The 63,068-nt window shown below is 29.4% G+C and overlaps 6 protein-coding genes across 10 annotated transcripts; 4 read left to right on the forward strand and 2 right to left on the reverse strand.

Annotated features, from left to right (window-relative positions):
- The first annotated feature begins 10,307 nt into the window (after nucleotides 1-10,307).
- On the forward strand, nucleotides 10,308-14,097 carry LOC137837811 (uncharacterized). The gene is made up of 2 exons (XM_068646949.2): nucleotides 10,308-13,061; nucleotides 13,506-14,097. The coding sequence occupies exons 1-2, from the start codon at nucleotides 10,457-10,459 to the stop codon at nucleotides 13,910-13,912; spliced, it is 3,012 nt and encodes a 1,003-aa protein (XP_068503050.2). The 5' UTR covers nucleotides 10,308-10,456; the 3' UTR covers nucleotides 13,913-14,097.
- Nucleotides 14,098-19,854: 5,757 nt separating this feature from the next.
- Nucleotides 19,855-22,495, forward strand: LOC137837813 (S-adenosyl-L-methionine-dependent methyltransferases superfamily protein). 2 transcript variants are annotated; one of them, XM_068646950.2, is made up of 5 exons: nucleotides 19,855-20,140; nucleotides 20,739-20,881; nucleotides 21,385-21,569; nucleotides 22,075-22,188; nucleotides 22,271-22,495. In XM_068646950.2, exons 1-5 carry the CDS (start codon nucleotides 19,901-19,903, stop codon nucleotides 22,396-22,398), a joined length of 810 nt encoding a protein of 269 aa, XP_068503051.1. In that variant the 5' UTR covers nucleotides 19,855-19,900; the 3' UTR covers nucleotides 22,399-22,495. The 2 variants fall into 2 exon arrangements, 1 of the variants encoding a protein (XP_068503051.1); XR_016520599.1 differs by having other exon boundaries at nucleotides 19,861-20,140; nucleotides 21,396-21,569.
- Nucleotides 22,496-24,367: 1,872 nt separating this feature from the next.
- LOC137837814 (GroES-like zinc-binding dehydrogenase family protein) lies at nucleotides 24,368-29,372 on the forward strand. The gene is made up of 10 exons (XM_068646951.2): nucleotides 24,368-24,660; nucleotides 24,768-24,904; nucleotides 25,388-25,425; nucleotides 25,786-26,108; nucleotides 27,198-27,280; nucleotides 27,372-27,447; nucleotides 27,537-27,598; nucleotides 27,845-27,940; nucleotides 28,035-28,196; nucleotides 29,051-29,372. The coding sequence occupies exons 1-10, from the start codon at nucleotides 24,624-24,626 to the stop codon at nucleotides 29,165-29,167; spliced, it is 1,131 nt and encodes a 376-aa protein (XP_068503052.1). The 5' UTR covers nucleotides 24,368-24,623; the 3' UTR covers nucleotides 29,168-29,372.
- Nucleotides 29,373-29,899: 527 nt separating this feature from the next.
- On the forward strand, nucleotides 29,900-30,578 carry LOC137838886 (toll/interleukin-1 receptor-like protein). Its single transcript, XM_068648098.2, has one exon. It carries the CDS (start codon nucleotides 30,039-30,041, stop codon nucleotides 30,576-30,578), a length of 540 nt encoding a protein of 179 aa, XP_068504199.1. The 5' UTR covers nucleotides 29,900-30,038.
- A 443-nt stretch (nucleotides 30,579-31,021) lies between these two features.
- On the reverse strand, nucleotides 31,022-38,508 carry LOC137837816 (uncharacterized). 4 transcript variants are annotated; one of them, XM_068646963.2, is made up of 6 exons: nucleotides 38,138-38,508; nucleotides 36,601-37,552; nucleotides 36,321-36,487; nucleotides 35,767-36,031; nucleotides 31,428-31,484; nucleotides 31,022-31,176 (listed from the first exon to the last, which is right to left on the reverse strand). In XM_068646963.2, exons 1-4 carry the CDS (start codon nucleotides 38,323-38,325, stop codon nucleotides 35,824-35,826), a joined length of 1,515 nt encoding a protein of 504 aa, XP_068503064.1. In that variant the 5' UTR covers nucleotides 38,326-38,508; the 3' UTR covers nucleotides 31,022-31,176; nucleotides 31,428-31,484; nucleotides 35,767-35,823. The 4 variants fall into 4 exon arrangements, with proteins under 4 accessions (XP_068503064.1, XP_068503063.1, XP_068503062.1 ...); XM_068646962.2 differs by lacking the exon at nucleotides 31,428-31,484; XM_068646961.1 differs by lacking the exons at nucleotides 31,022-31,176; nucleotides 31,428-31,484 and adding an exon at nucleotides 34,269-34,932.
- A 3,034-nt stretch (nucleotides 38,509-41,542) lies between these two features.
- On the reverse strand, nucleotides 41,543-49,237 carry LOC137837817 (Endosomal targeting BRO1-like domain-containing protein). Its single transcript, XM_068646964.2, has 13 exons — nucleotides 48,846-49,237; nucleotides 48,008-48,059; nucleotides 47,247-47,522; nucleotides 47,074-47,148; nucleotides 46,925-46,983; nucleotides 46,677-46,815; nucleotides 46,172-46,268; nucleotides 45,991-46,057; nucleotides 44,875-44,973; nucleotides 44,499-44,588; nucleotides 43,328-43,482; nucleotides 42,133-42,234; nucleotides 41,543-42,013 (listed from the first exon to the last, which is right to left on the reverse strand). The coding sequence occupies exons 3-13, from the start codon at nucleotides 47,491-47,493 to the stop codon at nucleotides 41,866-41,868; spliced, it is 1,278 nt and encodes a 425-aa protein (XP_068503065.1). The 5' UTR covers nucleotides 47,494-47,522; nucleotides 48,008-48,059; nucleotides 48,846-49,237; the 3' UTR covers nucleotides 41,543-41,865.
- Nucleotides 49,238-63,068: the final 13,831 nt, after the last annotated feature.

Raw genomic sequence — 63,068 nt, forward strand, 5'->3', positions numbered from 1 at the left:
AATATCAAATGATTTATCGTCATATGGTCAATTTTTGCATAGTGGATAAACCGTTGCACTACTATTCTTCTAAGTCCTAATTTTTCCTTAGCAACTATTCAGTCCAATAAAGGTAAGGCTCTAATTTTCCATAACATTCTGAAAATTTTCCCATTCTCCTCTTTACAAGATTGCTGCAATATTGAGTAAGCATTGTTTACTGTGTACAAGTTGGACTCTGAAATTTTCCATTTAAACACATCACTTTATTCCTATTTAATTTTTAAAGGTAATAATATTTATCAAGTTGTTGAAATAACACTCATGTGTCTTTTATCCAGTGTCCAAACTCTCCTATCTTAACATCTTTATAATTCTACACATTCTTACAATTATAATGATTAGTAAAATCAGACATATAATCACTTAAGCTTGTATCGATGTAAATTTGTATTATAAAAAAATCGTTAGTATAACTTATATTTCAAATGATTTTTAATTTTTACCACGTTAGATATGTTAATTTGTGTTCACTAAAGACATGTTGAGATGTTTTAATATTCATTTATGTAACAACAATTTATTCAATCAGCACAACTTCAATGAAACAAAATGATTGTATTCTGAATTGAATTGGATTTAGTCATATAATTAAATTTAGTAAAAGAAAAATATATCAAAAGGAATGAAAAGTATTTAATTTTGTAGGAATTAATAATTTATACCTGTTTTTTTCATTTTTCGAGCTTTGAGAAATTAGGTATATATTGGTCAACTTGCAATTAATTTTAGTTAGAAATGTTAGACATCTTGAGATCTATGTTTGGGGTTTTAGGTTTGAACATCTAGTTTGATCTTTTATTGTGGAAGAAGAAGACATGGAGGCCATAGTGCGGAACAAGAAGATGCGGAAGCTATAGAGTTAAAAAAAATTATTGTTTGAGAAAAGAAAGTGAAAATAGATTATATCAATTGAAATAAAAAATGACATATTAAAAATTTATTACGAAATCATTGTTTGAGAAGAGAAAGTGAAAATAGGTTATATAAGTTAAAATAAAAAAATGACATATTAAAAATTTATTACAATGATTCTATCTGAAGAGACATAATAAATACTTACTATATTAGTTTTAATTTTAACCGTTATTTATGATTATTACAAAAATATCACACGCATAATTTTTTATGGTAGGTAAATTACACTTGTCATAGCAAATTGTCATTGATTCTTATTTTTGTACCAATGAACTAGTTTGATCTTTTCAAAGATTTGAATTTTATGAATGAAAAATTTGAGATTTTTTTTTCATTAAAAATAGTTAAAATGATTTTTTTATAGTAATTAGTCATGAATAATATATATCTCTTTTCAATTTTCTTGTACAAGTTAAACGTGAAATAGTTTAATTAAACTTAAATAATTAATGTTATTTGTATACATATATGTTACTTTATAATCCACTAAGAAAAGTTTAATTGTTGTCATACAAGTTATAAGTTATTTTCTTAAGGTATATTGGGAAGAATTCGATGAAATAATTCACCAAATTTGAAAGCAATTTAGTAATTTATACTTAACATGCCCAAAACTTAATCTAACATATTTAAATTTATATCACAAATATTATAAAATATAAGCATACAGTAAATAATTACAAAACTTGTATATATATACATATAAAAGAGAAAAATTAAATTACATTCATATAACTTCAATAAAATATTATAGCATTAATATTTAGTCTTTTAACAAGGCTAAATACCTCTTATTCGAGGTATTCCAATTCATCTTCAGGTCGTTTAGTCTCTCGTTCTCTGAACTTATTGGTAGGGATGAGGTACCTGCAAAGACACTTTGACTTCAAGTTAGATGTGGTTATATTCAGGTTACAAGTTTAGGATTTAAACATTCATTACTTTTTACCTTGAAAGTTTTCACCTATTTATAGTCTTGTCATGAGTCTTTCCTACGAAAGGGATTATTCTAGATCCATTCAGGCTCAATGTTCTCCTAATTATGCTCTTAGGGGCAATCAAATTTTATGTTTAATTAATCTTATGGCAGATGTAACTTACTAGGTTGAGAGATCGACTGATCATGACATTCTATAATTTTGACTTAATGATCGATCTACCATGTCGAAAGACTGATATGTCATGAGTTTAGAACTAATAGTTTTCTTGGACCGTGTGCCAAAGTGTGAACTCGACGTTTTGTTATCTCGATATTTTGTAGTACATTTAGTAACCTAATAAAAAACATTTCTTTCAATATTAAATTATCTAAAAAATATTAAATTAAAAACTATCAATATATTTCCAAGATATTTCTCTTTAAACCAAACATAACAAATAAGCACATCACTATATATTTGGACTAATATATATTTATATTTTCTCAATTAATCATTCATATGACGTATTTAATATTACATAAAGAGAACTCGAAATCTAAAAGAAACTTAAAATTTATCATAAACAAAATTGTGTTAAATTATTTTAGATCTACTATCTAATGAATCCTCACACGTGGTTTTCAAGGAAAAACAAAAAAAAAATATTTAAAAAATTAGAAAAAAATAAATTTTGGAGCTATATTAGTTTTATAAAAATGAAAAATAAATTAATTTACAGTTTATATATAACCCTTTTAACTCAAACCCGCTTTACAATTTTTTATTAACTTCCAAAAACTATATATTGCTTGCACGGACAATTTCTTCGTTATTTTCACAATTTTTTTAAATTTTTATATTTATATTTATATCTTAAGATAAATTCAAGTAAACTATAAATATTTTCTTCAAAAGTTTCATTAATTGTATTAGTGATGTGCTAGCTAGTTAAATATTCTTTTTCTTTTTTTTTTATTTGAAACTTTCTTCTTCAATGAACCTTTGCTATATTAAAATAAGTAGTTGCTTCTATTTATTTTATTCTTTTCTATCATTTAATCACTCCAAATGTCGTCAATTTACAATTTTGTTTCGGACATAAACGACAATTTTGTTATAGTTAGAATATTTATATTTGAGATTGATGATGATATCACAATAAGAATGGTTGAAGTTTTAAAAATTGAAATAATTAAAAATTGATGAAAAATAAAAAATTGAATTGAAAATTAAAAACTAAATTGAGCTAAATTAAGCCGCTTGAATATAATATTATATATTTAAAATTTATTAGCTACTGATAAACATAAATGGAAGTGTATCTTGAAAGTTATTTCATAATTTAATTCTATTATACTCAAAATATATTTATACTTATCAAAATATAATAACAAAATTATATTATTGCTTTCAACTAAAAATATTATATAATTTATTTATAAATAACTTGAATTTTTTTAATCATGAATACAAAATTATACCATATCTCTTTATTTAATAAGTTTTTATTATAAAATGTTTAATAATTTTTTAAAACACGTTTAATAATTTTATAAAATGTTTATAAACAAAAAGTGAAAATTTGATACAACTAAATTGTAAAATATTGGTTTCGTTTAAATTCTGTATTAAATTAAAGTTAAATTGGACTATTTTTTTATGATTTAGTTTGAATGAATTTTTAATAAAAAAACAATGAAAGTAAATCCAAATAAAAAATAATTAATGTTAGATTTCCGCAATTTTTATCCATTACACACTAATACAAAAATACATTTAAGGACGACTTATTATGACAATTATATTTTACCTGTCATAATAAGTGAAGCCGTGGCACAATAATAATTATAAAAGAACTTATTATATCATTTATCAAAAAACCATCATAATAAATATATTTTATATCTTTTAATAAGGAACCATCATAATAAATATATTTTATATATTTTACTATGACAGCTGTTATAGTAAATTTTTTAGAGTTTTACCTTTTTACTAGTTCATCTCTCCATTCCTCTACTAACATTGTCTCCGTATTCAGCAAATATTCATGCTTATGTTTTTTTACTCACATCTTCCTACTCTTTTTGCCTCTCTACGTGAGTTCAGGTTCTTCTCTTTTCCTAATTTCAATTTCACTCTAATTTCTCATAATTTCTCATGTGTGCTTTGTTTGTGGATGTCTCAAATAGATTTCCAAGGTGTTAGAGACATTGAAGGTCTACACATCTCTCTGAAATTTACGAGTTTGTATCGTCAAAATTTTTATGCTGCTTGTGCTTCCATTGTGTTCAACAGGTATCTTTTCATTTCTTCACTACAAATCTCGTTCCATTTCTTTTTTTTGTGTCTTCCATTTTGCTCAATAGGTATTTTTAGTTGAAAAATATTATTCTAGTAAAAACTTTTAGTATGTAATAAATTTGAAGTTGGGGAAAAGGATAATGGAATGGAAGATTTAGGAGAAGGAGTGAATGGGAGCAATGCTGGGAGGAGTGTGCAGTAGCATGAGTGCACAGAGATGAGAATAGGGAAGTGCGAAGGTGCAATAGGCATGGTGCGCAGAGATGATTTTTTTTCAATGATGTACGGATTCACGAATTTACTTTTTCACTTTTTACACTTTTTAATATTTTTATCCTTAAATTTTGTTCGAATTATTTTTTTATAAAACTCGATTATTGTGCTTACTCATTATTGGTGGTCTAAAATAAAAACAATTTATGAAATAAGAAAAAAAAAAAAATATTTAAATTAAATTAATAAGAATATCCAAATAGGAAAGAAAAAAATAAGAGTTTATAAATTATAAAATAATTGAAATAGCTTATAAAAATAAGTAATAAGGTAAACAAATAAAATAAATTTATTATAAATTTATTTTGATTAAATTTGTAATTTATAGTTATATCATCAATAACACTCTCAAGAAGTTTTTTTAAAAAAATTATCTTTGTAAAAAATCAAAATACATGTATACATATACATCATTACTATTCTAACCCCATCCATTCATACTAATTTTCTACAATATCTTTTACTCTCGTGTAATACATAATTATAGTAATTAATAAACATATATAAGCAACAAAAACATGACAATCTAAAGTTTAAAAAATATTTATCCTATTACAAAATGGAATTTAAATCTCAGTTGAATTAGATTTAAAGTTCACTTCGTAATATATTCAAATAATTTTATTAAATATTAATAATGTTTTTTTCACAGTATATGAAATTTTTCAAATCATATGAGAACACTACTAGCATATAACACAACATTTGACTTTACTCTCGAAAGACACACGCATTGAATTTGACTAAGACGTTTTTTATCATACTACCTTCATTATGATGTCTCTCCAACAAAATTACATTAGGGCAAATTCTGGTGACTTACCTGATCAATTATTTTTCCAAAAACTTAGTCATAAGAATCTTTCTCGACTTTCACTACCTAATAATTTTTATATACGTGATTCTAATATATCACTAGAGCCAAGACATCTCCTTAATACGAATCTCAAAAATTATACATATCATATACATCACAACATAGTATTCTCTTTCATGGAAGTAACTATGTCAACATCATACTTCATATTATATACAATGTATTTTAAACAATGATAACTCAATTAAGAAATCACTAACATGAATTTTATATCATCTTTTGCTTTATAGAGAAATCAATTACACCTTATTTCATTCAATACAACTCTGATATTTAAGATAGAAAACCTTTTAGCATAAAAAACACTTAAAACAATAAATTTAAAATTTCCAGAACAAACACATTTGCCTTATCAGATTTTAGCTCGTCCAACGACCAATCTCTTGGAACTTTTATTTAACAACTCGTCCCGCGAGACTTGGCTCGCCTAACAACCAAACCTCTCAAGTTTTTATTAAAATAAAATCCATCAAGCAAGAGTGTGGCTCACCCAACCATCAATCCCATGTGAGATTTTATTTAACAACTTGCCCAACAAGACTTGGATCGCATAGGGACCAAAACTCTAGAGTTTTTATTAAAACAATTTTTGTTCAGCATAAGTTTGGCTCGCACAACGAGTTTGCAAAAAATTATAAAAATTGTAGATAACACAGGAATCTTAATTTATTCAAGATGATTTTTAACTTTATATTTTCTACAAACAACCTAATTGATAAATGCATACTCACTTCAAAGTATTCAAAATCAAAATAGGATATTCTTTTCAATTCCACCAATACATAAATTCCAGGTAGACTCATTAAATTTCATAATCAACCAAAACAAATTAAAAGTAAACATCATTTAAATCACACTCAATCAACCAAATCAAATTTAAGATGAACTCATTTAAATCAAAAGAATTAACCAATACATCAATCCTTGCGAGAATTTAAAAGCAATGTTACATCGTTACCATCACATTTGGAGTGTATAACATAAGGTACAATTTAAAACTAAACTAGCTTTCCTTAATTATTTAGATTTCTAAAAACTAAACCAAAAGTTTCAACTCTACAAAATTCACATAAAACTAAAATTTAACTCATAGAGTCTTAACTAACAATATGAACATACCTCTATAATCCTAGACTAACATGTACTCATCCTAAGTTTACAAATGTCATGTGTAAAAATCTCCCCCGTGCATATCTTCCCAAAAGTAATTCAAAGAAAAAAACAACTTATTTTAAAAAAAATTCTAATCAGATAACCTTTTTCTATTTTCCACCAAGATTCCTATAATAGGTTTAGAATCTTATAGAGAAGTTAGAAAGAAAGAAAAAAAAAAGAGTTTTAGAAAGAAGAAAATTCTTTTAACGTGAAATTTAAATAATTATTTTTTTACTATTTATAAATCTTACATTTTTATCTTAATTATACCATTTTTACCCTTAAATTTTTTTCTAAATCCTTAAAAATAATAGTTTGATATATTTTTAAACTAGCTTGTTAATAATAAAAGAAAAAAAATGAAATTTTCAGACAAAACAGGATGCATTTAGAAGAGATTAACAATAACAAGACTTAATGATAACATTATAAAATTAGAATATGATTCTAGTGTCACATAAAAATCTTTATTTATAACGACAACAGAATATTTTTATTTTCTTATATTCATCTCTTTGTTTTATTAAATCAACCATTCGTCGCATTCTAGAAACAAAGAGTTTCGTCACGCAATCCAAAAGCAAAGACAAATTAAAAATTATAATAACTTGACACAGTTCTATGTTCTTTCATATCTAGAATATCAAATATTATGATAATGTTCAGGATAAACCTCTTTTTAAATAATTTTATGTAGTACAGTTGTCTTCTAATTTTTCATGTAATTATATATATTGAAAATTAAAAGAATATAAAAAATCTTGAGAAAGATATTAAAAACTATTAAGACTTAAATTTCAAATTTAAATATTTTTAGTTGAGGAAATATTTTTAAGAGAGACTCTTCTTTTAAGTTAATTATATAATTTCAAATATAAAATTAAATATTTGTGAATAGTTCAATAAAAAGAAATACAGATGATCAACAAATTTTATTAGAATAAATTTTAATATTGTATTAAGAAGTAATTCTAATTTAATGTCACAAAATTAATTTATAAAATAAGAATTTATTAAAAAATAAATTTATTTTTGTAATAAATGTAATTTAATAATAATAATAAATAAATAAATTTATCTCTAATAAATGTAACTTAATATAATAGTTTTACAGTGATGTGACATAGTATATGTTATTGGTGATTTGATTGAGAGTTATAATAAATTTATTAATGGAGTATTGGAACTTGAAGCTAATTTGGTAAGCAATGTGAATATAATATATTATTGTGAGTGAGTTGACCAATCTTTTTAAGGATTAATGGTATTCTAGAAGCTTTTATGCTTAAGGCAAAATCTTTAGATTTAATTAACCCATCTTTATACTAACTTTTTAGTTTCTAGACATGTCAAATTATATAGTTTTTATAATTAAGTAATTTTAATATTTCAAAGTAATTTGTTAAATTTTGCAATATCATTAATTTTAGATAATTGTTTTAAATGTATCTTTCGTAACAAAATACAAAACTCACTCTTTCATCTTTAACTCTTTTTTCTAAAATCTATTTCAGAATCATTTTCCACTAGTTAGGAATAAAGATTATTTTTATTTGATGAAATTTTCAAATAGAATTAAGTTTCTACTTTTTTTTAAAATATTTATTGTTTTATATTTTTTTATATTTTTTCATCAATATAAGTGGATTCAACTAATAAAATTGATTATTTCAACTTATTTTATCAACGAAATTTTGTTATGAGTAGATAATTTTCTCTAAGCTCTCAAATTTTATAGCATTACTAATTTATTTTGGGAAGTTACTTTGATGATAAATATTTCAGGTAAAAAATACTAGTTTTAATTTTCAATATTACCCTATACTGGAGGATTTAAATGTGAAGTTAACGTGATCACAAGTTCTAAACTTTTTTTATTGGAATGTTATTTGATAAAAAATGTTTAATTTTATGTTGTTTGAAAAGGTAAAGATATGAGATTTTAATAGTTTCGTATTTAAATATTGTTTTTTATGTTGAAAATGTTATTGAATGTTGTTGAAATCTATTATGAATGGTTTGAAGTGTTGATTTTGGGTGAAGATTGAAATTGAGTTTGTTAGCTTAGTCAATATTATGATATTTTTTCGCTCAAGCAAAAAGAATTTTCACTCAATTGAAAGGAATTTTCGTTCAAATCAAAATATTTCCACTCAAGCAAAAAATAGTATTGCAACTAAATTTACTCTTTGGACTATTTTTATTCCAGCAAAAAAAGTTTTTGCATAAGTAAAGGGATTTTCATTCAAACAAAAAATAGTACCACAACTAAACCTAACTCAACTCAATTCTCGTTAAAGTGAAAATAACATTGAAAAATTAACTTTCTCGACCATGTTCTTGCTTAAGTAACGAATCCATTATTACTTAAACTAATATATTTTCTCTTAAACTAGAAAAAAAAGTTTTTTTTATTCGTGAATATTAGTTTGTATATTCAATTAGAAAAGCTGAAAAATATATATATAAATAATTTAAGATCTTATACACACTATTAATTTACTTTTTACTTAATTAAATTAAAGATATCTCATAAATTTATGTATTTTTAATAAAAAAAATTCATTAAAAATATTCTATTAAGTATTTAAAATCTTTTTTATTTTCATCTAAATATTGTATAGTTTGATTTAATTGTTAACTAAATGAAGTTACTGTTATTTTTAGATGAGAAAATGAATAATAATCACATCATCCTTAAAAACAAAAAATTAAATAAAAAAAAAAATATTTTGAGTGCTTGATAAAATAATTTAATTTTTTGTTTAAAAATATGTAAACTTATAACATACTTAAAATTTAATTAAGTTTGTATTTATTACCCTATAGTTTCAAATATTGTAACATTTTAGGTAACGTGAGATATATAAAAATATTGGTTAAATAAAAGTGAAATTTGAACAACACATTATAGAGATTTAAAGTGACTAAAATAAGTCAAAAAATAATAATAATGAAGGACTTGAATTAAAAAAATTCTCTTACAAGGAATAAAATTAAAGTTAATAATTTAAAATTAGAAAAAAATTAAAACCAAAATTATTAATAAACACTTGGAAAACAAGGATTGGGGTTACATTTTTTAGGGCTCATTTTAAGTGGCCATGTGTACAATAGTGTATATTTTCATCAAACACATTAAACAATTAAATTAATAAAGTTAATTTAACTCATGATCAAAGTCTGGGTATTTTTATGCATAGAAAATATATAAAATTAAAATCCAAAAATAAATTCAATTTTAATTAATTTATTAAAACTAAAATTGCCATTATTCAATTTTTTTTTTAATTATTGGTTTGTGTTTCACACCTCGTGTCATTGTCAACATCACCATCAAAGCATATTAATGTATGTAATTAAAGATTCAGTAATGTTGATCCATAACTATAGTATAAAAAAATATTACTGCACTTCGTAGAAGCTTCTTATATTTTTTATTATTGCATTAATTTCCCACCTTATAAATTCTTTTGGTCTAATAATGACACATTATTTTTTTTTAAAAAAAAACTCACCTTATTACATAATTAAAATTTTAATAACCCAGAAAATAAAAAATACTATCATGTTTTTCCTAATTTTAAAAAATGATTCATTATTTTTTTTAAATAAGATTCTCTTTTAGGGTCAAAGACGAATAATTTTTACATGGATCTATTTGGAACATTTTAATAAATTTTATTTCGTATTTATATATTTCAGAAATCGTATCTATAAGTATATAGTTAAAAGATATGGTTAGTTTTTAATATCCTTATTCACAGAGTTCAAAATAAAATAATATGATAAAAAAATTGTATATAAGTATGAATAAGATCACACAGTAACGTGTGAATTGTCTGAAAGCAAGCCAACCATCTTCGACTTTTCTGTGTACACATTCAGAATTCATTGTAACAGTGCTGACCAGAATCATCTTCTTATCTCTCTGCAGCAACCAGAAACTCTCTTTTGCACACTCACCAAGATGATTATGCCAATTCAATCTTGTATGCACTTTTCATGTCACATTTTTCTGATTTTTTTGTTCTTCCTTGTCCACACAAGCTCACAGTCATTGAATGATCAAGAGCATGCAGTTTTGCTTAAGATAAAGCAATATCTTGAAGACCCTTCTTTCCTCTCCCACTGGAATTCAACTTCCTCTCACTGTTCATGGGCTGAGATTACATGCACCTCTGGCTCGGTTACTTCCCTCACCCTCTCCCATTCCAACATCAACAAAACTATACCACCCTTCACCTGTGACCTCACCAACCTCACACACCTTGACTTCAGCTTCAACCTCATCCCTGGTGACTTCCCCACACCCCTCTACAACTGCTCCAAGTTGGAGTACTTGGATCTTTCGGGTAACAACTTTGATGGCAAGGTTCCTCTTGACATTGACCATTTGGGTGCTAATTTGCAATATCTCAACCTTGGTTCTACCAACTTCCATGGTGGTGTTCCTGCTAGTATTGCAAATTTAAAGCAACTGAGACAGCTTAGACTTCAGTTTTGCTTATTGAATGGCTCTGTTGCTGCTGAGATTGATAGCTTGTCCAATCTTGAGTACTTGGACTTGTCCTCTAACTTCTTGTTTCCCAAATGGAAGTTGCCTTGGAACTTGACCAAGTTCAACAAATTGAAGGTGTTTTATTTGTATGGAACCAACTTGGTTGGGGAAATCCCAGATAACATTGGAGATATGGTGGCTTTGGAGAAGCTGGATGCGTCAAAAAATGGCTTAACTGGAGGAATTCCAAGTGGTTTGTTCTTGCTGAAGAATCTGACCTCACTCTATCTTTTTGAAAATGATCTCTCAGGGGAGATACCAAGTGTGGTTGAGGCATTAAACTTGGTCAACCTTGATCTTGCAAGGAACAATCTCACAGGGAAAATACCAGATGATTTTGGAAAGCTGCAGCAGTTGTCATGGTTGAGTTTGTCTTTGAATAGCTTGTCAGGTGTGATACCAGAAAGCTTAGGCAATCTTCCAGATCTCAGGGATTTTCGCGTGTTTTTCAACAAGTTATCAGGTACTCTTCCTCCTGATTTTGGCCGTTACTCAAAGCTTAAAACCTTTTTGATTGCATCTAATAGTTTTACTGGGAAGTTACCGGAGAACTTGTGCTATCATGGGATGTTACTTAACTTGTCTGTTTATGAGAATAATCTGAGTGGTGAGTTGCCAAAATTTCTTGGAAATTGCAGTAGTTTACTGGACCTGAAAATTCATGAAAATGAGTTTTCTGGTAACATTCCTAGTGGTCTTTGGACATCTTTCAATTTGTCAAATTTCATGGTGAGCCATAATAAGTTCACTGGTGTGCTTCCTGAAAGGCTATCTTGGAATGTTTCGAGGTTTGAGATAAGTTACAATCAGTTTTCTGGTAAAATTCCAAGTGGAGTATCATCATGGACTAATTTGGTAGTGTTTGATGCCAGCAAGAACAATTTCAATGGAAGTATTCCAAAAGAGCTAACAGCTCTTCGTAAGTTAACAACCTTGTTACTTGATCAGAACCAACTCACTGGGGCACTTCCATCAGATATAATATCATGGAAATCCTTGGTAACTCTAAATTTGAGCCAAAACCAACTCTCTGGACAGATTCCTCATGCAATTGGTCAGTTACCTGTCCTTAGTCAGCTTGATCTATCAGAAAATGAACTCTCTGGCCAAGTTCCTTCTCTACCTTCCAGACTCACCAATCTCAATTTGTCTTATAATAATTTGACTGGGAGGATTCAAAGGGAATATGAAAATTCTGTGTTTGCTGGTAGCTTTTTGGGCAATTCTGGTCTTTGTTCTGACAACCCAGCACTGAACCTCGCCTTGTGCAATTCTGGCCTTCAAAGAACAAGCAAGGGCTCATCTTGGTCTATTGGTTCGATTATATGCTTGGCGGTAGTAGCCTTGTTACTGATCCTTCTGGCATCATTCTTGTTTATTAGATTTCAAAGGAAGAGAAAGCACAGATTAGATAACTCTTGGAAGCTCACTTCCTTTCAGAGGGTGAATTTCACAGAATCAACCATTGTATCATCAATGACAGAACAAAACATTATTGGTAGTGGTGGATATGGTACAGTATACCGCATTGATGTTGGTTCAGAATATGTTGCTGTGAAAAAGATTTGGAATAACAGAAAGTTGAACAAGAAGCTTGAGAGCTCCTTCCGTGCAGAAGTTAGAATATTGAGCAACATTCGTCATACCAACATAGTGAAGTTGATGTGTTGTATCTCTAATGAGGATTCTATGCTCCTTGTATATGAGTATCATGAAAATCTCAGCCTAGATAAGTGGCTGCATAAGAATGTTAAGCCAGGTTCAGTCAATAAAGTGGTCCTTGATTGGCCAAAGAGGTTGAAAATAGCAATTGGAATTGCTCAGGGTTTGAGCTACATGCATCATGATTGTTTACCACCTGTTGTTCATAGAGATGTAAAAACAAGCAACATCCTTCTGGATTCTCAATTCAATGCAAAAGTTGCTGATTTTGGACTAGCCAAGTTGTTAATCAAGCCAGAGGAACTTAGCACCATGTCAGATGTTATTGGCTCATTTGGCTATATTGCTCCAGGTGAGTGACATACAATCTTTTTTGTTCCTAACTAGCAAAATACTATTTCTTTTGCTAAGTTAAATTCTGTGCCACTTTTGAGTAAACCTTGGATTTAATCTTAAAATTTTAAGAGTCACTAAATTAGTCCTTGAAATTACTATTTTTTCACTTAGTATTTGACTTTATACTATGTCATTCACTTTAGTCTTTTGTGGGTAAACAAGGGAAAGTTTAAAATTTGGCTGCTCATATAAAAAACATCCAAAACCATTGACTAGAAAATCATTCACTCTGACAGAGCAAAATCTGTGAACAAAAAAACTGACTTTTTTTTTGTAAAATAAGAAACTAACTAAACTGATTGACACTTATAATCTTAGTAAAAAATAGAGGTGTTTACACTTCTCTTTCCACTGGCATACTAGTTTATTCTCAATCTAACTTTTCATATTTGAATTGCAGAATATGTGCAATCAACCAGAGTTAGTGAAAAGGTTGATGTGTTCAGCTTTGGGGTGATCCTATTAGAACTGACAACCGGTAAAGAAGCAAGTTATGGAGACCAACACTCATCTCTTTCAGAGTGGGCGTGGCGTCACATTCTGATTGGAGGCAATGTTGAAGAATTGCTAGACAAAGATGTGATTGAAGGCAGTTACTTAGATGAAATGTGCAGTGTTTTCAAACTTGGTGTCATGTGCACTGCAACACTACCTACTAGTAGGCCTTCCATGAAGGATGCTCTACAAATATTGCAAAGCTTAGGAGAACCATTATTTTATGGTGAGAAGAACTTTGGCCACTACTATGATGCCATTCCCCTTCTTAAGAGTTCCAAGGAAACTAGATTGCATGTTGATAGTGAATGATTAGCAAAATGGATTCCCTAGAATGCCAAGATAGTGAAAAAAAAATTAGGTTTAGCAACTTGAGGCAATGGTTTTTGTTTTTTGAAAATGAAGAGTGGGGTAGTTAGTTTGTCACAGAGTTGTTGTATAGAATGGATTTAATGAAATGTGAAGTTATGATTGAAGAGTCATAATTGAAGCTTCAACAGCCAACTAGTCAATATAGTGAGAGATTTGAAAAGTTTCATCTAACTCCAACTTATAAAACCGACTCTTAAATCTAATTCGAATTTATAAATCTGGTTTTAATATTAAGTTTGTTCTTACTTATATATTCTAAAATGTCTTTATTTTTAATCTTTATTTCTAGTAAATGTGGTGAGATCTTCAACAATTTTATAACATTTTTTTTTTTTCATACCAGTATCATCAGAAATTTTTATTAAATTTGGATGGTTATTTTAGTACACTATTAACTGTCTTTTAACCAAATGTCATACTTTTGAAAACCTTTCTCTAGACTGCACTAGCTGGTCTAGTTAGAGAAATCCAAATTGAAATTTGTTTCAAAGGAGAATCATTGGTGACAGCAAAATTCTGTTTTGTAAGGTTGGAACTATGTGGGGGTGTAGAATATAGACATTAAATAAAGAGGAAAACTAAAACATAGTTTATGCAAAATCAATAGTTTTGCTCTTGTTGGATCCTTGCTGGTATATACCCTTTACGGCAAAACTGCTTTGACTCTGAATGCTGGTATAGTTGCAAACTTGGAAACAACTGATAAAATCATGATCTGCATATATATCTACCGAGTGGGTGGGGTGGATGAACTTCAACATATTTATATATTTATATATTTATGAAAAGAGGTTTTCATTCAAATTAAAATATATATTATTGTTCTCGTGTGAGGATGGGCCTGAAGAACTATTAATATCGGTTGAATTGCACTTCAACTCCCTTGCTTGTTCCTCCTGTCCTTCTTAGTCTCGGCTCTTGGTCCTTTGGTGATTCACGAATGGAGGTACTTGTAGAAGGCACTCTGACGCTCGCAGAAGGGTTCAACACTCGGTTATCAGAGTACACGTAGATAATGACGTGCCTGTTTCTTGGAATATTCGTTATTTATATTACCTGTGATGAGTTTTTCTTATTGAGTCAGGTTAAGGGGTTGGACCGTGTTTATGGCTGAATTACCTAGCTCCTAATCACATATTAGTTCTGCTGACTTTGATTGAGCGTAATTGGATTGAGCTATCGGTCGGCCCAACGGATGTGTGTCTCGACTATATTCGGTCGACCCAACATTGAGGTCTGAAACGTTATATCGGTCGTGCGGTCCTAACCGGTACAATTATTATCTAGATAGGAGTATGAAAGTGTGTTTAAATTATTTTATTTGAAATCCATTGGAATGTTGTGAATGTAAATTTTATTATTCTGTCACTCAATATAAAATTGTTATATATAATAGGTTTATTTATAACCTTGAAAATTGTTATATTTAAATATAAACTTTTATTTTTACAAATATCTTAAACAAAATTAGTGCTCTTATTTTTCTTAAATTTAAAAAAGAAAAAAAAAACTTAAAAATAATTTAGTACCTTTTACTTACAATTTATTTAAGAAAAAAAAAATTCATTAGAGTCAATATCTAATGTAGAAGCAAACGTGGAAGGAAAAAAAAATATTGTTTGTTTATTTAAACATATGTTGACTCTAGGAAATGTGAAATCAAAGATTGAGTTGTCCTATTAGCTTTCAATCCTTCTTTTTCCTTTTGGACAAAATGATTGATAAATTAGTATTGATTTTTGTATCAAATGTTCTTAGACCAAATAGCATCTCTTTTGATTTTTTAACAACAATATCAACCTTTCATAAAACGTATAGTTTTGGTCATTTTATTCTTCATTATGCTATTAATCATGTGGCCTAAAAACATACTTATTTATCCTCTTACAAATAATATTGAAAAATAAATTATTCAGTCTCATAATTGACTAAATTTAATATCTTAATTTCTATACTTCAAATTTATTATTTTTTATTCTTATAGATGTGTTTTTTTAATTCTTTTTACTTTCTATCTAAGTAAACCCTGAAAACTAATATATATATATATACATATATATAATATAATATGGATCAAAATAATATATACATATAAAAAAATATTAAATAAAAACTAATTTTAGATATAAAATAATTAATTACTATATTTACTAAATTAAAGACCATGTTATAAACTAAAAAAAATTATTAGTATTTAAAATAGTTTCTATTATTAATAAAAATTTAAAAAGTAGTTTTTAGATTGGTATCTAACCATTATCTACCAAGATTTTAGCTACTAACTATCCTATATTGTAAATTAGTTTCTACTCGTTCTTTAGAGACTAATTTAAAATCTAAAATATTAGTTAGTTAAAATCTTAGTAGTTAATTTAAATAACAATTTAAAAATTATTTTATAATATAATTTTTTATTAATAATAAAAAATCACTTTAAATATCAACAAAAATTTAATTAAAAAATAGTATCTAATTTAATTAATATAATATTAAGATAATTTTAATATATTTTTCTTGTGAGATTAAGTTGTTGTGTAACACAACAAGGCTTGAAGACTCCCACTGATAAAATGAAAAGCTTCAAAACTTTTCTTTTTGAAAAAAAAAATTCTATTGATAAAGTGCTCCCAAATTTAAAACTTTGGATATTTAATCTCCTAAATAAGTCAAGTTTAGGTAAGAAAACAAATGAATTAGTGTATTCTAAATGATTACTAGTGTTTAAGCATTTGTAGCAATGAATGGAGTCAACTAGTCAACTTTAGGTTTTTCTCTATTCAAACATATGTGTTGACTTTTGAGAAATAGGCATGCAAAGAAAAGTGAAGCCATAAAAGCTATAAATGAAAGTTAGTGAAGAAAAGTATGAACAAAAAGCTCAAAGTTTTGGAAAGTATAAGAATTCAAAACAACTTGCCTTTCATGATTTACCTTACAATTTGTTCTATCTTTTACTTTAAAATGCATGAAACCAAAAGTATAAGTTATTTATTTTGTAGAGCAGTAGAAATTAAAGGTTTTCATTCTAAAACTTTGGTATAAGATTTTTTTATAAATTAAAACTAATTTATTCAAAAGTTAGAAATAAAAATTTAGAAAAGTTGTATGACAGCTTCTAGATATTAGTTTAAGTTTATTTAGTTTTTCCAATTTTTTCTCTCTTAAAAGTCTTTGAAAGGAATGTGATTTTTTTTTTAGCTTGAAAACTACTTTTTATCTCTAAGTTTCATTATTGATAGATTTAATAGCCAATATTTTTACATTTTAAATCATCACATATAAGTTATTCTTCTAATGTGAAATAGTATCGTTAAAGTCAAGTGTTCTATATAAATATTGTCTGTTTTAACTTTTATTACGATTTTGTTTTTAAAAACCACATGATTAAGAAAAAAAATATTTAAATTCTGATTAACTTAAATTCATTAATAATGTAATGTGAATGTATTAAACACATTATTTCTATATTAAGTTTATATATAATATTAGGTTTAAATGGGTTTTGGATATATAATATATTCTTTTATTTTGAGTATTTATTTATTTTTTAAATTAGGTTTCCAATAAATTAAATATTTTTGTTTAAGTCTCTTCTATTATTCATTTTAGTTTGATTGTTCACACAATTTACCATATTAAAAAACGATATATATTAATCCACTTCTATTATTTATACTAATACTACATCTTATATGAAAAATATATTATTGTTATGATAAGAAAAGGGACTAAAATATAAATTTAAAAATATTTTAGAGATCACTTAAAAGCGCGACAACATATTAGAGACAAAATATAAATAAATGTCTTTTCAGAAACTTCAACCAAAATTTTAAATTTTTTTAATTATTTAATTTGAAAAAAAATAAATTTATTTAGTACTCAAAATAAAAATAGTATCTTGAGGACCTAAATATTATTTATGTTATAAAATTGTTATATAGCATTAGTTGGTATATCGTTTAAAATTTAGTAAATAAATTAACTCAAATGTAATTTTTAAGAATGAATTTGAGTTTAGATAATAGAGTTTAAATCAGATAGAAAATGAAAAAAAAATCTTTAAAAAACTATAAATAAATTAAAAATATTTTCATTATTCATTTATTACAAAATTTTATCTCTTTAAAATTATAAACTCTAAGTTTTTTATATCTCAACAAATCAATCATCCTTTTTATAATCAAATTTTACAATTTAAAAGACAATTGACTATAAATTAAGTTCATTTGATAAAAATCTTGTTTTGGAAAAAGTTCCTAGTTCTCTACAATTGAATTTCTTTTTCTTTTTTTCCTTTTCTTTTATATGTGGAAATTTTGTATTTTGTCTACCTAAATCAACTAAGGAAAAAAAAACTTCCTAGTTATTTGAACCAGTTTATATATTATGTTTGATTTTCTATAATAGTTAGGATTAATTGATTTTTAGTTGTGGATTACTTATGAAAATTTATCATTTTATAATTCATTCCATATATATTTATAATTATTTAAAAAAATTCAAAAAAAGCTCACCCTTTTAATAAATAAATTAATCAAAATTATATTTATTTCTAAGAATAGGAATAGTAGATAATTTTAATTATTTTAAGCCACCCACCATAATAATTTTTGGTTTTATCTCTGTATATAAAATAACTTGTATAAGAGAACATCAATTAATTTTAATTTATGAAAAAACTGAATTCAAATTTTCTTATTGAAATATTTAGTGTAATGTCTTAACTGGAATTGTATTAAATATTTTACATAATTTCGAAAAAGTGTATTACAAAATGTCTTCTACAACTATTTCATAATGGTTTTTTCAAAAAAATATTTGACTATATTTTAAAATATATAATTTAAAATGTATTTGATTTCATTGTGCATTATACATTCTGAAAACCTCTTACCATCTTTGTTTTCAGAATGAATACCCTCAAAATGGTAAATATATTTCAGATAAAATTTTCTAAAATGCATTTTGAAATGGTATTTTCTATTGGGGGGGGGGGGTGAAGAAATAAAAGAGTAGAGTACGGGAAGAAAATCTCCCTGTGTTATTGGGCAGCGTAACAATGCAAGGTCGTTTTCTTTTAACTTCCATAATTTCACGATCTCTTTTTTCTTTCTTCACTCCCATAATTTCTAAGTACACTTATAATTTTTTAAAATAACCATTTTACCTTTTTGTAAAAAGTGATTTCTGGATTATAAATTTTTCGAATTACCTATTCTAGAAATCTTTTGGAATAAACTTTTCCATAATTTCTGGAGCATGATTTCCATAATATAATTATTGGAATAGAATCTCTAAAACAAACTATCTAAAATACACTAAATATATTTTAGAACAAACTTTTCATAACATAATTTTTAGAACAATTTTTTTAGAATATATACATAAGACATTCTAGAACAAGTTTATCTGGTTTTTTAGAATATGAAATACATTTTACAATAAATTTTCAAGAACAAAATTTTCAAAACACACTTTTCAATACATAAATGATAACTTCCAGAACTATCTTTCCAAAACATCTCTTTAGAAAAAATATCATATTTGATAAAACAATCATGAGAGTTTTATACAAAATCATAAATTTAGATATAAATATATATAATAAAGAGTAAATTTATAATTAAATGATATGAAAAAATATTAAATAATAATATCGAGATTATAATATGGTTGTATAAAAAAGATAGATTGTTAGAATATCATCAACCCTCTCTTTATCTTCTTCTTCCTATCCAAGAGTGTAGTTCATGATGAAGGGTATTTTAAACTTTTTCTCTTAGTAATAGGGTGTAGTTCATAATTATGGGGGTGCAGGAAGTATAAACCTACAAGGCCTTGTTTGTTTCAATGTCCTAAACAAAAAAGGCCATAAAAAACGAAGGCTATTGAAAGCGAAGCACAGAGAGAGAGAGAGAAGACACCATGGAAAAGGAAGAGGAAGAGGAAGCAGTGGCACCAATGGTGAAGTTGGGATCGTACGGTGGTGAGGTTCGGTTGATGGTTGGTGGAGATGAATCTGCTGCGGAAGAGACCATGCTTCTTTGGGGTATTCAGCAACCCACGCTTTCCAAACCCAACGCTTTTGTCTCTCAATCTTCTCTGCAGCTCTCCCTCGACACTTGTGGCCACTCTCTCTCCATTCTTCAATCCCCTTCTTCCTTGGTATCTTTCTCTCTTAACCTCACTGCTTTAGTTAAAAAGATTATTGGTAAAAAAGCTTTAAAGCTTTGATTTTGATCGTGGTTCGGGTTCTAACATGATGACCCAGTTGCTTTGTTTAGCCCGAACGTGATTGCCCTTTTCATAAAGTACCATGGTACTGATTGTTGTTGCTTAAAGGTGGAGGCTTTATGACAGGCCTGGTTGATGACTTGTGCCGTTGAAGCTCTGGATTTTAGAAAATGAACCACTTAGCTTCACACTGAGTAATCATGAACATTTTGATCGTAGTTTGGGTTATAACTTGATGACTTGGTTGTTTTTTAGCCCGAACTTGATTACTGTTTTCATAAAATGCCATGCTGCTGATTGTTGTTGGTTAAAGTAAGAATCTTGCAATAGCCCTTGTTGATTACGTATGTTATCGAAGCTTTGAATTTGGAGAAATGAGCAAGTTAACTTCACATTATTGCCCCAACAGCTTCTGCTTTAGCTTGTGCCTTTTCTAATTGTTGGTTTATTGTTGAAATTTATATCATACGGTGAATTGGCTATTGATAACTCAGCTCACAGTTATGGTACTTTCGAATTTTGATTTTAGGGAACACCTGGAGTGACTGGATCGGTGATGTGGGACAGTGGAGTTGTATTGGGGAAGTTTCTGGAGCATTCTGTTGACTCAGGGATGCTTGTCCTTCAGGGAAAGAAGATTGTTGAGTTGGGATCTGGTTGTGGATTGGTTGGGTAAGTTCAATTGCAATCTCTTTCTTCTTCTTTATCTGTTCATGACACATTGCTATGGTTTGTCAGTAATTTCTTGATTAGCTTTTCGTTTTTTCACATGGATTAAATGAACTAGGAAAGTAGAGGTTTGAGCCTTGGCATTGTTTTTCTTTACAACCAAGCGACAATTTGGATAAAATTTTCAATGAGCCATTATGGCAGAAGAAATAAGATGAATTAAGATATAATTGAATCAAATTTCCCCCACTAGTTTAAATATACTTTTCTACCAACTTTTTCATAAGCCCTAGCTACCTTATTAGTCGTGGTGTATGAGTTGATTTCATCTTATGGGAGAAGTTTGATTTATTTCACCTCCTTAGTTTGTCTTCTTATCCTTTTCTGTAACTGTTGTTAAGAAGTTTAACCCTACTAGCTCTAGGTTGTCTAGCAAATGGAGAACAATTTGTTTCAGGTTGTTCTTACTCATTCTATGATGCACCTTTCTTATTTTTCTTCCTTAGTTGTATTGCAGCCCTCTTGGGTGGAGAAGTTGTTGTTACTGATCTGCCTGATAGGCTGAGGCTACTGAGAAAGAACATTGAGACCAATATGAAACATGTTTCTCTACGGGGTTCTATAACAGCAACTGAACTCACATGGGGAGAAGATCCTGACTCAGAACTCATTGATCCCACACCTGATTTCGGTAAAAATTCTCTCCCTCAACCCCTTCCCACATGTCACAGTGATCTGCGTTGCTATAAATTGTGATTACAGTCCTCGTTCTAATAATAGATTTGTAGTTAGTTGCATTTTTTTCTTCTGTTGATCTGAATGCCTATTGGAGTTACCTTTGTCTACTTCGCTAGCATTTCCTTTTAGTACTTTCTTTTATGTTTATAATCTAATATTCGTTGTGCGATCATTGCAAATACAACCTGTTTTCCGAAATCATAATTTAGATAATGTGTTACTACTAATGCCACCATGGTCCCATGAAATTTTTCACTTCAATTCATATCAGAAGTGTATTTATTTTTTACATTCTTGCATCATGAGGCTCTTGTTAATGCTTTGTTTACTAAAATTGTCATTTTGGTGTTTTTGGCTAATGAGAGAATTGAATGAGAAGAGTTCCTTAAGATGCTGTTAAATTTTCAACTATTTATATGAATAGCTTATTGATTCAATACTTGTTTTCCTGTTATCAGTGCTAGGATCTGATGTAGTGTACAGTGAGGGGGCAGTTGTGGATCTGCTAGAGACTCTTATGCAGCTCTCTGGACCAAATACAACAATATTTTTGGCTGGAGAACTCAGAAATGGTAAAGAATTCCATTCCTTTTTCTTCTTTTTCAGGACCACAATCCATGACCAGTTGTACTAAATAGTGTTTTCTGATTTCAGATGCCATTCTTGAGTACTTCTTAGAAGCTGCAATGAACAATTTCACTATTGGCCGTGTGGATCAAACACTCTGGCACCCTGATTATTGCAGCAATCGTGTTGTTCTTTATGTTCTAGTGAAGAAATGATTGTTGAGATTAATGTTTAATTGTCTTGTGTAATGCTGGTAACACCATGTCCATAAAGTGCATTAAGAATTTGACATTATGATTTTTTCTCACTGTATTTTCTTTGTTAACCCACAAGTATTTTGTTTTTTTAGGATAAATGATTAATTTGGTTCATGAAGTGTTGTCAATTTAATCTTTTGAAATAATATTTATTTTAGTCTTTGAATATATAAAAAATCTTGCAATATTTATTGTTATGTTTTGTGAGACTACTAATTTTGTGGATCAATTTAGTAGTAAAATCATCACTATTTTGTTATTAAGTTATAATTTTAAGAATTAATTTGAATTTTTAATGTATTTAGAGTCTAAATTATTATTTTTTATTTTTTCAAGGATTACATTGGCAAAGTATCATATTTAAGAACTAAATTAGTTATTTATCTTTATGTTTATCATTGTTGTTTGGTTGATGACTTCTAAGAAAAAACTTTGCCATATTATTACATTTTAAAGGGATGGAATGCAGAAGATTTAGCTGAATTTGTTAAAGCATGCACATTTTTTTTTGTTGGTATTTGATAATAGAAAATGTTAACCAGTGTGAAAAGCATCTGAAGAAAATAAGTGTTTTATGCAAAACTGTTTATTATTTTAAATTAATAATGAGATACAGTTTAAAGGTTATTCAAGATACAGATTTAGTTCTAACTTTTCTTCCCAGTTATTTTAACAAATTTCAAATAGATAATTTATTTTTATAAAGAATTTGAAATTTTGATTTCTTAAAATTGAAATTCTTAAGTTAGGTTTAAAGATTAAGAAAATGTTTTATGCTATGTAACAAAAGATAATTGTACGACACGAACACGAAGATACATATAATTTATAATTTTTAAAATGTAAATACAAATTTATATGTTATATAATTATGAATTATATAAATTGACAATAAAGATGTATGTATACAAGTATATTTCAGTCTTTTTTAGTTGAAATATTTTTTTTATGATTGATTTAAGAGGATTTGTTCATTATTTTTATTATTATAATAAAATTTTATGTAATAAGTTTGAGTTTTAAAAAAATTAATGTATTTCTCCTTATTAAAATTGTGTTAGAACCGTGTTAAAATTGTGTTAGAATTGTTACAAATCAAACAAATATTTTTTTGAATTTGACACTTCACCAATACGTGTTCTACGAGTGTCCGTATTCGATACGTGTGTCCGATACGGACATGTCATTTAGGAGGAGTGTCTGGGCCTCATAGGTTTTAAGTAAACATATATCAATTTTTCAAATTGTAAATTTAAGATACTTATTTATAATTTTTTTTTATATTTAAATAATTATTTGACTCTTGTATTATTATCATATTCAAACAATTATATTAATAAAAATTTAAGTAACTCATTTTTATAATTTGTTTAAAATTAAAATATTAATTTAATATAATCTTGTCAGTTAATTCAACTTAACTCATTTTCGTCCAATCTCTTCATGGGGTCTCCTGCTAACTTTTTAAAGTTTTTTTTCGATGATTTATTGGTTATCATATTTTTTTCTTCAGGTTTTTTGTTCTTGGTAGACTTTTAGACTTTTTATTTGGTTTCTAATAAAAAAAATATTACTTTTTTTTACTTTGTGAAAATTAAGTGATTTAGATAGTGCTTTTGAAAAAAAAACAATTTTTTTAATTAAAAATAAAAAAGTCACAAATTTATTAAGAACAAAAGTAATACGATAATATATAGGAGCAAAGAATATAAGTTATTGTGAGTTGATTTGTTGGCTATGATTTTTGTCATTTATTTTCGTAGTTCAATGGTTGTTATGTTAGTTTTGCTTTTTTTGTTCATTATTGTCATACTAATTTTAATTTCTTCTTGTTCTTCTTCTCGTTTTTTTACGCTTTTTTTTTTTTTTTTTTTTATCTTTGTTGGTTTTGTTTGATACCGTAGAATAAGTTTTTATCTGTGAATATGATCTCTAAAAACTAAGCTTATTTCTAAGAATTTTTTTATGTTGTATAGATTAAGATACAACCTTAAAATTAATGTCTCTAGTGGCACACTGTAACTACATTCTTAATCCTACCAACACCAACTAGTTGATTCTATGTCTCAACAGTCTCTACCTACCACAACCACAACCACCACCAACAAGAACAATAACAGCTATTTCTAGTTCTCTTCCACCCTTTTCTTTTTCACTTTTCTAATTCTTCTTCACTCACCAACATGGCAACTTCAACCCCTCAAGTCATCACCTGCAAAGGTAAACTCAGCCACCCTTTTCTTTTGATATCTCTGTCTCTCCATTCTTTATGATGAACATTTGATAGTGGGGTTTTTGTTAATGATGGCATGTGGAACATGGAACAGCTGCAGTGGCATGGGGAGCTGGGGAGCCACTGGTGATGGAGGAAGTGGAAGTGAGTCCTCCTCAACCAATGGAGATTAGGATTAAGGTTGTCTCCACCTCTCTCTGCCGCAGTGATCTCTCTGCTTGGGAATCTCATGTAAGTCTTGTCATCATTGTCTTTCAGAAGAATTTGTTTCATAGAACTTTTTAGGGATCTTTTGGAATATCAAATCTATAATTTAATTGGAATGCACTGACACTGCAAAGTTTTTTTACATCATCATCCAATCATGGATTGGCATATCATTGAAAATTATTGACTTCTTAATTTTAAAAATAGTAATTAATGTGACTTCTAACTGGTTAAGAGTGTAAAAGTCCATGCGCTGACAAATGACCATGTATTAGAATTAAACTAATGAAAATTAGTGGAATCATATCTTGGGCAACAAGGGTCCAGAAACCACTCTTTGTGAGATGTAATTGAATAACATAAGAGGTAAGGTGTACCTGAAACTTATTCGAGCTTAATGATGGTTGGTGGTGTGATGGATTAGTTTGCTGTTGAATATTTCTTTGCTGTCACGATTGTTGTCTTTTCTGTTGAAAGATTTAAGACTGTGCGTGCTTTTTTGTGCAGGCCATATTTCCTCGCATATTTGGCCATGAAGCATCAGGGTAATCTATTCTTAATTTTTATCTTTGGACTATAGACAACATTAGTCACTACTACTACTGATCCTTAGGATTTTTTCTTTGAATTTCTCAAGAAGAATTTCTTTTAGAGTTACCAATTAGTCAGTATGAGAATTGCATTGCATCAAATACTCATGTACCAAGTTCCTTGAGTGACAATGACCAACTACCAGCGAGCAGCTGCATTGGCTTTGGCACAGACGCTGAGAATATTACTGATGCTAGAAAGTGATGCACTATGCATGGCAATGTGATAATAGTTGCATCATGGACATGTCTTAAATCATGGAAAAATGAGTAATTATCTGAATAGTCAGTTGAATATTTAGTGTAGTTTTGCAGGATTGTTGAGAGTGTGGGACTGGGAGTGACTGAATTCAAAGAGGGTGACCATGTACTAACAGTATTCATTGGAGAATGCATGACATGCAAACAGTGTACATCTGGAAAAAGTAATATTTGTCAAGTTTTGGGACTGGAAAGAAGGGGTTTAATGCACAGTGATCAGAAGACGCGCTTCTCAGTAAAAGGGAAGCCAGTTTATCATTATTGTGCTGTTTCAAGTTTCAGTGAATATACAGTAATCCATTCCGGATGTGCAGTGAAAGTGAGCCCCCATGCCCCTCTTGAGAAAATTTGCCTTCTGAGTTGTGGGGTTGCTGCAGGTAAAAATTTCAAGTGTTTATTATTAGTTCTACAAAATTGGGAATAGATCAAAGGAGTTTTAGATCAACATTGAAAAATTTAACTTTGTACTTAAATTACTTGATGTAGTAACAGGTTAATAGCCATTGGGCTGTCTGATTTTTTTTTCTTGTTATTTCCCATGGATGGTTAGAGGAGGCATGACTCTGTCTCTGTATTCAGCAGCTTGAATGTTAAAGGAACAGTAGGACCTCACCAAATAAATAAAGGCAATATATATAATTGTAATCTTATCATTATTGATCCTCTCAGCTGCAGATCACCATGTGAATTGGCCTGATTTTCTCTTAAATTAGTTGAACTTAAAAAGATAATGATTCCCTTTTATGTTGTTTTGCATTTTTGTCACCGATTGATTGTCAAAGGTCTACTGTTCTTTACAGTTTAAACTGATTTTAGGGCATATAACTGTTCCATCACCTGGTTCATAGATCCTTGTCGTATAGGTTTGCCTGCAAAATGTCCTCATCTATCGCATTGTTTGCTTTTAATATTTTCTTCTTGTTGACAACAACTATTTTGTATGAAGACAAATATAACATGAACTAATTTGTTTGATCCCAATAATTTATTGAAAAAAATACTTTTAATCGCATCATTTTGCATGTTTAGAGATATTAACTGATGATTTGTTGCTTCTTTTGGACTTCCGGAAAAACATGAAACTAATTTAATTATAAATGTGACCCAAAACTCTACTGGACTTCCAGATTATTAACCAAAGCAGGTTCAGAAATGATTGGTAAGGAAACATCAGATAGTGTTAAAATGTTTTAATATTAGATTTGATGATGCTATAGCCATTGTGAGTGGCTTAGGTAAAGATTGGATCACTGGATGCAGTTGTTAGTTAGTTCTAAGTGACACTGGATGACTTTGTAGGGTATAACTTATTTTCCTCCTTTTTCTTACACCTCACGTATAATTTATTATGAACTTTTGTTGCTGGACACTTTCACCAAAGATCCCAATTAGTGTTGTGTTGTTGATGTCATTGATAAATTATTCATTTATGGTTGATTATGGGAGTCATTGCATTTCAACATTAGGTCTGGGTGCAGCATGGAATGTTGCTGATGTGTCAAAAGGATCAACTGTGGTGATTTTTGGTCTTGGAACTGTAGGCCTATCCGTAAGTAAAGGGACTGAGCAATTGTATCTTTGCTTCTCAACAGATGAGTGATAATATTTTCCAAATTGTAGTTAACATTCCTTTCAATTAGGTTGCTCAAGCATCAAAACTAAGAGGTGCATCTAGAATAATTGGTGTTGACAACAATCCACAGAAGTGTGAAAACGGTACCATATTCAGTCCCCCAAATTACTCCTTAATTTATTTTTATTATTCCCCTGATTTATTTATTGCTGTCTTGTTGGTGTTACCACAGCTAAGGCTTTTGGTGTTACAGAAGTTGTTGACCCGAATTCATGTGAAGAACCTGTTGCTCAGGTGGGTTGATCTTCTCATTACAAAATTATCTGATTTAACTTTTCATACTTTATCTTATGGAGAGTATTGTATATAGCTTTAATTCATGTATAACCAAAGTATGCTTCAAGATCAAATATTACATGTGATCCATACAAATCTATCGTTAATCTAATTTGGTTAATTCTTCAGCACAAAATCTATTAGTATGTACACAAAAAGGTTATGATGTCATAACAACCATTAATATATGTTGAAAATTTCCAGGTTATTAAGCGGATTACTGATGGTGGAGCAGATTTCTCATTCGAATGTGTAGGTGACACTGATATGATAACCACTGCATTGCAGTCATGCTGTGATGTAATGCTCTATATACCCAAAATTAGTGTTTTTGACATTTAAAAGCTTTTATTCATTATAATTGGATTCATTCTGTCTTTCCTTGGTTGCATAGGGATGGGGTTTGACTGTAACACTTGGTGTGCCAAAGGTGAAGCCTGTGATGTCAGCTCATTATGGACTACTACTAATGGGAAGAACATTGAAAGGATCTCTATTTGGAGGATGGAAACCAAAATCTGATCTGCCTTCATTAGTAGAGAAGTATGTCAACAAGGTAACAATAACAGTACCCTGAACATTTCCTTTTTTTCTTTCTAAGCATGACTACTTCATATATTTTTACACTAAGGTGAAACATGTCTATCTCTACTTCTTGATCGAAATATCATGTGTTCCCTTTCATGATGGATATGTATTCTTACATAACCGAATGTTGGTAAACCGAGCAATTTAGGCTGTTACCTTCTGCATAAATGGTTCTCAAGCAAGACTATTTGAAAATGCCATTTTATTGCCCAAGAAGTTATGCTTTTTCCATAAGAACTTATAGGAGAAAAATTCAGAAAGTGTAATGAAATAAACTTTTTGTATATAAGTTATTGCCTACGAGTTAAAAATATGCTTTTTGAGAGGCTAATGTGAGAAAACTTTTACAAATAAACTTATCTGCCTAAGCTAATTTCATCTTTCTTTCTTATTTTACTCTTCTGAAAGTGTTTATCTAGCTTCTGTGTGCCACTTTCTTACTTCCATCTGCTTCACTTGTATAGTTATTCACGAAAAAGTTGAGGAAAATTTCCTGTTATCATTAATACAAGAACAAAAATCTTAGTTTACAACGTTTAGCATGGGATGTGATGTACATCTGGTATTTGCAACCTAGTCTTACTTTTTATTATAAAGTCTATCAAAAGTCTGTAACTGAGATTTTCTGGAGTTAACAGAGAGAAAGGAATTGAGAATGCAACCTCAAATTCTATTAGAGCTAGATTCTTGCTTTATATACTTTTTGTCCCCGTGGATTATTTTATTGTTCTTTAGTTTGATATTGGAGATACATTCTTATAAGCAGTGTTTTTTAGCAAAAAATATATGCACCAAATTACTAATATTATGATTAATATGCAGGAAATCCAGATTGATGACTACATAACACACAATTTGCCATTTGATGACATCAACAAAGCTTTTAATCTCATGAAGGAAGGAAAGTGTCTGCGTTGTGTTATCCACATGCCAAGATAATACCTGAAGTTTCTTTTATGTTATTTTTTCTAAAAAGAGAAAGTTATTGTAGAAATCAGTGCCCCATAGAATGTAGAAACTTCTTTGCATAGTTATCATTGAACATTGGTGAGAGTTGAATCTTGTAATGGCAATATTGATTATGCTAATCATATGCTATGCTAATTTTTGTCTTTGCTCAACTATAAAATTTACATATGCTAAAGAATCTGACATTGTAGCTGTACACATCGATTCTACCTTCTAATACACTCTAAGTTGTTACACTACATCCTTAAGAAACAAGGTAATCTGTCAATTATGGCAGGCCATATTAATGTATTCTTTAGACTAGTTGCAACCAGTTTAATGAAATTAGTATTTTGAAGTCTTGCACAACACATAATAAACGTTTATTTGTATATCATTAAAATTTGTAAAATATTTTTAAATATATAAAATATACTTTAAATGTAATGAAACAATTTAAAATGTGATATAAGTGATTTCTAATTTAAAACAGATACATAGTTAATCAAACAAAATATACATATAAATAAGAAGAGAGTAATTTGATATGATGCAGAGAGACTTTTTTTAGTGTTGAGAATGTCCGTTTCAGAGACAACTGAAGAGAGTGTTATCTAAGTTGAAGATTCTACTTTATAGTACAAAAGTAGATACATAATTTCATAATGCATGTTAGAAGAAGGGCAAGGTTGATTATTTTATAAATCTTGGTGGAAGGTTTCAGTGAATACTAGTTAGGATCAACAAATCTATTGGTTTGATTTCAGAAAGTGAGAGTGCTTTGCTTTACATATTAAACTGGAGACTTAACACTTCATCCACCACAATCATACTATCATAGTGTACTTTCTTCTCAGTTCTCATGGCAATGGGATCATGTTCCTCTTCCTTCACCTATGATGTTTTCCTCAGCTTCAGAGGGGAAGACACACGCCATGGTGTTACTGGCCATCTCTACAAAGCCCTTCATGACAGGGGAATCTACACTTTCATTGATGATGAGGAGCTTCAGAGAGGGGAGGAAATAACACCAGCACTTGTGAAGGCAATTGAAGAGTCCAGGATTGCCATCACTGTGCTCTCTATAAACTATGCTTCTTCCTCATTTTGCTTAGATGAACTTGACTACATCCTTGGGTGCTTTAACAAAAAATATATGTTGGTGTTGCCAGATTTCTTTAAGGTAGATTCTTCTGATGTCATACACCAGAAAGGTAGTTATGGAGAAGCATTGGCTAAGCATGAGGAAAGGTTCAACCATAACATGGAGAAATTGAAGAATTGGAAGAAGGCTTTGCATCAAGTAGCTAACTTGTCTGGCTTTCATTTGAAACATGGGTACCCCACCTTACCAATCTCTTACCTCAATTTTTGTTTGATTAATTTTCACTGTGATTCTTAGAGTGATTTCTCTAAACGAATTTCGTCATTCTTAGAGTATTAAAGTTTGATAAATGCGAACGTTTAACACAGATATGAGACAATATAATGACTAATTATTTTTGTTTTTAAAATTAAATTTTATTTAATGATGAAACTTTGGTTAAAATGTACAATTTATGGTCACCTCTATTAAGTTGAAATTGTATAATATTGCGAAGTTGTATTCAAATTCAATGATGTCAAACTGAACAAGGGTACAATTAGTGTAAGTTTTAAATTAAGTTGTGGCTAACTGATTGTAGTTGTCCTTATTGTTGTGATCTGTATAAATGAAACAAAGGAGAAGAAGTATTAAAACTAGCGTACATGATATTTTTTTTCTTGAAGAATACATAGAGGAGGAATTCAATTTGGTGTTTTAGTAGTGACAAAAGAATAACTTAGCATACCCAGCTAATGTACATCAAAACATAACTTTACATATTTATGTTTACAAAATTTAATTATAAATTACTCAACAAAGAGTTTACATATCCAAATAAATATATATCAAAACATAAAGAAGCATCCCCTAAGCTATGATATCTCCTTCCTTTAATTGGTTCCCATACCTGCCACTACAATTCACAAACTTATCAATTATATTTTAAAACTATTCATAACCTTTTTCAGAAGACAAATTCTTTCTCCATTTGGTTTAACTTCTTTCTCTTAAATATAATAAACAGGTCTTACATTGCAAACATTAAGGGGGAAGAAGCCTAAGAAATAAACAAGCCAAAGTCCAGCACATCACACATTTTATAAAAGAGAAGGGAAGGATACTATAAGATCAAGCAAAAACAAGGTAGACAACCAAAGAAGGTACCTAATCCAGTGCTGATGATCATAAATGCACATAAGCGAAAACTCAGAAACTGATTCTCTGAAATTTAATAAACACAACAACATTGATAAGGAAAGCTGTTATGAAGGGCTTATTTGATGATGATTATAACTTTGAAAATTTTCTATTGATAAGCAGAGACAATTTATAACTTTGAAAAATTAGATAGTGGAGGTGAAACAATAAATGATGAGCAAGGTTAGTAAGTTCTTCTTCCTTTTTAAGCCATATGATCTTAAGGTTCAAATTCCTCATACAAGCTATTGGTAGTTGCTCCAGCAGCATTGGTTTCCTTTTCAGGAAACTTTTTGACAGAATCTGTCATATCATTACTTATCAGTTGTAAACTAGAGATTTTTGTATTGCCAAAAGTTATGATATGTGATTCAACATATTTTTATAATACAAATGAGATTTTGGTATGAATATGTAAAGGGATTTCCATGGTTTAACCTCTTGGTTAAGAATGTTCTTTTTTGGGTTGAATAGGTCTTATATGGCATTGCTTGATTTGATTTTGGTATTGCAGGTGAGAATGAGGGGCATGTGTTCAACTCCAATGATGTGAAAACTGTGCTTTAATTATTTGGCCATCTTTATTCAGTTTTCTTTTCATGGCAGACTTCTGTTTCCTTTTTCCACAGCTCAAAAAATTGAGACTTCTTTGATATAAACAAAGTTTAGGTGAGAAAATCATCAAAATTAAATAGCTTTTTATAAACTCTTCGTTTAACTATTTAGCAGCATAGCTACAATCACAATGGTAAAAACATATTGTTACTGAGTTGTGAACTTTTCTTTTTCTGAGATAGGAACTAGAATTTTGTGGCAAAGTAGAAGATCCCTAATTATGTTATCAAAGTAGAAGTTCTTAGTTTTATAAACTAGGTCAATACTCATTTTGTGTTGTACTAAAAAAAATGTCATTTATTTTCAAAACATTTGTAGTACAAGAAAAGCCATGTTTATTTTCAAAAAATATATTTAGTGTGTAAAAGTATATTTATAAAAAATAGGGCTTACAGAATCTTAAAAACTGACACATTTATTTTCAAAATAATTACAGTGCCTTTTCTTTGCAATGTTTATTTTCCTTTCATCTTACAGTATTTTCTCAAATTTCAACACTTTTCTGGTTCTCTTCTTTTTTTCTATTAATTAGTTGCATAGTCCTTAAGAGAGTGGATCTCCATTTATTTTATGAACTATAAATCTAACTCTCCTTGCATTCCAATTTCTGAGTTTGTTTTATGAATCAATCAATCTACTTGCTTTCTTGTTTTTTAATGGAAAAAATATGCATTTTCAATTAAAACATGTTTAAATTTTTTTAGGATAAGTAAATTCTTTTTAAAGAATGTTGATACACCTGCATAAGCAAGTTTCCTACTTCCCTTAAGAGTAAAAAAAAATGAACTTTCTAAAATGCACATTAGGGTATATGTCATTGGTAAGTTGTTGCTTCCTCAATGAAACATGCATCAAAGACAACCTTCCTCCACAAAATAAAAAGCAGCTCTTGTCAACCATATTAATTTGATGTTTTCGTAAGTAAGTGACATACCAAAGTGTATTACACAACTCAGCTTCCAAATTTATTTTCATACTTGACAGGTCAAATAAGGAAGCTGTACTCGGCAGTAACATTACATAATTCCTACTATTTGTTCTCTTGAACTAAACACAAAGCACGTAGCTATCACAAAAGATGAAATCATGATACAAACCAAGTAGCTATGAAGATGACGAAGGAAACAAAAGACAAAGCACATGGTGAGCAATCATCTCAGCGAACAATTCAAGACCCTACCAAGGATCTCATGGACCCGACCAGAGGAGATGGGCATAAATCAGAGCACCAACAGTTCTTCCTTTTGGTCTTCTTAAGAGATAGAATATGTTGTAAATAATTTTGGACTCACTTTAGGGATCCAAAAATGCAAAGATATGCTAGAATAAGGTGTCTATACCATAATAGGGGGTGTAGGTATCATTTTAACTTTCCTAACCCTTCAGGAAGACAATTTGACCTAGTTTCTAGAAGGACAAGCCTAGGATACGGGTATAACTTAGTCAAACCCTAAGGCTGCCCATTTTTCCCTTTTTCCTGTCCTACCCCTTTTGTTTGTTTTCCAAGGCTCCCTCACCTATAAATAGGAGGCCTACCCTTTTATTTTACAAGTTGAAATTAAATAGAAAAGTTACTCTGCACAAATATTGTGAGAACTTTAGTGGGTATTGTCTCCTCTTCCTTTTTGGTCTTATGTTGATGAGAATGAAACTCTCAAGCGGCCTAGTTCCTTCTTCCATTTCCTTTCCATTAATGTTTCCTAGTTTTCTTCTTTATTTCGTAAATTGCATACATATTCACCATACAATGTATTTTATCTTTACCTTTGTGAAATGCACTTTCACACCTACTTAACCACTTGGTTAAGTTAGTGTCCAGTGAAAAATTTTCTAAGGTCATCACCATTAACTCCTAAAATCTCAATCTTAAAGTAAAGTGTCACCAAAATGAAAACATCTAGGAGTTAACACCTTAGGAAAATTCTCATTGGACTCTAACTTAACTAAGTGGTTAAGTAGATGTGAAGGTGTATTTCACAAAGGCAAAGATAAAAGACATTGTATGGTGAACATGTATGCAATTGCCGAAATAAAGAAAACTAGAAAACATTAATAGAAAGGAAACATGAAGGAAATGGATGAAGGAACTTATGGAGATGGTGGTAGGTGGTCACGCCACTTGATGGGTGGAAACCACCAAGATAAGTGCTAGACCGTAGAGAGTTTCATTCTCAACAAGATAAGATCAAAAGGAAGAGAAGACAATACTCACTCAAGCTCTCACAATATTTCACCTTGTAAAATACAATGGGTAGGCCTCCTATTTATAGGTGAAGGAGCCTTGAAAACAAGCAAGAGGGTAGGATGGGAAAAGGGAAAAAATGGGCAACATTAGGGTTTGACTAAGTAAAACCCGCATCCTAGGTTTGTCCTTCTAGAAACTAGGTCAAATTGTCTTTCTAAAGGGCTAGGAACAAGCTAAAATGATACCTACACCCCCTATTATGCTAAAGGCACCTTATTCTAGCCTATCTTTGTTATTTGGACCCCTAAAGTGAGCCTAAAATTATTTACAACATATTCTATCTCTTAAGAAGACCAAAAGGAAGAACAGCTGTTGGAGGTGGAAGCACCAGGGCCACCAAAGATCTCCATTGATGATTATAGATTCCTCAAGATCATTAAATAGTATGGTGTTGGTGCGGTACCATCATCCATTATCATATGACATGCTAGCAATACAATCAATACCACCAAAAAGAGGTTGGATTTGAGAGTCATGTGATGCACAAGCTTGCTTGTCTTCCTGATCGTTATATTGGCAGCAACTACAAGGATCCTTTAAACTTCCCCACTGTTCAATTGACAGAGGATAAGTGATCTGAGAGGAGGAATTCAATTAAACCTGGCTGGCTTCCTGAATTAAACATGAAGATTCCATTTGGCTAGTTAAATTGACATTGCTAAAGCTCTAAAGCAAAAATGACACAATGATTGAAGCACCAAATACAAAAAAATTGTAGCCCGTATCATTTAACTCTTCCACATACATTCTCTGATTCTTATTCCAATAATTATCATCATAGTTGCCAGATTAGGGAAATGTACGAAATTTGCAAACTGAAGACAATGTTAGTTCAGTTACACAAAATTTCTCAAGGTGAAGCACTCATTGATGGCACAAACTATCTATTTATCATAGCTATCTTTGCAGAAGCAATGGGAGTTATTATTGCTATTGAAATTGCTCGTGTCAAAGGTTGATTCCAGTTATGATTAAATGTGACTCTCATGTAATCTTGATGGCTTTTAAAAATAGTCACATTATTCCTTGGAAGTTACGAAATAGATGGTTAAATTGCATAGAGAGAGCAAGGAGCATGTCTATGCACATTTCACATATCTTTAGAGAGGGTAAAGGGTGCCCCCATAGGCTTGCTGATTATGGTACTACATGTCAGGATTTTCATTGGTGGGATAATATCCCTGATTTTCTTAATGATGTATTTTTCAGGGAAAGATACAATCTTCCTTGGTATAGGTTTTCTTCTTAGTGTATTTTGGTTTGGTCCCCCCCTTGTTTGTACTGTTATTTTTTCTTTATTTTTATATTCTAGGAGTGTTGCATATGATTGTTGTTGATAGTGGTGTCAACTTGGTTTGGATGACTACCAACATAGTGATGCAATAAACTCTTGTTTCTATAAAAAAAAATAGACATGTCAAACGTATTGAAAATAGATTTTAGTACCTGGCTTAGTGGTGCCTGAATGAAAGCCACAAGACTTGTTTTCAGGAATGTATGCAACTAATCACCAGTTAAGGCCCTTGGTCTATGTTCAATAGTAGAAAGGGACATCCCTGTCTGTGAAACTGCTCTGACAAATGCCATATTTGCAGTTAAAGTAGGGGCATGCCAATGGTCACCAGTGCCAAAGACAACTTTGTTTTTCAATGCCAGCTTCCTTGTTGTTGGGAGGCCCATCATGCGCTCCGAAGGAGTATCAGGAACAACCCTGAGATGATACTCTAGCTTGTCAGTGCAAATTGTTGGAGATAGTAATTTAGGCATTGGTAACAATACGACAAAAAAAGTATCAACAACATTTGATTCAAATGTGAACTGTATAAATAAAAGATTATGTAAAAGAATTCATTACCGCAACTACATAAGTATAGCAAAACATCCTCCAACTGATTTCATAAAACTGATTTACTCGGCATAGTAACAAACTAGTTATGTCAATAACTTTGTGTTGCAAATTTTTCTTTCTTTTATTTCAGGTAAACACAGACTAAACTCACCTGAGATAATCTATCAACCTGTCTGCTCTCAGTTTCTCATTGGGCCCTCCACACATCGATACCAACTCCTTAAATTCCACAAGAACACTCTCACAAATTAGGCCATTCTTCCCATGTAGGATTCTACCAAATTCAATATGGATTGGGTTTTGAATTTCAGACATTATCTACCAAAAAGAAAATGAGGAAAATTTTAATAACTCCAATTGATGTTGAAGAATAATTTACAAAGACTACATAAGTAATGGTTGTTCATGTAATTTCAATAAAATTTACTTACTTGACCAATCACAAAATCGAAGTTTCCCTTAAACCGCTGTCTTATTTCACTCTCAGGAGTGGCCAGAAGTTTCTTTGTTCCACCATTACTAATTCCTGAAACTAGAGCTATCAAAGCTGTTGTATCAAAATTTACTAGGTCAATCTCACCTAAGAGATTCCTAGACTTCATGGATTCAAAAATTTTATTCTCCATTGAACTTGGTTTCATTCCCATAAGAATGGAACAGAATGTATCACCCAAGTTTGTTCCAACATTCTCTTCTACAGGCCGTGGTTGAATTTTGGCTTCATCTACCAAAAGTTCAAGATGAAAGCACTCCCCAATTCTGGGATTTTCTTCAAACTGTTGTGGCTGAGTTTCAGTTTTTCCTACAGAAAGATCTATTTGGGATGAGTCCACAGCTGAACCTCGAACGCTACATCCAGATTTTGGAACAACATCCCTGCCAACAGCAGGGTTAATTTCAAGGACACATGAATTTCTATATGATCTTGCAATAACATTTATCCAGTCACCTTCAGTTTCTTCCAAGACATCAGAACTGAAAACTGAGAAATCCAACTTGATTTCAGATGCCCCAAGTTCATCTCGAAGTTTGTTGTAGATGTGGGTTGCAAGCCCATTGGCAAAGAACAGAATAACTGAGGATGGTCTTAATGTTAAGTTAGACTGAGCAGCAGCAAGCACTTCTTGAATGCGTAGCTTTAAACCCTTACTTTTACGGCATCTATCCCAGGAAATGTACTCTGGGTTTCTATCAGATACTATAATCCAGACAGGCTTCCTGTTGAGGGTACAAACCACATCAACATGAATGTGTTTAAGAGAACATCTCTCCTCACTGCTAACTGAAGGTGAGAGTGGGATTGGCTTGCAAACTCGAGAAACTCCAGTTATGAAAGGCTGCTGGAGCATATGCACAACTGCTTCAAGGTGCCCAATGTTGACACTGGTATATTCATCACATACATAGAAATTTTCATAAATTGTGAGTAATATAGAAAGTATTAACCAAGAGTAATCATTTAAAGATAAAACTATGACAAACAAAATCTATTTAGAGCTAAAAAATAAGCACAAGAATTAAATCAAATAAAAGACACTTCATCAGAGTAAAGTCACAAAAATCCTTTCCAGCCATACACAATGTAAAAGGTACTGCTGGTAAATGTTTTATGATAAATGCCAGCAACACACTTTTTGATGCACTCTTTCCAATACACAATTATCAGGTACATTTCATGTGAGTTCCACAAATAATTTGAATCAAATCTCTTTCTGTAAGGCTCATTTGAATTCAACATCATAAATTATTGCGCTAGTGAGCATTTCTCTATGCTCCATTAGAAATTATAGGATTACTCATGTTTGTTTAATGATCCAAAATTCCAAACTCACCAAGTAGGTCAAAGTTAGTCATTTCTAACAACTCAAAAGAGTAACACATAAGAGGAATACCCACCAATCAAAACTTGATTTATAAACACGAATAGAATCAAATACAAAAAAAAGTTATGATATTGAGAAGAGAAACCTGAGGGGCCCAGAAGAAGAAGAGGGGCGAGAGAGGAAAGCGAGCTCGGCACGTGCCAATTTGAGGAGGGTTCGTTTACACGAGTGAGTGATGTTGGTGGAACAAGGTAACTTGTCAATGGCATCAATGACGCACTTGCATCTCTGCTTCGCCACTTCCACTTGCGCAACCCGTTGTTCCTCCTCCATTCTGTTTTTGCTCTGTTTTGCTTCCAAGGAATCAACTTTGTTCTTTAATTGCAAACCCTTTTTCTCCAATTTCCCATTTCTTGTTCAGTGTTAGAGATTCTTCGCTACTCGAGAGTGGATCCTTTTTAAAACCCTAGTACCAATTTCACAGTTACCGCTACCATTTTCTTATGATTTTCACCCTTAATTATAATTTTACATGATTATTTTTAGTGTAACCTTTGCACATAATTACTAGTATTTTTAATGTACCTAAACTCAGACTAAATAAATATTCTCTAATAAATAATTATGTAATTATATGCATTAAATCTTTTATATTTTTAATAATTCAAAGTAATATAAAACTATTAACATAATGTCTAACTTAATTTAACTTCAAATACTTTTGTAATTAGTTTATAGCAACTTGAAAGTTGAAAGCCATAAGAATTTTTCTTTTATACCAAAAGTACAATGACCGATCTAAGTTTTTATCCCATAAAAATTCCTTTATAGGTAAAACTTTATAGCACAAAGCATTGACAAAACAGTGTATCATCCTAATGATGAGTTTGCTAGTTTCCTTGTTCTTTCTGGTTGATGACTACAAAGTAAAAATGGATAGTGAAACTGGCATGAATTGGTCAAGCTATAGCAAAATACCCTTCTCTTTATAACTAGTTTTATCACATAACCATATCTATAGTTGTTTTGTTAATTGTCATGGCACAAATGGAGCAATCTTATGATGTCTTAACTACAACCCACTTATGATGTCTTCCTTAGTTTTCGTGGTGTAGAAACACAAGAACTGGTTTTACTGGTCAACTCTACAGTGTTTTGTGTCAAAGGAGAACCTTACCCTCATGGATGATGATGCTTTAAGCAAGGGAAAAGAATAAGAGAAAATAAGTGAGATTCTAACTCTGATAATAAGAAGTAAAATTTAAACTAAACTAATCTTATAAAATCAATTTATAAGATGGAATTTGCACTCACTTACTTATATACTAAGAAATGTTTTTATCTCTAATCGTTGTAGAATTTGTAACAATGGAAGAATAGGAAAACCAACTTTTGCAAATGCGATATATAACTTGATAGCATATCAATTTGAAGATTCATGTTTTCTTGATAATGTTAGCTAAATATGAAGTTGGGGGATGTAAATCAAGGAATTCCAATATTAAAAGAAAGACTGCATCAGAAGAAAGTCCTTCTTATTCTTGATGACATTGACAAAAGGGAACAATTACAAGCAAGTGCAGGTGGACTTGATTGGTTTGGTTTAGGCAGCATGGTCATCATAACAACAAGAGATAAGCATTTGTTAGATATTCATGGTGTTGAAAAACAGTATGAGGTTGATGTTTTCAATGTTACAGAAGCTCAGAAATTAGATTAATGGAAATCTGCATTAGATGCATGTGAAAAATTTCCAAATAAGGGTATTCAAGAAATTCTCAGAGTAAGCTATGATGGCTTGGAGGAAAATGAGAAGGATATTTTTCTAGACATAGCTTGCTTCTTCAAAGGATATTATCAAGACATCTTTTGTGTTTTGGAGAAAAACATGGTATGTAAGAAGCATCTACCTAATTTTGTCTGCTTTTTTCTTCAAATAATTAGTTAATAAGATTAACGTCCAACACAATGATTCATAATTTGTTAGTTTCTCTTCATTCACGTGTCAATTTCTTGACATAATGTTTTGGTTGAATGGGAAAAATTCTAGCAACGTTGTTGGATATGCCCAAGGATGAACAAGTTCAATGGATTTGAGAGGTGTATTGGAAAATTGAATAATCTAAGAATGCTTACAAAGAAGAACACTCATTCAAAAAGATCCAAAACTGTCAAAATTAAGATGGCAGATGTATTTGTGGCTCAATGCTGATATATTCACACACCAGAGACATTCATTGTTAAGACATTATGAATGTGGTTATTGGAATTATTTCAAGAATGAACAATGGAACATGTTATATTATAAAGTAATAAAATAATGGAGTAATTACAATATTTTGTATAAGCAAAAACTGTATTAAAACCAATCCCCACATTGCAACATGATAAGAATAATTTGACAATGTTAATGAAATCCATTATTATGTGTTAAATAGGAATACTAAACTATCTGTATTTTATTATTCAAAGGCATTCATAACTTTTTTTACATGCATTTTTGTATCTTTTCATGTACTTTTGTTTTTCTTGCAGGTGGTTGGTTATTTAGTTTTTCTTTCTTTCTCTGGATGTAGTCCTTTTCAAACTTTGAAACAAGATTAGATCCTAATCAAAGGGTGTTGTATGAATTGTTATTTGGTTAGACTCTATCTAATGATGTGTTTAACCTTTGTGCAGGTGTCTTTCTTCTTAAAAGGACTTCTTAAGATCGAATGGCTTCTTCATATGCTAATGATGATTCTTTTGTATTTTGGATGTATCAACGAAGACTTTTTATCAATATAAAAGTTTGTGTCATGGTGTAGTTTTTAGAACCTTTCTTTAAGTTTGAGTTTGATTTCAAAAACAAATGTGCTATTGTATGAGTTACGTAAAATTGAGGTAAGTGGTCACTGTTCTGATTTTGGCGTTAGGTGGCATCAATGCCATTTTGCCACATCAATGACATCTTAAGTGACTCCATTGATTAAGATAGAAAAAATGGAAACATGAACCTAAGGGCAGCAAATTATTAAATTTTCTTGCACTAAATATCCATGATACTAGGAAAAGGAAATTTGGGTATATTTTAAGAAAATAATCTTTCTCCAACCTAGGTAGCACAGACATTGAATACGATATGGACACTTTGATAGGTGTAATCTCCAAAATATAAGACACATAAACACAAATCTATATATTATATCATTATAAATTATATAAATTGACAATCAAGATTTATGTGAACAAATATGACTAAATTTTTTTCTTTATGGCAAAAAAATGTTTTCATAACCGATTCAAAAAGATTTGTTACTTATTTCTATAATCATAATAAAAACTTATACAATAAATTTGAGTTTTTAGAAAATTAGTGCAGTTGTCATGTTTAAAATTGTATTAGAACCATGTTAGAATTGTCAGATACCCAAAAAATATTTGTTGAATTTGACACTTCACCAATATGTGTCAATGTCGGATACATATATCTGACACGAATACACCATTTAAAATACGTTATTGCCGATCAAAAACAAAAAGATGCGTGTCCAAGCTTCGTAAACACAGGTTAAAAATGGGTGATGTGATTGCCTTTACAATCAAATGAAATAGCAATGTTATTATTATTCAGGTATTGGCAAAGAGACACTTGCTTTTTCCTCAAAGGACAATTTACATTGCACCTCTAATTCGTAAGGCATCTTTCAAATATTATGGGCGAAAGGAGGAACTTAATATATAAGGTGGAAAAAAAAGTAATGCAGAAGTTGGAAAAAAATTCAAATAAACTAATCTGTTTTTCTATTAACAAGAATTGGAAAAACACCCTTTTGGCTGATGACATTTTTCAAGTAGACCAACATTTGAGGTATGCAAATTCATTGTATCTTATCACTTGTCACCCTTAAGATTGTTAGGATCGGTTTGTCCCACTTTTATGTTCTCTGTTCTCCAAGAGGAGTCCACTTGAGGAAGCTGATATTCATCTGGTTTCAAGGCCAAGGCAAAATCAGGCAATGTTGGTGCTGTCTCCATGATCCTATAGCACAAAATATGGTTTTATTAGCCATGAATCATGATACTCACTTTCATTAACCAAAAATAATTAATCAATTACAGTTAAGCAACATGTTTACTCATGCACTTTGGAAAGTTTACCTCTCATGAGAGTACAGATCACGGTTTATTCGCACCTTGCTTGAAGTATCCTTTGGAATTTTTTCAGATAGATACTTCATGGTCCCCCAAGGGGGTGAATTTCTGCAACCAAGACCCCAGAATAGTTTTGTTATAGAAGAGAAATACAAAAGGAAAATGATAAGTATGACAAAGCCATTGTTCAAGATAACTCAGTGAACTGGGATGAACACATAAACCACTGCTGATAAATGCTCTTAAGAATATAATAAAAGTTGTGCGTAGAGTTGAAAGTATTTTAAAATAAAAGTTGAACTTATCACTCTCTCTTGAAGTAAAAGAAGAAAGTGGAAGTACAATAGGAAATGAAGGATCATAATGGCATATTATGTCACCACACCACATGTAAGAATATGCTAAAACTATTCTCCTACCAAGCATGTCATTAAATTTCATGAAAATGACTAGCTACTACTTTGACAATCACTATAATTTTCCCTGAAGATTACTAAAATAAACACAATCTGAGACTTTGATTAAGGAAAGTAAGTCCAATACAACTCAGACCAACAACTTTTGGTGACTTCAACACATTTTTAAGTTCATGTAAATTTGAAAATTTCTTAAAATGGTAAATATCACCCTTTAATTGGAACATGACATGTGCCTAGACATGCTACATCAGTAACCATTTTGAGATAGCAAGTGACGTAGATGTCAAGATACATGTAACATCACTGCTAAGTGGTGATAGGAACCATTTTCTTACTTTTAAAATTTATATGGACCAAAAATATCAAAACAAGGTTGGTGGACTAACCAAATTTAGTCATTTTTAAAGGGGTTAAACATGCATTTTACCTAATAAACTAAATAAGCATACCATAAGATATTGCTAAAATATTGTAAGCTTGTGACCCACACATACATAACCACATTCTCATTACGTGCACTCCAATATTTTGACTATTGCCCACAGTGTCATGCACTTTTTGTGCAATAAGACAAAATGGCCACATCTGCTTGGTTAATGGAAATTGGCACATATATACCAAGCACTCACTTCCATTTCAGCTATGGGATAATCACAACAACTAATAATGATGTTATATTATTTAGAAAGCATGTGCATTACATCTAATTATTGGTTCATCAAGGTCATAAAGAAGGGTAAAATCCTGTTTTCTGAGAGCATAAAAGCGTGTAATAGGATAACCTTGACAATGGAGACGCTGCGTTGAATGCCTCACACAACTTCTTACTTTCTTTGAAATATTCATCTGCTGCTTGTAAAGCAGCTACAGCCATTCCATGAGATTTTTCTGTATTTCCCTCATCAAGAATCAAACCATGATAATAATATGCTGCAGCCTAGTAAATCATTACAACAAAATTATCACAACTTCATATCACTTGCTTCTTCAGAATGCACCCCCTATACTCATTCCCAGATTATATATGAATATGGTGAAAGCAGAAGAAACAATATAATGCATAGTACCTATGGTGCTTGTGGCATCAAACTACTTGAGCATTTACAGCTTACACCACAGCTACTATGCAGATAACTTATCTCATATATCTAAATTAAACTGTTTTTCACTACTAAGAAGGACTACGCAAGAGTCTAGAACCAGAAACATAGATCATTAAATCCTTTAGTAACTTTTCATTAATTGAGACGTAACCCATCAGCCAAGCAATCACATTTTTTCCAAAAAACATATATTTTTCTTATTCCAAAATGAGTCCTCGGTAGACTAAAGTTTAAATCTGAATATGCATTATGCTCCTGAAAATGTACTTTGAAAGTGGGAATTTTTGAAAGTTCATAGTAGACAACAAGAAAATCAATACTTTGTATGTATTCTAGACTGCAGACAAGTGTACAATACATATGCACAAAATGGCGCTGAAAAATATATTGAAATAATCTTAGGTACTGATAGTATATTTAACAGATTACTGAAATGTAAGATACAATATAAGGGTTCAGGAAAATCAAAGGTATTTGTGTTGATAGCATTAGTAAGAGATTTAAATCATCCCCATCTATCACAAGATTAGCAATAGTTTGGCAAATATTTAATCATACTATACAGCCATTATTACCAAAACACGTATCTGATAAGAACAATCAAACAAAAGTCCCTCTAGCCAGTTCCAGCTAAAGTTGGTCTAAGACAAATGAAGACTCAATCCCCTCAACTTCTAAATTTTCCACATAAACTACATATTTCATCTTGAAGTTGTAGAGGGAAAACAATTATTTGAACCAATTTCCTACTTTCATCTCCATTATTTGCATAAGGTAATCAGTAAACCAGAAAAGCAATCTCCATTCGTGATATTATCAATATGCAAATAGCAGAGGGGGAAGGACATACCTTTGCTTCAACATATTTCCATTTCACAAAGAGACAATGTTTTTCACCCCAACCATTTGTTAATGGAAGATTCATAATGTTATCTTGGGCCTGTGAAATAGACAATGTAATCAAAGCAATGTATACTGATCAAATGCACCCGTGTTAACTTACTAATGTGCACATTATGGCACAAACACACCTAAACAGAGCATATATGACACAGATTTGTCATAGGGACAAAAAAATTAACAATATTACAGTACAGATCCAAGAGAGACAAATTAAGATAGCCAGTAAGAAATGTAGAATACAACCAAAAAAACAGGAGTAATTTTCCAGTGAAAAAGCAGTCAAACACTCAAGTATAGATCCCATAGAACACAAGTTATCATACCTGTTGCCAACATTTCACCATCTCACATGCAAGCCTGCGCTTCACTGCAAGAGTGGCTTTGGTGCTGTCAATGGCCATTCCGAGTTGTATATCTACACCCTGAAAAAAGAAAAAGGGGAATAAATAAATAAACAAATATACAACAAAATGGATTGAAGAAGAGTAAAGGCATTATATGTTCAACATTCTCCTTCTCCAAGCTTCCATTCAATATTGGCATCACTACCCAGGCAACTTTTCTCCCAGGAACATTCACCATACAAATACTTAACCCTCAGACAAATTACTAAAAGTGACACAGGAGACCCAAAACATCATAACTATTACTACATTACTTGAAACAAAAATCCATGGGTATTCACATATGATGGGATGAAAAAAACATTAGATAAGCTCCCCTTTAATGTATCTACTGTTGACCTCTTCAGCCTTCCATGCTTATCAATTCATTCCTTTCTTTTATTATGAGGACAAAAATCCATGGGTATTCACATATGATGGGATGAGCTTCCCTTTAATGTATCTACTGTTGATCTCTTCAGCCTTCCATGCTTATCAATTCATTCCTTTCTTTTATTATGAGGACAAAGTCAAGTAATAAGAGACTTGAAAGTCAAATGCATAGCTATTCAGTTATTCAACATGCAATAAAATGTTTGCTTACTATCCAACCCTATGAGTAAAAGTGGGATATTTTTTAAACTTCTTATTCAGACAATTCTTGCATTTTTTTTAAATAAACCCATGTAGAATCTGATTTACCAAGAAAGCTAAAAGTAGCCCTGAATTTTCTTAAGAAAATCAATACAAATATGAGTTTGGGAGGTCAAGTTGATGTCTATCCGAAACATTTTTCAGGGTTGCAAAAACAAAGATTTTGTCTCCATAAAAGACATTTTTAGTATACAATCCTCTGGACTTTAAAACCAAGTATACAATTAAAATGATAATAAATACCCTGGCAAAGCTAAGTAAACTGATTGAATATCATAACTTTGTGATAAATTAAGTGGATAATAAATTTACCATGCTAATAAAACACAATAGGTTTAGCCATTAACAAAAAGTAAAGAATAGACTCTTCAAATAGTGTCCATACGAAAGGATCATTAATACCTGTCCTAATGCTTGTAGAGAGAGTGCTCGAAGAACTCCTTCTGCTAGGTCTACAGGTAAATTTCTCCTAAAACCACAACCAAAGTAATAACAATTAAAGAAAGAAGATAATCATTTAGATTACCGTAATAAGCAAGACATTACATTCATTGCATACATTATACATTAAATGTATAAAAACCTGAGTTCTGCAGGCAACTGTGGAAGAACATGTCTGACTGCACAATCCAGATACCCAGCCGCCTTTAAGAAGATATCAACAGAGGCTCGTCTGCTTTCTGTTAGCAGATACCAAAAAGGAAATAATGAAAAAACAAATAAGCTAAGTATAGATCAGAGAAAAAGGTTATGTTTGCTAGTTAGTTGGTTATGATACTAGTAGACGAAGAAACAACTATGAATACTTTGTATTAAGATAAACTTTCCAACACAGCATGTGTAATGTATGTATGTCAAGTCCTAGTTATGGAAAAGATCAAAGCTAGGAATTACTTTCTTAATTAAATACCTTTTTAGCCAATTTGTTCCCATTAATCAAATAGAAAGATGATCCAAATAATAGAGGTCTAATCTGATCTATTCCAATGTATTTTTGCGGTTTGATATATTAAGCAATAAGAGATTCAGGAAGTGGCAATAAATTTGATGACAGGGACCAAATCTTATGTAGTATTTCTACTACCTACCTTCTGATACTTTGGGCTGATGACCATCATTTGATGATGATCTTGGAAGCAGTAACAAGTTAGCCTGTGATAGTGATAGCATTGCCATCAAATGTAAAACTGACAACACCTCATACCAAGCATTAGACATGGTCGTTTCCTGTAATGATCGCCAATCATGCAATAAATCATGAGCATTTTCAATATAAAAGTAACTTCCACATCAAATCCGCAAACATGTATTGAATTTAAAAATAAAAATTGGATACCTCTTTGTCATCCTCTTGATTCACCCAAACAAATTGTACTTTGTATTGTAAATGGCTTCCTGAACCACAAACATAAGCAACAATAATCAATACTTGTCTTTCAGAGAGCATACATCATATACAAATGGACTAACAAACACAAGATTTACCATCTTTAACTAATCCCAGAAGAACAGGCAAGTAATCTTCAAGAGCCTGCACAAGATCAGCCAGTGTTGAACCTCCTGCGGAAGAAATCAAACCATGCCGATGCATCAATAAGTTATTAGAGTAATTTATTCACCATAAAATAATTTTATTGTTGTTAAAACTAAGTACTAACCATGCTGAGTTTTTCTTTTTGTTCTTGTAATTGTAGGACCTTCTTGACCAGCCATCACGACTATACGAGTTCTAAGAGCAGAGAGGCGTTCCACTATATTCTTGGACAAATAAACACCAAGTGTTTGAACAAAATCAACAGGTTTAGGAATCCTCAAACCAGGAACATATACTGAAACTTCACCAATACTCCCTGGCCTCCTTCTATTTCCACCAGAGTCCTTTGGAGTTGACACCACACAGCCCATTTCTAAAGGCTCACTATATATGCTGAATGCTGGTACAAATAAGATAAAGTGAATCACCCCAAAAATCTCTATTTAAGTAACTATAGTGAGTTTCTATCATCTATGACATCAAGCAGCAGAAACTTAAAAAAAGTAGTGAGGAAGGGATACATGCCAATCACAAAAAATTCAGTTCATTATATTAAAGTTCTAGAAAACACTTACAAGAAGCTGAGAGATTAACACTAAAAAAGACATCAACCTGACTAATTAAATGGCAAGTTGTTTACCAACAAAAAAGTGGTAGTAGGTTACTCACGAGCCCCATTACATTTAACATGTAATGGGACAGTCCACATCATTTTAAAATTGACAATGTTTTAGTCAGTAGCATTACTTTTATACCCTTTTTTGGTTTGTTTACAGCAGCATTAATGATTTCCTCTTCATTGTCCACTTCCTAAATAAGCCAAAAGCTTCATAATCTTCATCCTTAACAAAAAATAAACACTAAACAATAATCTAACCAACGAACCTTGTCCTTTGCCCTGGGTGTTGACTAGTCAAGTCAAAAGTTCTGGTATTCTCTGCAGAAAAAATTCACAGGTAGAGACTTGAGTTTGAGAAAGAAATAGAGCTAAAAGTGACAATATCACAGGAACTGCGTGAGACATGACAAGTGGTGTCCGTGTCAACGTATAACTGTGACAACAAGAGAAAAGGCTTCAAAAGGTTGCACCATGCTTACACGGTGACAACTCTTAAAGGTAAAGTAGCATCAACTACAAGCTTTTATTAGATTCCTCATTTCAACAAGAAAACAGCTGAAATTCTTGTGAGTAAAGGGTTTCCAAGGAAAACCAAACAACTAAACAAGCAACAATTGCTGAAATACAGAGGAATATTCGCATTCATTCATCATCATTTCATCTCTTCCTTGTTCCAAATCATAAAAAAGGCGTGTCTGTTAACAGCTTCAGAATTAAATTTAAAAATTAAAAAGGCCCAGTAATTTAGCAATGTTCCAGAAATGGATAAACTCACTCAAAATTGAAAGTTCAAAACTTTACGAAACAATTTAGAGAAATGTTCCATTGATTTGATGCACAAACACAAAATATCCACACACAAAACCTTTCCCAAATTCACCCAAATACCAAACTCGAACTTGGTTGACCCGATTTTCCAAATTGGGATGACAAAAAATACCCCCCAAATAAAAAAAAAACATTTTTTTAAGAACAATTTCCAAAGTTGCAATCATTTTTTCTTTTCCTCACTCTTCCCAACCTTAAACTTATCACTTCCAACAACAGAAAAGGACAAACAAACAGAAAACCAAGCCCAGATTTCCATGCTAATTAGTCTTTTACCATTAACAGCACAGTGGTGGCAAATCAGGAAGCTGAAGCACTCAATTGAAAGCACAAGAGTGCAACTCAATTCAACTGAAAACCAAAGAAAGCAGAGATTTTGAAAGGTTCCCAGAAGCACAACCACCCTGAAGATGAAACTTAAGATCGCAGAACCAAAATTCAAAAGAATGGGACTTAAAGCTTTTGCTTCAAAGGTAGCAACAGAGACAGATAAAGAGACCCTTCCGCGGAAACAAAAGTAGAAAATCGTATTTTTATTTAATATTGGAGAACACTAACATATTGTATTGCCGTGTCATTGTATATATATTACATAGTATTCTGTGTACATACACCTTAAGCTTTGCTTCTAACATGTACTCTCAGATAGAGACACACAAACTATGGTTAGAAAATGAAATGACATTATGTCGATTTATTCATACCTGTGCTGTAAAAAAATGGACACTGAAAATATTTTTATTTAACTTTTCTAAATACCTCACTTTATTATTATAGTTTTATAAAATTCGAGTTATTGAATATTGAATCTTTTTACAATATTATCAATCACAATTGTATACAATAAAGTTCATTAATTTGATTATTACTCAAGCTCCACTACTCTTAAATGGTGTTACACGTGTGTTCGTTTCTTAAATAGTGTGTCCGTATTGGACACATGTATCAGATACGATACTAGTACAATATCGGTAGGACACGTATCGATAAAATGTTAAATTCAAAAAATATTTGTTGGATCTCTAACAATTTCAGTATGGTTCTAACACAATTTTAAAAAGGAGAAATACATTAAATTTCTAAAGACTAAAATTTATTGTATAAATTTTTAATATGATTACAAAAATAAGGAACAAAACTTTTTAAATCATCCATAGAAAATATTTTTCTGATAAAAAAAGACCGAAACATACTTGTGTGCTTAAATTTTTATTGTCAATTTATATAATTTATAATTATATAATATATAGATTTGTGTTTCTGTGTGTCATATATTTTAGAGATTATATGTATCTTTGTGTCTATAGATGTGTGGTATCAATATGAGTGTGAGTGTGCATAGAGCACCAGTCATAAAAAAAAACATTTTTTACTATTGTTTGCAATTTTTTTAATACACACCTATCAACTCTTAATTATTTTAAATATATTTTAATTTTAAAAATTCTTTATTTTTTTGGTAATATTTACCATTGGAATTGTAAAAGTATACTCAAATAAAATTAGATGTTAAATCAATTCAATGTTTCGCCAGCATAAATTTAAATGGCATGTAAGTAATAGACTAATAGTTATCGTAATGTTTGATAGATGGAAACAGATTAAAATAAATAAATAGAATTATATGAGATTAATTTTTAAAAATATTAAACGAGAGTATTTCAATAAACTTTATAGTCAATTTTTAGCTTAAATATAATTTTCCAGTTCATGTAAATATTATTTTATCTATATTTTTGCAAAAAAAAAAAGTGCTATATTTATATTCTTGATATTTTTATGTTTTTTAAAACATTAACTGTAACTAATTTAATACTGAAACTAAAAAACATTAATTAAGATAAAAGGTTATTTTAGTAGTCTCCATTTCTAGGTTCCTACATTTTTATATATTTTACCTTTGTTGATATAAGTTAGTACTTGTGTTGAAGCCTTAAGGTTAGGAAAATAATAAATGATGCAATAAAAATAATTTATTGAAGTAGGTCATGGGTCTAAACTTTTCACTAACAAAAAATTAATATATTGATAATTAAAATTTATTGCATGAATTACAATTCAAGTTAATTGCTCAAAAAATAGTAGTTAATATATGAATTTTGTCCATGAATATTGTGTTCCCACATGTGATGCTGCGTCTCAACATTGGAATAATTATAAGACCTCCAAAAAAGAGAATAATATGAGTTATTAAGACTTGAAAAACTTTGATTAAATTTGGTGTTTGACCTTTAAAAATTCAAAATCAATTATCATTAACACCCAATTTACTTTTAAGCTACAAAGACAAATAAAATGTTAGCAAAATTATTAGAGAAAGTTAAGTGTGTGAGATAGTTAATCTAAAGTTTAAGCGTTTTAATTAACATAAAGGAAGCTTTAAATTTTAATTTTAAACACATTAAATTTGAATATTTTTAAAGTTCATTCTTATTATATCTTGATTTAGGCTTTGCAAAAACTCTAGTATAAATTGAGTTTTTTTTATACTTTCAACTCAATCAAGATTTCTTTGCATCATAGATCAATGGAGATATAATCTCGATAATAAGATTAGACCATATTATATCTACTTAATCAATAAATAGCATACCACGAAGTAAGTAATTAACTAAATGTATTATTATTATTAATATTAAATTTAAGTGGTTTCGAAATTACAATTAGAGGATATTTACGATTTTTCCAAAAAATCGTATTAGTAGATATTCATGACATGTAATATAAATAGGTGAGTATTCTAAAGTAAGAGTTTGAGTTTTTTTTTTTTTATTCAGATTGTCATTATTTAATTGGCTAATGAACTATACTTGAACAAAATATTGACTTGAACATTAGAATGTCATTATAAATATTTATGCTTTAAGATCAAGACCGAGACCAAAAATAAAGGAATCAAGATCAGAAACGAGAAATCGAGATCAAAAACAAGAGTTCATACTATTGGAACAAGTAGTCTTGAAAGATAATTTCAATCTTATAAAAAAATCACTTTAAAAACCTAAATTGAATATAAAATTTTATAATTTCACACCAACTTTCCTTGAACTAGTTCATTCAAATGTAGAACTTGTTTTTTAAATTTGATGCTTAAATTAAACTTGCCCAGTCTATTTGATTCTAGCATACAAATAACTTACATAAATAACATTAACCCCCAACAATTCAAAAACATGTTTGACTTAATGTTGGTGTTGGAGACATGTTAAAAGTTGGTTCTTTTGAGTCTTATTTAAGTCTAACATACAAAATGCTTCTACAAATTATGTTGGAGTCATGTTTTAGAAGCTCAAAATGAATTTATAATGAAATGCAAGACTTTTAAATTGTGCATAAATTAAATAAACATTCTTATCCTAATCCATCTCAAAAAATTCCCCTTTTAATTTTAAGTGTATAATAATACATAGATTGTATATGCACCCATATGATTCGTATTATAATTAACACAACACATAAAGTTTTGAAAAAAATAAATGCAACTACCATGACCCATATATAGCCATGAAAAGTTACACATGACAACTCACAAGGCTTCTTATTTTTGTCAAACACAACACGTGACAATGCATCATGCATGTTACTTCAATAATATATGCATTAGTACTTCATTTTGTTCCCATTCTCACTTTCCCACTTTTTCCCTTTGATCGTACAAGCTATACATATATCACACATTTTCCACTTTCCAAAACAATGTTAATACACTCCAAACATATATATATATATATATATATATATATATATATATACTTCCTTCAAAGATCAAATACATATAAAAAAAATCACTAAATGAGAGAGTGTGATTAGCACAGACACAGACACTTATATGCACAGACACGGATACGGACACAGATATACGTAAAATCTCTAAAATGTAGGACACGAGGACACGGATCTATATATTATATAATTATGAATTATATAAATTGACAATAAAGATTTACGTGCACAAGTATTTTCCAAATTATTTTTTGGAGCAGAAAGATGTTTTTTCATGTCTGTGTTCACAAAGATTTGTTTCTTATTTTTAATCATAATAACAATTTATACAATAAAGTTTGAATTTACAGAAAATTAATTATTTTTCCTTTTAAAATTGTGTTAGAACCGTACTAGAATTATCAGAAATCTAACAAATACTTTTTTAATTGGACACTTCACGGATACGTGTCCTACAGGTGTCATACGAGTGTCGGTGTCTGATAGGAGTATCGGACACCGACACGCCATTTAAGAGAACTGTCTGAGCTTCATAGTGACTAAAAGGTGAATATATACATATTTCGTTTCACACTAAAAGAAAATTATTATACAGAAATCCATTTTAGAGACAAAAAATAATTAGTTACTATATTGACTAAATTAGATATTATTTTAGAGATTAAAAATTTTTTAGTATTAAAAGTAGTTTCTATTATTAATAAAAAAAATTAAACTAATTTCTAAATTGATATCTAATTAGCTATCAAGATTTTAACTGTCAGATAATTTAAATATCAATTTAGAAACTAGCTTATAAATTTTATTAATAATAAAAAGTACTTTAAATACCAATAATTTTTTAATTTATAAAATAGTGATTAATTTAGTCATAGTAACTAATTATTTTATGTCTCTAAAATTAGTTTTTATTTAATGATTTTCCAATAATGTATATCCACATTTCATTTCATATAAAAAAAACTTAAATGGTGTTATCATAATTATACGTAGAAAATATGTGAAAGAAGATAATCTTACAAGTTTATCAACACACTAGACATCGAGATGATCATCTTTATGTTAGTTGTCGTTAGTATTGAAAAATTCATCATACTTACTCTTAGAATAAGATTTCAAATTAAACTTAATTAGTAAAATAAAATTTTATTTGTCTATTTAATTTGTTTTTTCCAATTATGTTAAGTTATATGCATTATTTCACCGGTCTCATATTTTATGGATTGCCACATTTTTTCTTAAAAAATAATCTAAAGTTTATTAACCTTGTGTTTATGATAGAAAAAATTACAATTTATAAAATATTTAAATATATTATATTTTAATTTATACTAATTTTAAATTATTTTCTTTTTTTAAATATTTTATTTAAATAATTCAATTCAAATTTATTAAATTTTAATTTTATGGTTTGGATAAAATGGTGCGGTTAATATCAAATGCATATCAAATAATTGTTAATATTTTAAAAATATCAATATTCATTATTTTTTTACTCGATTTTTATTGATATTATTTTTTTTGTGAAAGTTGTCAAAATAATTTAATTAATATTTACTAAGTTTTTTTTATTGACGTTGATCGATATATTTTTTATTAATGTCAAGCACAATTGTTTAAAGTTGACATCAATAAAAATATTTTTATGATGTTGTAACTGAGATTTTTTTTTACTTTTCGATTAATGTTGGTTAAAGAATTTCCTTAATTAGCATTGATAAAAAATAATTATAGTTAATGTTAATTAAAAAATTTCTCATACAACATTAAAAATTCCTAGCCAAATATTAACAAAGAACAACCTCAATGTCAATTATAAAAGAATCACTCTATACATCAACAATAAAAAATAATCACAATACATGCCAAATAAAAAAATATAGTTCACTCGCATCAAAACATTGTTCGAGAAAATCTTATCAATATCAAACAAGCAATAATAGTAGTCTACAACAACAAGAATCCTAACAATTTAAATAAAAAACATTAACATAATTGAGAAAAACTTAGCCAACATCAACCAAAATAATTATCTTAATATTAATAAAATAACTACGCTATAGTCAAAATTCAGTGTGAGAGAAAATAAGAAGAAAAAATATATAAATTTGATGATATAAATTTTTTCAAACTCTTACTTTTAGATGAAATTTAACTTTTTTTTAATTATAAGTAATTCACCTCCAAAAGTCTAGAATTTAAATTATTTCAAAATTTCTATAAAGTGGATTACCCTCTTAATTTTTTTTATCCAAACACACTACAATGCTTAGTTTAAATTAAATTAAACACAATTTCTGTTATCACTGCTCATTTTATTGTTGAAAGTATTACTAATTTATTTGTTTTACTTGTCATTATTTAGTCAAACTAACTACTAATTTTTCATTATTCAGTCAAACTAACCTACACATACTTGTGATGTTTATCAAAAGGAGTTGTTAATTATTTCATTTGGAAACAACTTTTCGTTTTAAGTTTCACCATGTATGGTGATTATAAAACTAAGAAAATTTTCATGATTTTAACACCCAACTCTAAACGATGTAGCTAGCTAGAGAGGAAAAAAAATGAATGATATATAATATGTGATTAAGAAAAAAAGAAAAAGTGAAATCATAAGTACTAATAAATGAAGCTTGATTTTGAAGAAAATCATATAGCATGTTATTTTGGTAAGTAGTAAATTTGTAGAACGTGTCGGCACCGATTTATAGTTATCTTTGACGAACATGAAAATGGACCAATCTCTTTGTTTCATGTTTAATGAACATTAAGTGTAGTGATAAAGATTGTGTTCATGTAGGTTTGGTACATCACCAAATTAACTCAAATAACGAACTTCATTAAATGTTTAACAAATATATTTTCACAATGGAATGGAACATGATTTGAGGTTACAAAACAATACATCTTAAATTCGTTGTGGGAATTTTCTTTAAGGTTGTTAGATTTGAGCATGAGTTAGAAAGAAAAATGATGAAATAGACATGGAAAATTGGTTGTGTTTGGAGTCTTTATTTTGTCTCTTATGTTGTTTGGAGAATGAGATATAATTATATTTTATTTGGATGTTTTGTCTTGTGTGTTTGGGAAAAGTACTATGTGTGTTGGAACATTCATGGTCCATTATCATTGACACCATATGTTAACCATTTTTTTCAACACATAGGAAAGGCTAATGGAGAAAATAGTGCAAATGGGGTTTATCATTATTTGGCTAACTATAAAATAGTTTTTATACCATAATGTTACAAGTTTGGTTTCCATTTATGGGCTGAACGATATCGTGATCTACCTTAATGGGCTGAGTGATACCTCAAATCTAGTTTCGCTTAAACAGAGTTTAGTAAAGCTAATTTGCGATTTGGAACTAGATAATGCACCCTTAAGTGCGGTCCAACTATCTAATATGGCCTAATAAGAAAAGTCTGCCAAAAGTAATATAAATAACACATATTACAGATTTTGGTACGTCTTCTTATACCGTGTTCTGACAACCGAGCGTCAAACATCTTTACTGGTTTGGGCGTCAGAGTGTCTTTTGCAGGTATCATCCAAATTTGTGTTACGAGAAGACCGAAAGGTGCAACAAGTAGGGAGGAAGAATGAGCTATCAAGGAGGAAAGTTGAACTACAATATGATCGACCGACAAAGATAAAAGAAGAATCACCTTAATAGTTCTCGGACTCCAACCCAATTAGAGAATAGTCATACACACTTATATTATTTTATATTAAAATATTTTTTTAATTCAATCAAAATGATAAATGTGTAATATGATTTTTTATTACAAATTTGAAAAAGTTATACGGATAGTGTATGACTTTCACGTGGAAGTTTTTTTACAAAATCATATTCATGAAAACTTTCATTATAAAATCGAGCCAGTGGTACACGAATTCTGGTAATAAAAAAGGATTCCTACCCAAAATTGTAATATTAAAAAAAAATACATTGCAATATAATATTATTATTATATTTCATTAATGTGATGGAATATTATATAAGAGAAGACGTTGATAAGAGGACACGTGACAGAGACATTTTGGGGAACTTTATGAGACATTTTGACAAATAATATTTGTTGTCATGGTCTTTTTCTTGGGGTTTGGGTGGTTATTAAGTATTTATGTCCTTTATATTTAAAAACATAATTATTTTATACACACGTATGCTTATTGTATTTTAGTATCTCATTTGATATATTTTTTTCTAACAAAAAGAATTTGATTTGGTGGGATTAGAATATTAAAACTTGGGATTTCCATGGATGATTTATGTTATATTTTTTTTTTGTCATCTTGTAGGCTTAAACTAATATTGATAAATAAAATATAGGTTAAATATATTTCGGTTCCTAAAAGTACATGACGTCTTTTATATTCTTCTTAAAATTATTAAAGTTGAAAATTAATAATTAAAGAAAATTTGTCTTTTAGGTTAATATTTGGAGTGAATAGTATTAAGTAAGTAATAATATTAGTAAGCTCATATTACATCTTATCTTCAATCTCATGTGATTCTCATGCATGTTAGGGTTGATTTAAATTTTAAAATGAGAAGACTCGTCTTGCATCATTTTCACTCATATCCTTGTCTCCCTCATTTTTTATTTCAATGTTTAAATTCAAACCTAATTTTAGTTGTTTCTTTTTCATTTAGAGTGACTTTAATTCAACTTGTTTATCCTTTGTTTATATTTGGAGAAGATGAAAGAGATGGGTTTGAAGTGAAAGTGACTTTAAATCAACTTGTTTTTCTACTTGAAGAAGAAGAAAGAAATGGATTTGAGGTAAAAATGAGTAGAAACTAGGGTTGTTTGAAATAAAAGAGAATAAAAAATAAAATAAAATGAGATTTTTTTTTGAAAGTTTGTGTGTAATAAGATAAATATGACTGATAAAAACAATTTAATTGATAAAAGTTAATATTATAACATTTTCATGTAAACAAGTTGGAAAGGTTAAAAAAATCACATAATCAATTACAGTTTTGTTCCAACTATCACTACATTGCACCATTGTGGATAGCTACACCAACACCAAGTTTCAAGCCACCACATCCAATACTTAATCCTCATATCATTAAACCATGAGCATAAAAATTGCAACTACACAAAACACTAAACCCAAGTACATAATTGATTATGGTTCATTCAAGTACAACCATAATCAATTATGGTTTGAAACACACGACCTCATAATTGATTATATAAATAATTATTGTGTGTGTGAAAATTGATTATGGTTTAGGGAAAACTAATTAAGGTTGTCAATACATACTTGTTGACGTCAAAAACCACCTCGGTAACGTACATTCTCAGCAAATCACCATCACACGATCTTCATGATTACCAAAGTCAATCAACGAATTCTCATTCTCTCCTCTCATATAAGCAAAGATGGTCTAAATAAACTCTCTCTCTTCCACGACTTCACTTCCACATGCTAGACGCAAACACATTTCTCTCCCTCAAATCCGTCAAATATAAATAATAAATCAGTTGACACAAACACAACGTTAAATTTTAATTTTTTTTCCCCAAACCTATGTTATTTTATAATATTTGATAAAGAAAACCAAATTGGACCAAGATACATCAATATATTACCATGCCTAAGTTTTATATTAAAGTAATTAAAAACCTTATTGATTAATAATAACAATGAAACAAGAAATTGAAAATACTATCACAAAAATGATGGTTTATAAATAAAATGTCTTTGTGTTTCACGTGAAGATCATATCTATCACTATTCAGATTATATATATATATATATATATATATATATATATATATATATATATATAAGTACATGCTAGCAACAAATATCCATTAAATGGATTCTAATTGCAAACAATGTCTAATAACAAAGCTCATATCTAAACTCCAAAAAAAAGACTAATTAAATTAAGGCTTGATTCTAATTTTGTTCCATATATTTTATAAAAATCACAATTTTAGTCTATACTTTTTTTTCTACAATTTTAGTAACTTAATTTTTTAATTAACTATTCTCTTTGCTTGTAGTTTTTCACTCAATTTTAATCCATTGATGTTTAGTTATCCGTAATTTTATTTCATTTTTTTAGTGAAATTAAGAAAAAAATTACACTCAATAACTGTTTCAAAAGATTGAAAAAAAAAGTAATAATTATAAAAGATGTGTTACCAACTGTAATTAGATAACGATTTAATAAAGTCACAAATATTAATAATTAATAAATCCAAATTATATAAAAGAAAATTAAAAAAAATAACATTATAGAACTAAAATCACATATTTTTGTTAATAAAAAAGTTACAAAATTTATAAAATATAACCGCCAAACTTATAATTAAGCCTCAATAAAATATAATTAGTATTTTTTTTTTATAATTATTGGCTTCATTTATTTTTTTTACTGATTTTCTGCAGTGTTTTTTTCCATACTAATTTTCTAAATTAATTAGATTAAACATAATATATTATCTGTCTTTTTAGCATATCCCAATCTAGTTTTCAAAACAAATTTGAATACCAACTTTTTTTAGAAAAAAAAAAAATGGTCGTTGATTGATTTAGATATTTTGAAAGAATAATAATAATAATAATAATAATAATAATAATAATTTTAATTTTAAATAACTCCTAAAAGAAATAAAAGTTGCAGCAAATAATTTGACTGTGTGTTTGGCAAGGGTATGTTGGTCCCAAACTCACCGTCCAATGCTGCTGGCTCTTCCACGTGCACGCACGTGTATCATTTTTTCACCGTCTCGCACGTGCTGCCATTGAAACGCCGCAATTAAACGACAAGAGTAGTTGTGTGAAACGACGGACCATGCGGGACACGTGGAAGCACTACATGGCGTTTCACTTTTCAGCGAACCTACGCTTTTACGTATCTATGCTTATCCAGTCAGCGCGCGACACGTGGAAGGAAATCGTGTTGAGTGATGAGGAAAAAAGACACGTAACGGAAATCAGCTGTGGGGTCCACTGTTACTGATAGTGTAATATTTTTATATAATTAGATAAATTAATATAAAAGTAGAAAAATCTATAGGCAATTGAATAAAAAAAACACAAATCAAATGATGAAAGGATAATAATAAATATGAGGCAAAAGTTAGCATACAAGTTAGGTTATCTAAATTAAATTTTATTCTTTTTATTTAGGCTCATTACCCATAAACTCATGCGTGAATCAATTTCAAAAAACAATAATTATATTTTAAAAAGTTAAAATAATAATCATATTTAAAGCACTATTTTTATTATGTTTTATATTTATTTATACATCGGATCTTCATTTAATATCTTTTAATAAAATTTTGATCCCTAAATACATATATAATTGTAGACTTTTCTTTTTTTTTTAGTAGAATTTCGATTAGTATGAATGAATTGACTTTCTTTAAGGTTAAAGTTCTTGAGTTTTATGGTTGAAAATGAAATGATGGTACACTTGTATAAAAGTTTTGGACGCTTTAGTCAACAAGAGTTTGAGAATAAGTAAATAATGAAAAAATATTGAGTGGGTCAAGAATACTTTCTCACATAAATTTACAAACATTTTGGTTTGTAACTTTTTTCGTGAAGATATAGAGTGATTACTTTTTGATACTAATAAAATAAGTGGGTTAATTCACACTTTTATTGATTGGATCATGTAGGAATAAGGTTCAAGTCTAACAGTCTTTTAGGATGTCTCGGATGCATATATTAATGCACTTCCACTTAACATTTATCATTAATTAGAAACGACTTTTCACTATGATCTTCTTTTAAATTCTCAAAACTTCTTTCGCTCCGTTTGCACAAAGAATCCATTATTGTCTCGACTGTGCTACCCAAGACTTTAGAAAAGTTAGAATATGAGAGCACTCATCTTGAGGTGGGTTTCGTGAATTTGAATTACTCCCTATGTTTATGGTACTCGATATTGGTACTGTGATTTATTTATTTTTAAATAAATTTATGTAATATTTTTTTATCTCATCGGAATAAATCTTTTAGCAATTTTATATAAACGATAGCCTCATCATTTTTCAATTAATCAATTCGATTATAATGAACAAATATACAAATTAGAATGTAGACAATATAAAAAAAAATATATTACTATCTAATTATGCATTATCATATATTGCTAAATTTATGACATATACAGTGTATAAACCCAACAAATATTCGCTAGGATAAGCTCAAATCTGGCTCTGATACCATGTTACGAAGTGGACTTTAAGCCTAACTCAACCCCATAAAACCAACTCGTCAGGTTGAGGTGTGCACCCACTTATATACAATGAAAGACTCTGATATTTAGTCGATGTGAGATTTGCAACAGACATGTCTATACTTATTTCTATTTTGTTGACATAAAAAATAACACTAATATATTAAAATTAACTAAAAAATTTGTATGATGTTAGGAAATTAAAATTAAGATTTTTTAATTTTAATGTTGATATCACAAATCACAAGCCTTAAATAACCTTCATTTATTAATGAAGTTACATATATTATCAGTGTTTCAAACTAATGTATTTATATTTTATTATAACGTCTAACCTATGATTTTTTATACGGTTTTCTTGTTACATTTTTTTTTGTATTATTGATTTAATATTATATTTGTTTAATTTTGTTTTTATTATTTAATTATTTTTTAAATAAAATATTTTTTGAGAAATGATCGTCATTTAAAGTTGTAATAAAGAATAAATACACATATACTATTTGGAATATAATTTGTTAAAAATGATAAAATTATAATTTTTTAAATAAAATATAAATTTATAATTATTGAATATAATTATATATGATATTAAGATTTGATTTAATAACTAATCACATACTTATTGTCATTTTACAACTCTTACCTGTTTGATCAAGTAAAACTTTATTAAACACTTGCCTAATTTTTCAATTTCAACTAGTTTTGCAACTTTCAACTAAGTTTTCATTTTTTAACTAATTTTATCAAATAGTCTTATTACATAGAAAACAATAAGAAAATAAGCTATTTGGTCAAATTTAACCAAATCGTTGAAATATTTCACTATTTAGAAAAATAAAATTAGTGGAATTTAAATAAAGAAATAAAAAAAAGTTATAAACATAAAATGAGATTCTAAAATATTTTCAAAGATAGAAAATAATATAAAAATCTTTTTAGGAGAAGAAATAAGAGGACCACATGTTTGATTTTGTTAAGTTTAAAAGTGTTCCAGATAAAGAAAAATTGAAAAAATAGTTTGACAATATTATCCTAAAAAACACTAAAACATATATATATATATATATATATATATATATATATTATAAAGGTTTTAAATATTAATTATTTAAATTTTAAAAATGATTATTTTAAGTTGTGAGAATATCACACTATAACAAAAATTATTTATATTAGTATTTTTAAATGGAGTGAAGTAAAAAAGGATTTACACCAAAAATGAAAAAAGAGGCATAAGCCCATTAACAATCATGGACCTTGACTTTTAAATCCTTTCTTTTCACACCTTATTTGTATTTTGCACCCATTATCTCTTAAAGTTCTTCTTATCACCTTTGTCACACCCTTTTCCCCCTTTTATTTATCCAATTTTTTTCATCTTATTTTTCAATATGTAAAATAAATATGATTTTTGTGTGTGTTTATGCTTGACACAATGAAAAAAAAATCATTATATTAAAATTAATGAAACTTGTTTTAGTTCCTTATTTATTTTTATATGTTACTAGTATAGATACACATCTTATTAGTTTCTAGAAAAATCTCGAGAGAGAAAATACACCTACATCTTACTAATTTTAAAAAAACTTAAAAGTATTTTTTGCCTCACATAAGTGAATAAAAGTACAACTATGTAAATTACTTGATTTTTTAGTAATACTTAAATAAAAATAAAAATAAAATGTTTGTAATCTCTATACATTTTTGTCAAGCTTATTTTTTGTTTTATACTTTTAAATTCATAAATTTAATCTTTCAACTATAAACAACATATGAAATTAATCCCTTCTACACTTAAAATTAACGATAGTTTTTACTGTTACAAAATGAAAACAGAGAGTACATGATGTTGTTATTTTTTTATTTATTTCTTTGAATATCATTCAAATGTATTTTCAATTTGAAAATTTGAATATTTATACACTATATATTAAATTAAAGATGATTTTTACTTTCCTTAGATGAAGTTAGTTTTAAAATTATTACAAATTTAATCAATTTTAACTGAAATTTCGCCATACTTTCTACAATTTTATTATGGCTACATTTTACGTTGAAAAATTCTGAAAAAAATCACACAAGTACTTTTATATGTTGTTTGCACCTAGCTAAGGAGACACATCTATAAAAAAAGCACAAAACAGAGATATGGGGAAGAAAAACCAGGACGTTTTGATTTCGAAAAACCGGTTTCTTTCACCCTCGGTCTGGGACTTACTACGCCTTATTCCTTAGGTCTTTTGGTCTAAAATTTTTACCAAACATTCGTCATTGTGTGTGTTGAGTTTTGGCTAAGATTTGATCCCCAAATTCAGCCCACAAAATTTGAAATAATTTTTTTTTCATCACTACCAGGGTTGAAAGGTAGGTTCGTTTGTGTGAAATTGTTTGATTTTCTTCCTAAGTGAATACTCATCCGTTTTACGTGAAATCTGTCGCGTTTTGTCCCAAAATCAGTCAAGATTCTTACGTGAAATTTCAACAAAAATTATTTTGGGAGAATTTTTCAAAAAATTTGTGCAAACCAAGGCTATCCTCTACGAAAA

The sequence above is a fragment of the Phaseolus vulgaris genome, chromosome 4, assembly GCF_051622355.1.
Source record: "Phaseolus vulgaris cultivar YP4 chromosome 4, ASM5162235v1, whole genome shotgun sequence".
In the NCBI taxonomy this organism is placed as follows: domain Eukaryota; kingdom Viridiplantae; phylum Streptophyta; class Magnoliopsida; order Fabales; family Fabaceae; genus Phaseolus; species Phaseolus vulgaris.

Bases quoted from the DNA above. Each gene is read 5' to 3' on its own strand.
- LOC137837811 (XM_068646949.2), top strand. From the start codon at position 10,457: ATGATTATGCCAATTCAATCTTGTATGCACTTTTCATGTCACATTTTT. The intron at 13,062-13,505 runs GTGAGTGACATA...TTTGAATTGCAG, and splicing joins ATTTGGCTATATTGCTCCAG to AATATGTGCAATCAACCAGA.
- LOC137837814 (XM_068646951.2), top strand. From the start codon at position 24,624: ATGGCAACTTCAACCCCTCAAGTCATCACCTGCAAAG. The intron at 24,905-25,387 runs GTAAGTCTTGTC...TTTTTTGTGCAG, and splicing joins TCTCTGCTTGGGAATCTCAT to GCCATATTTCCTCGCATATT. The intron at 28,197-29,050 runs GTAACAATAACA...ATTAATATGCAG, and splicing joins TAGAGAAGTATGTCAACAAG to GAAATCCAGATTGATGACTA.
- LOC137837813 (XM_068646950.2), top strand. From the start codon at position 19,901: ATGGAAAAGGAAGAGGAAGAGGAAGCAGTGGCACCAATGGTGAAGTTG. The intron at 20,882-21,384 runs GTAAGTTCAATT...TTTCTTCCTTAG, and splicing joins TCTGGTTGTGGATTGGTTGG to TTGTATTGCAGCCCTCTTGG. The intron at 22,189-22,270 runs GTAAAGAATTCC...TTCTGATTTCAG, and splicing joins GGCTGGAGAACTCAGAAATG to ATGCCATTCTTGAGTACTTC.
- LOC137837817 (XM_068646964.2), bottom strand. From the start codon at position 47,493: ATGGGCTGTGTGGTGTCAACTCCAAAGGACTCTGGTGGAAATAGAAGG. The intron at 47,149-47,246 runs GTTAGTACTTAG...TTTCTTCCGCAG, and splicing joins AAAAAGAAAAACTCAGCATG to GAGGTTCAACACTGGCTGAT. The intron at 46,984-47,073 runs GTAAATCTTGTG...TTTGTGGTTCAG, and splicing joins TCTGGGATTAGTTAAAGATG to GAAGCCATTTACAATACAAA.
- LOC137837816 (XM_068646962.2), bottom strand. From the start codon at position 38,325: ATGGAGGAGGAACAACGGGTTGCGCAAGTGGAAGTGGCGAAGCAGAGA. The intron at 37,553-38,137 runs GTTTCTCTTCTC...TGAATATACCAG, and splicing joins TCTTCTTCTGGGCCCCTCAG to TGTCAACATTGGGCACCTTG. The intron at 36,032-36,320 runs GTGAGTTTAGTC...GTATCATCTCAG, and splicing joins AGGTTGATAGATTATCTCAG to GGTTGTTCCTGATACTCCTT.
- LOC137838886 (XM_068648098.2), top strand. From the start codon at position 30,039: ATGGCAATGGGATCATGTTCCTCTTCCTTCACCTATGATGTTTTCCTC.